At 35.7% G+C, this 72,089-nt stretch overlaps 1 protein-coding gene and 1 pseudogene across 2 annotated transcripts; one reads left to right on the forward strand and one right to left on the reverse strand.

Annotated features, from left to right (window-relative positions):
- Positions 1–4,987: 4,987 nt before the first annotated feature.
- Positions 4,988–59,871, reverse strand: LYPLAL1 (lysophospholipase like 1). 2 transcript variants are annotated; one of them, XM_027871880.1, is made up of 6 exons: positions 59,766–59,851; positions 49,440–49,539; positions 40,289–40,338; positions 25,007–25,176; positions 6,214–6,329; positions 4,988–5,344 (listed from the first exon to the last, which is right to left on the reverse strand). In XM_027871880.1, exons 2-6 carry the CDS (start codon positions 49,512–49,514, stop codon positions 5,108–5,110), a joined length of 648 nt encoding a protein of 215 aa, XP_027727681.1. In that variant the 5' UTR covers positions 49,515–49,539; positions 59,766–59,851; the 3' UTR covers positions 4,988–5,107. The 2 variants fall into 2 exon arrangements, with proteins under 2 accessions (XP_027727681.1, XP_027727680.1); XM_027871879.1 differs by lacking the exon at positions 40,289–40,338 and having other exon boundaries at positions 59,766–59,871.
- A 6,492-nt stretch (positions 59,872–66,363) lies between these two features.
- On the forward strand, positions 66,364–67,144 carry LOC114049401 (annotated as a pseudogene).
- The last annotated feature ends 4,945 nt before the right edge of the window (positions 67,145–72,089 follow it).

Below are 72,089 nucleotides of genomic sequence, written 5' to 3' on the forward strand. Positions count from 1 at the left end.
TACTCTTGTAAAAGGTGATGCCCTGGCTAGTGAAAATTAACCTTGATTGGTGGACATTTAATGAGGAGGTGAGCTTTTATTAAGTGTTTAGTAAATTGCTGTGAGTCTCCCATATTCACCTCAGAACAACCATAAAATAGCTCCCCAGAACAAATCTTGGAACAGCAGAGCCAGTGGAAAGATGGGGTGGAGCAGTCTTTTAGCCCAGAAAACTTGGAGGAGCAGCAAGAAAGGTTGGTCTCACTCAGGTAAAAGACGAGCATATTCCAGAACAGGAAGCATTCCAGCAAACTAAAAGCAAGCACCACCTCAGTAAACCACTGGGAGATCCTGAGCCCTAGGGAGGTGCCCTCCAGCAGCTGGAATTCCAGGTGATTGGGCACATTCCAGGGCAAACAGGCAACATCCAAGAGCCAGACCTCCATGTGCTTCAGTATAGCCCCGGGGAAACGCAGAAAAACCCCACCTGGACTCAGCACATGCCAGACACCACTACTAGGAACCCAGCTAAGCACCAGGTAAGCTGTCAGCACCCAGGGCCCCAGTGCACAAAGCCAGTTTCTAGGCCCCTAGAACCTGGCACAAGAAGTTAGGGACAGTGACCCTTGTGTTTCAGCAGGAGAGCTCAACTTTAAAAGCCAAGGAACAGGCAAAAAAGTTAAGCAAAAAGCAAAAAGGAACAATGACCATAGAGAGTAACTATGTTGACAGGGAAGATCAAAACACAAACTCAGAAGAGCACAATATTGTCAATATAACTACATCCAAAACCTCCAAGGGTAATATGAACATGTCTGAAGGTCAATTTGTTTTTCTAAAATGGGATTATTTAAGTATTTTATTTCCTCTTCCATTACCTGGGCAATTTATATTTTTTTGTAAATATTCATCCATTTCACTAAGATTGTCAAATTTATTGGCATACACTTGGGCAAAATTGCTCCTAATTATTGTTTTGATTTCCTCTTCATTGGTGGTGAATTCAACCTTTTCCTTTTTGATACTGGTAATTTGGTTTTTTCTTTTTTTTTATCAAATTACCCAAAGGTTTATCTATTTTACTGTTGTTTTTTTCCCCCATAAAACCAGGTCTTAGTTTTATTCATTAGTTCAATAGTTTCCTTAATTTCAGATTCATTAATCTCTCCTTTGGTTTTTCAGAATTTCTGATTTGGTATTTAATTAGGGATTTTTAATTTGTTCTTTTTCTAGCTTTTTTAGTTGCATGCCCAATTCATTGATCTCCTCTTTCTCTATTTTATTCATGTAAACATTTAGAGATATAAAACCTCCCCTAAGAATCACTTTCACTGCATCCCATAAGTTTTGGTATGTTGTCTCATTATTGCCATTCTCTTGGATGAATTTATTGATTGTTTCTGTGATTTGTTGTTTGACCCACTCATTCTTTAGGATTAGATAAGTTTCCAATTAATTTTTAGTCTATCTTTCCATGCCCTTTATTCCATGTCATTTTTATTGCATCATGATCTGAAAAGGATGTATGTAATCTTTCTGCATTGGATTGTGAGGTTTTTATGCTCTAATAAATGATCACTTTTTGTGTAGGAGCCATGTACTACTGAGAAAAGGTATATTCCTTTCTATCCCCATTTAGTTTTCTCCAGAAGTCAACCATATCTAACTTTTCTAAAATTCTTTTCACCTCCTTAACTTCTTTCTTATTTATTTTGTGGTTAGATTAATCTAGTTCTGAGAGGGGGAGATTGAGGTCCCACACTAGTATACTTTTGCTGTCTATTTCTTCTTGTAACTCTCTTAACTTCTTCTCTAAGAATCTGGATGCTATACCACTTATTGCATATATGTTTAATAATGATATTACTTCATTGTCTATGGTACTTTTTAGCAGGTTATAGTTTCCTTCCTTATCTCTTTTAATTAGATCTGTTTTTGCTTTTTCCTTGTCTGAGATCAGGATTGCTACCCCTGCTTTTTTTTTTTAATTTTCAGTTGAAGTATAATATACTCTTCTTCAGCCTTTCACCTTTACTCTGTGTGTATCACTCTGCTTCAGATGTATTTCTTGTAAACAACATATTGTAGGATTCTGGTTTTTAATCCACTCTGCTCTTCCCCTCCATTTTATGGTTGAGTTCATCCTATTCACATTCTGTTATGATTACTATCTGTGTTTTTCTCTCCACCCTATACCCCCGTCCCATTCATGCTTTTTTCTCTTTCTCCCTTTCCTTCCTCACTAGAGTTTTGCTTTCGATTACCACCTCCCTCAGCCTGCCCTCCCTTCTATTAGTCCTCATCCTTTTCTTCCCCTTTACCCTTACTACTTCTTCCCTACCTTCTATCTACCCCTCCTTTTCTTTCTCTTTTCCCTTCTTACTTCCTATAGGATGTTAGATTTCTATAACTGAGTATGTTATTGCCTTTTTGAGCCAAATCTGATGAGAGTAAGGCTTAAAGAATGTTCATCTTCCTTCTTTCTTTCCCTCTATTGTAATAGGTTTTTGTGCCTTTTGATGTGATGCAATTTGCCCGTCTGCCTCCTCCTTTCCTCTTCTCCCAGAACAATCCCTTTACACTACTCAGATTTTATCATTACATCAAAGTCAACTTACACTCACTCTCCCTATGTATAACCCTCTTAAATGTCATCATAACCATGGAGTTCTCAAGGATTACAAATGTCATCTTCCCTTGTAGGGATGAGTTTGCCCTTATTAATAACATTATTTTTTCTTTCTTGTTTACCTTTTTATACCTCTCTTGAATATTTGAATATCAAATTTTCTGTTGAGATCTGGTCTTTTCATCAGGAAGGTTTGGAAGTCCACTATTTCACTGAATATCCATCTCCTCCTCTGAAAGATTATGTGTTTTGCTGGCTAGTTGATCCTTGGTTGTAGTCCAAGCTCTTCTGCTTTATGGAATATTGTTATTCCATGCCCTCTGATCTTGTAATGTAGAAGGTGCAATGTCCTGCATAAACCTGACTGTGGTTCCATGATATTTAAATTGTGGCTGCTTACAGTATTTTCTCTTTGACCTGGTAATTTTGGAATTTGGTTACAATATTCCTTGGCGTTTTCAATTTGGGGTCTCTTTCAGGAGTGGATTCTTTTGATGGCTATTTTACCTTTTGGTTCTAGGACCTGAGAGCAGTTTTCCTTCATGATTTCCTGAAAAAGGTTGTCCAGGCTCTTTTTTCATCATGGTTTTCAGGTAGACCAATAATTTTTAAATTATCTCTCCTATATCTATTTTTCAGGTCAGTTGTTTTACCAATGAGGTATTTTACGTTTTCTTGTATTTTTTCATTCTTTTGTTTCTGTTTGACTGATTCTTGATGTCTCATACAGTCATTAACTTCCACTTGACCAATTCTAATTTTTAATAAATTTTTTTCTTCTATCAGATTTTGTACCTCCCTTTTCCATTTGGCCCATTTTAGTTTATAAGGAGCTCTTCTCTTCAGTGAGTTTTTGTGCCTCCTTTTCCTTTTGTCCAATTCTACTTTTTAAGTACTTTTTTTCTTCAGTGTACTTTTTTTCCCATTTGGCCTATTGTATTTTTAAAGGACTTGGTTTCTATAGTCAATTTTTGTCCTTCCTTTTCCAAGCTATTGACTTTCTCTTGTATACATCTCATTTCTTTTCCCAATTTTTGTTCTACCTCTCTTATATGACTTTTAAAATCCTTCTTGAGCTCTCCCAAGAAGGCTTTTTGGGTTGGAGACCAATTCATATTCCCTTTTGAGGTTTCAGATATGGGTATATTGACAATATTGTCCTCTTCTGAATTTGTGTGTTGATCTTCCCTGTCCCCATAATAAGAGTCTATGGTCATTGTCCATTTCTGCTTTTTTGCTCATGGTGTTTGTCTTTTCCTGGCTTTAAATTTGAGCTCTCTTGCTGGAGTGCAGAGGGCACTGACCCAAATTTCTTGTGCTGGGAGCCCAGTACCTGGTCACTGGCTTTGTGTGCTGGGGCCTACAGTGTAGGCAGCTGGAGGCTGTAACTTACCTGGTGCTGAGCTGGGGTCAGCAACACTGGGGTTATCATAGTGGTGGTGTGAAATCTGGCTCCTGAATGACTCTTGCTCACCCAGGCTTCTTTAAAGCATGTTGGCTGCTGAAGGATGTCTGCCAGCCTGGAGCTGTGCCTCCTGGAGTTGTGCTGAAGCACCAGGATATGAAGGGCACCTCCTCAGTTTCAAATTCATTGCTACCACAAAAAGAGCTGCTATAAATTTTATACAAATGGATACCTTTCTCTTTCTTTCATCTCTTTGTGATATAAAGTTAGAAGCTGCATTGCTGGGTCAAAGGTTATGCATAGTTTAATAAGGTTAGGTATAACTGATTACAAATTGTTTTCCAGAATGATTGAAGCAGTTTATAATTCCAATGATGCTTAGAGATATCTCTGAGATCATTCTCACAGCTTAAACATTGTCAACAATTATTTATGTCTGTTATTGATTTGATTATTAATAACATATTCAATAACTTTAAGATATGTTTAATTCTAAGAGATTAGGAGTTTTAATATATAGAGAACAACTACTCATAAGAAGGAAGATTTCTTTAGTTAATTAAGTAATATCTGATGGACTAGGGTGGGGCAATTGAGCTTAGTTGATTGAAAGACTTTAAAATTACATTAATTAATGAGGAAAAATTCCAATAAACCCCTTGACTGCCTTAAAATTTGGGATGATGAGATTAAATATTAGAATGAATCAAGTAAGGCTTGAGGGTTAACCTATAAATAGAAGTGATCAACCTCAGACTACACTGACCCTTCTAAGCTTGTTACATACAAATTGCACATAGGGATATTATAAAGATCATTTAATATAATTTTGTGAAATTGTCTAACTCTACAAACTACAGAGCTACTACTGTGAGGCATTAAATTACTATTGGTAATAGAGGGAAAAGTACAAAAAGTAAAAAAGCTAACATAAAGAATGATTAGATACAAGTTTTAGATTAGACACATGATACTAGTTTTAACAGTTTAATTGGAGTCATCACTGATTATACAATATTTGACAGCAAAGTCTACTTCTCATAATAAGGACATTACAAATACATACAATTTAAAAACATAAACACTTGATTTATTCATTTGGTTTTTTGTATTTTTTTTGGTAGCTTCTCAAGAACCCAAGACTTTAATTTCTCTAGCTCACTTCTGCTTAGCTCATGATAAAGATTTGGAATGCTATGAAATGTTGTGCTTACTCCCAATGATTTCAAAATTGAATTTGTCTCTTCACCCCATGAATGAAGAACTAACTCATCAGTAGTGCCATGACACTGAAATAATTCAGGAAGTGTACCTTCATTCTTCTGAAGAGCCTAGTGAGAAGGGGAAAAAAAAAGTTCTATATCAACAATTTAATTAACTATCACCTATGAACAGGACAAAGATGGCTTAGAAACTGAGGGGTTAGCATAAAATTCTGATCTTCTTAAAGCTACATCAGTAAGAAAATAGCTGAGGGGAAGAAGATACAGTGAAACTGTCTCAGATTCAAGTTTCTCACAAGAGGACCAGGATGAGGCCTTAGCTAAGGGGTTGGCAGAACTCCTAAGGTTCACATGGACTAATCACCTAGAGGCTGAAGAAGTGACTTGTGGGCTCTCTATTAATGGAATTGAAGAGACAGTATGGAGTACCTCCTTTAGTGGCTGAGAGGGGAGAACCACAATCTCTTTTCCTGAAGAGGAATAATGGATTGCCTGACCAAGGTATAGGATAGAGAAGAAGAAGATGGAAGGATAAGGGAATTTATATGCTTGAATGAACTGCTATGCCACCTATATAGTATCTACTCTTGATAAAGAAGCGTCTACTAATAAATTACTCCAACACTTCAGTAGAAAAAAAAAACTGCTGTAGAAAAATTTTATAAATGACTTGTCACAGTTTGTTCGTGATACACTGTACAAAATTTGACATAACTCTGTCACATACATATATGTAGCATATTCATATGCTTTGCCACAGAGAGTGTAATGGGATTCAAAAATCTTTTCCCTCAAATGTTTCACTGAATAATGTTTTTAGTATTTTCAATATCAATTGGCCACAACCAATTAACTTCACAATTATCATTAATTCCCAGAAAATGCTGTGTAGTTGTTATTATTGTTGTTAAATTATCTTTTTTATAGTAGCAACCTATATATGCTGTACAAAGTATTTTTTTAAGTTTGTAACTTACCTGATAAACAGCAGATGTTTTATTGAGAAAACCAGAAAGTACAAATACTCCAGCTAGATCACGATGCTTCCTAAATGCTAAATGTAGTGCCATGCATCCACCCATTGAAAATCCTCCTAGAGGCAACAAATTATATTAGTCTAAGCAGCAATTAAAACAAAAGTTCAAATCACTTACATAAAACATTAGAACATCACCTGTATCTTCACGTACAAGTGCTTAAAGACCTTTAAAGCAGCCTAGAGCTAAAAAGTATCTCAAAACTCAATACAGAGTTTTGTAAAATTTTATCAAATAGAAGTTAACCTGTTCCAGTGAACCTTTCACACTTTGTAAAATTATTTTTCTATAGTGACTTGTCTATTGTTTGTGTTCTTTGTACAAATAGAAAAAAAGTCATTAAGAAAAAGTCTATGCAGTTTTCTTTTTAGTGCTTCAAGCAGGGAAGATTTAGTAAAATAAATATGGAAAGAAAATATCATTAGGATAGTTGAGCAGCTTGAGACGCTTTCTGTGTTTTTTTTTTTTTTTAAGTCATAGCCAGGTGTTTATCTAACACTGCCAAACACTCTCTTCTCTAGAGAAAAAAATTAAGAAGAGAAGGGCTATTTATTTCAAAGCCCACTTAATTTTTGAACCTTTATTAAAACTTTCAACCAGTGTTCTAATAAGACATTCATTTGAGGGTCGAGTATATTTGGCTTATCATCCAAGTTAGAACTACTTATTCATTTAATTTTCAGCACTAAAATGAAGATGATGAGGTCATATATCACTGGTATTAAGATTATAATAAAAACTTCTGAGAGCCAAGATGGCAGAGTAAGCAGTAAGTCGCTATCACTCCCCCTTTATTAACCTCTAAAAACCCATAAAATACTGTCCTAGGAAAAATCCTGGAACACCATGGAGCCAGCAGAAAGAAGGGCACAGTACTCTTTCAGCCAGGGAGGCCTGGGGAATTAATTGGAAAGGTCCCTCTCACTCTGGTGGAAAAGGACCAGTATAGGACAGGAAGCCTCAAGGAAAGCCAGTGGCAAGCCACACCTCAGCAAACCAGCAGGAGATTCTGAGCCCTAGGGTGGTGGAGCAGGCAAGTGCCAACACCAGGACCTCTGTGTGCCTTGGCACAGCCAGGAGAACCATCAGACTCTACCTCACAGAACCATCATGTGTACTGACAAACATGACTCCTCTAGCAACTCAACCTCCCCATGCTTCAGTGCAGCTCTAGGCTGGCAGGCAACCTCCAGGGCCCAGATCCCATGCCCCTGAGAGCTTCAGTGTAGCACAGAGAACATGCAGAAAAAACCCACCTGGACTCAGCACATGACAAACACCACCACTAGCAGCTGCCAGACCCCTACAGCCTCCGGCTGCCAGCACCTTAGGTCCTAGTGCACAAATCCAGTGACCAGGTCCCCTGGCTCCCAGCACAAGAAGCATTGGTCAGTGCCCCCTGTGCTCCAGCAGGAGAGCTCAACTTTAAAAACCAGGAAATAGGCAAATATCGTGAACAAAAAGCAGAAACAGACAATGGTAACAGATTCTTACTATGGAGACAGGGAAGATTAAAAACTCAAATTCAGAAGAGGACAACATTGTCAAGATACTCACATCTGAAACCTCAAAGGGGAATATGAACATGTATCCAGACCAAAAAACCTTCTTGGAAGAGCTCAAGAAAAATTTTAAAAGTCAAATAAGAGAGGTAGAAGAAAAATTGGGAAAAGAAATGAGAGGTATGCAAGAGAGAGTCAACAGCTTGGAAAAGGAAGGACAAAAATTGACTATACAAAACAACTCCTTAAAAATTACAATTGACCAAGTGGAAAAGGAGGCACAAAAGCTAACTGAAGAAAATAGTTCATTAAAAATTTTAATTGGGCAAGTGGAAGCTAATGAGTTTAGGAATCATCAAGAATCAGTCAAACAAAATTGAAAGAATGAAAAAATATTAGAAAACATAAAATACCTCATTGGGAAAACAACTGACCTGGAAAACAGATCTAGGGGAGAAAATTTAAGAATTATTGGTCTATCTGAAAACCATGATTAAAAAAAAAAAAAGCCTGGACAGCACCTTTCAAGAAATCATTAAGCAAAACTGTCCTGAGGTCCTAGAACCAGAGGTAAAACAGTCACCAAAAGAATCCACCAATCACCTCCTGAAAGAGATCCCAGAAGGAAAATGCCAAGGAATATTGTAGCCGAATTCCAGAATTATCAGGTCAAGGAGAAAATACTTCAAGCAGCCAAAAAAAATCAATTTAAATATTGCGGAACCACAGTTAGGATTATACAGGACCGTGTAGCTTCTACAAGGGCTTGGAATATGATATTCCATAAAGCAGTGGTGCTTGGATTACAACCAAGGATCAACTAGCCAGTAAAATTGAGCATAATCTTTCGGGGGAGGAGATGGACATTCAATGAAATAGGGTACTTCCAAACCTTCCTGATGAAAAAACCTGAGCTCAACAGAAAATTTGATCTTCAAATACAAGACTCAAGAGAGGTATAAAAAGGTAATCAGCAAAGAAAAAAGAAAACATGTTATTCAATGAGGGCGAACTGTTTATAACCCAACATGGGAAGATGACATCTGTTAACTCTTGAGAACTGTATCTTTACTACGACACTTAGAAGGGGTATACATAGATAGAGAGCTTGAGTATTAGTTGACTTTGATGTGATGATAAAAAATCTAATTAAGAGGTGAAAAGGGATTGTACTGGGAAAAGAAGAAAGGAGGAGGCAGAAAAGGGTTACATTACATGGAGAGGAACAAAGATCTATTACAACAGAGGGAAAGAAGGAAGGGAGATGAGCATTGGTTGAACCTTACTTTCATCAGATTTGGCTCAAAGACAGAACAGCATAATCAATTACTTATAGAAACATATCTTATGGGAAGGAGGGGAAAGGGAAAGTTAAAGGGAGGAGGTAGACAGAAGGGAGGGCAGATCGAGGGAGGCGGTGGTCAGAAGCAAAACACTAGTGAGGAGTAAAAAAGGGAAAGGAGAAGGAAAAGCATAAACGGGGAGAAAATAGGATGTAGAGAAAGACACAGTAATCATAACTATGAATGTGAATTGGATGGACTCAACCATAATATGGAAGTGGAGAGCAGAGTGGATTAAAAACCAGAATCCTACAATATGTTGTTTACAAGAAATACATCTGAAGCAGAGTGATACACACAGAGTAAAGGTGAAAGGCTGAAGAAGAATATATTATACTTCAACTGAAAATTAAAAAAAAAAGCAGGGGTAGCAATCCTGATCTCAGACAAGGAAAAAGCAAAAACAGATCTAATTAAAAGAGATAAGGAAGGAAACTATAACCTGCTAAAAAGTACCACAGACAATGAAGTAATATCATTATTAAACATATATGCAATAAGTGGTATAGCATCCAGATTCTTAGAGAAGAAGTTAAGGGAGTTACAAGAAGAAATAGACAGCAAAAGTATACTAGTGTGGGACCTCAATCTCCCCCTCTCAGAACTAGATTAATCTAACCACAAAATAAATAAGAAAGAAGTTAAGGAGGTGAAAAGAATTTTAGAAAAGTTAGATATGGTTGACTTCTGGAGAAAACTAAATGGGGATAGAAAGGAATATACCTTTTCTCAGTAGTACATGGCTCCTACACAAAAAGTGATCATTTATTAGAGCATAAAAACCTCACAATCCAATGCAGAAAGATTACATACATCCTTTTCAGATCATGATGCAATAAAAATGACATGGAATAAAGGGCCATGGAAAGATAGACTAAAAATTAATTGGAAACTTATCTAATCCTAAAGAATGAGTGGGTCAAACAACAAATCACAGAAACAATCAATAAATTCATCCAAGAGAATGGCAATAATGAGACAACATACCAAAACTTATGGGATGCAGTGAAAGTGGTTCTTAGGGGAAGTTTTATATCTCTAAATGTTTACATGAATAAAATAGAGAAAGAGGAGATTAACGAATTGGGCATGCAACTAAAAAAGCTAGAAAAAGAACAAATTAAAAATCCCTAATTAAATACCAAATCAGAAATTCTGAAAACCAAAGGAGAGATTAATGAAACTGAAATTAAGGAAACTATCGAACTAATAAATAAATAAATACGACCTAATTTTATGAAAAAAAAATAGATAAGCCTTTGGGTAATTTGATTAAAAAAAAGAAAAAACCAAATTACCAGTATCAAAAATGAAAAAGATGAATTTACGATCAAGAGAAAATTAAAACAATAATTAGGAGTGATTTTGCCTAACTGTATGCCAATAAATTTGACAATCTTAGAGAAATGGATGAATATTTACAAAAATATAAATTGCCCAGATTAATGGAAGAGGAAATAAAATACTTAAATAATCCCATTTCAGAAAAAAGAAATTGAACAAGCCATCAGTGAAACTCCCTCAGAAAAAAATCTCCAGGGCCAGATAAACTTATAAGTGAATTCTATCAAATATTTAAAGAACAATTAATTCCAATACTATATAAACTATTTAGAAAAATAGGCAAAGAAGAAGTCCTACCAAATTCTTTTTATGATACAAATATGGTGCTAATACCTAAACCAGGAAGAGCCAAACAGAGAAAGAAAATTATAGAACAATTTCCCTAGTGAATATAGATGCAAAAATTAAAAAAAAATCAGTAAAGAGATTACAGAAATTTATCAGGACGATAATACATCATGACCAGGTAGGATTTATACCAGGAATGCAGTGCTGGTTCAACATCAGGAAAACTGTCAGTATAACTGACCATATCAACAACAAAACTTACAAATCATATGATTATCTCAATAAACGCAGAAAAAAGCTTCTGACAAAATACAACATCCATTCCTATTAAAAACATTGGAGAGAACAGGAATGAATGTGGAGTCTTCCTTAAAATGATAAGTAGCATCCAGTGAACACTATCAGCAAGCATTATATGTAATGGGGAAAAGCTTGAACACTTCCAGTAAAATCAAGGGTGAAAGAAAAAATAAAGTATAGGGCAGCTAGGTTGGGCAGTGGATGGAGTACCCGCCCTGGATTTAGGAGGACTCAGGTTCAAATCTCGGCCTCAGACACGTAACACTTACTAGCTGCGTGACCTTGGGCAAGTCACTTAACCCCACTGCCTAGCCAAAAAAAAAAAAAAAAAAAGGGGAAAAGGACTTACAAGTACAAAAATATTTATAGCAACTCTTTTTGTGGTGGTCAAGAATTGAAAATTGAGGGGATGCCCATCAACTGTGGAATGGCTGAACAAGCTGTGGTATATGAATATAATGGAATACTATTATTCCATAAGAAAGGATGAGCAGGAGGAATTCAGAAAAACCTGGAAAGACTTACATGAACTGATGCTAAGTGAAGTGAGCAGAACCAGAAGAACACTACACAGTAACAGCTACATTGTGTGATGACTAACTGTGATAAACTTAGCTCTTCTTAACAATGCAAGGATCTAAGACAACTCAAAAAAAAAAATTCATGATGAAAAATGCTATCCACAAGCTGAAAAAAAAACAAAACAAAACTATGGAGTCTGAATATAGACCAAAGCACAGTATTTGCTCTCTCTCTCTCTTTTTTTGTTTGTTTCTTCTTTCATGTGCTTCCTCCCATTCATTCTAATTCTTCTTTATAGCATGACTGAAGTAAAAATATGTTTAATATGAATGTATATAGAAAACCTGTATCAGATTGCACACCATCTTGGAGATGGGTGAGGGGAGGGAAGAGAAGAAAATTTAGAATTCAAAATCTTATGGAAGAGAATGTTGAAAACCAAAAGTAAATAAATAAATATTTTTAAAAGGCTATAATAAATAGAATCAGAATTTAGAATGGAATACAATATAATGATAAATGCTATCAATCAAAAGAAAGAAAAGGAAAGGTGCCCCAAATTGAAAATGTTACCCTTATGAACTAAAATTAGGCCAAGATCCAAATGCAATTTTTCAATGCTTCATATCTATCTTATATAGCTAATCTGAGGAGCCAAAAGCTCGATCAACAAGCACTTATTAAGCACCTGCTATGTGCCAGGAATTTCTAGATTGCTATGAATTCATTTGTAATTCTTCTTTGCCCAGTAGGGGATATCACATAATAATAACATAACCTTTGTTAGACAATTGTGATTAAGTGAAATTAACCATATGGAGGAAAATAACACTGATCTAAAAGCAGCTAAGTCAAGGAAAAAAGAAATCCTACTGATGTCAAAACAAAAATTCCAAATAAGACTTGAGTATTAGTGCTAAATTTCTTCAAGATTTTAATGTTCACTTACACAACAGGACTCATCTTTTCTCCTAAAATCACCCCTCCTCTTAACTTACCTGTCTCTAGCCAGGCTACCATCATCTTTCCATTCATTCAGCTTCACAAATAAAGACTCAATCTCAGATATTTCTTCTTTTTCCTTGACTTCCATATCTCTTGAACCTATTCTTTTCTCTCCATTCAATGGCCACTACCCTAGATCAAGACTTCAGCACCTCTATCACTGATTATTTTAATAGCCTACTGATTCTTCCTGCCCTTTGTCTCCCACCCCCCTACCTATGCGTCCTTTACAAAGTGACCAAGTTGATATTTCTAAAGCTCAAATCTGACTATGACACTCCACTGCTTAGGAAGAATGAGTGTCCCATCATATCTCTGGGACAAAATAGGAATTGTTCTGTTTTGTTATAGAAATGCTTGTTTTATTTTTTAAGTTCAGAATAAAAAAACATTAAATCCTTCATAAGCTAGATCCAACCAACTCTTCCCAATTGTTTCCATATTACTTTGTCACGATTTATGTTCTAACCAAACTGGCCTATCTGTCCTGGAGATTTCTATTCTATTTCCAGCCCCCATGCCTTAGCATAGATTGCCATGCATGGAATGGTTTTTCTCCTTACTTCCACCTCTTGGAACCCTACCTGTGTTCAAAGCACAACTCAACCCCTATTAAGCTTTTCCTAATTCTCCCAAATGTTAGTCCCTTTCTCCAGTTACTCTTTATTTCAAATTTTCTTATCTGTATACCTCCTGAATCTCAATGTAAGCACCCTGAGGACTTTTTTTTTCCTCTTTATCTCCAGATAAAGAGATGTAGCACAGTGTCTAACAGTAAGTAGGTAAGTGCTTAATGAATGCTTGTTCAATCAATGGATAAGCTGTATTTTTTATATGAAACCAGCACCTATTTCTTCCTGTAACTCCCTTCACTTCTCCTCTTAAGAATCTAGATGCTATACCACTTGCTGCGTATATGTTTAATAATGATATTACTTCATTGTCTATGGTACATTTTTAGCAAGATGTAGTTTTGGGGCAGCTAGGTGGCGCAGTGGATAGAGCACTGGCCCTGAAGTCAGGAGGACCTGAGTTCAAATCTGGCCTCAGACCAAACACTTGATACTTACTAGCTGTGTGACCCTGGGCAAGTCACTTAACCCCAGTTGCCCAAAAAACAAAAAAACCAAAACAAACAAACAAAAAAAGATATAGTTTCCTCCTTATCTCTTTTAATTAAATCTATTTTTGCTTTTACTTTGTCTGAGATCAGGATTGCTACAACTGCTTTTTCTATTTCAGCTGAAGCATAATATATTCTACTCTAGCCTTTTACCTTTACTCTGCATGTATCTCTCTGCTTCAAATATGTTTCTTGTAAACAATATATTGCAGGATTCTGATTTTTAATCCACTCTGCTCTCCACTTCCATTTTATGGTTGAATTTCTCCCATTCACAGTTATGATTACTATCTGTGTCTTTCTCTCCACCCTATTTCTCCCTGTTTATGCTTTTCTCTCCTTTCTGTCTTTCCCTCCTCACTAGAGTTTTGCTTTTGACCACCACCTCCCTCAATCTGCCCTGCCTTCTATCAGACTCTTCCCCTTTCTTCCCCCTTTACCTTACTACTTCTTTCCTCCCTTCTATCCACCCCCTCCTTTTAATTTCCCTTTCCCTCTCCTACTTCCTATAAGGTAAGTTAGGTTTCTATAACTAACTGATTATGCTATTCCATCTTTGAGCCAAATCTGATGCAAGTAAGGTTCAACCAACGCTCATCTCCCTCCCTTTGTTCCCTCTATTGAATGTCTTTGTGCCTCTTTATGTGATGTAATTTTCCCTTTTCTGCCTCCTCCTTTCCTCTTTTCCCAATACAATCCCTTTCCACCACTTAATTAGAATTTCTATCATCACATCAAAGTGAACTTATACCCAAGCTCTCTGTTTATGTATACCCCTTCTAAGTGTCATAATAAAGATATAGTTCTCAAGATTTACAAGTTACAAGTGTTATCTTCCCATGTTGGATTGTAAACAGTTTACTCTCACTGAATAACATGTTTTCTTTTTTCTTCTTTCCTGATTACCTTTTTATGCCTCTCTTGAGTCTTGTATTTGAAGATCAAATTTTCTGTTGAGCTCAGGTCTTTTCATCAGGAAGGTTGAGAAGTCCTCTACTTCATTGAATGTCCATCTCCTCCCTGGAAAGAGTATGCTCAGTTTTCACTGAGTACTTGATCCTTAGTTGTAATCCAAGTTGTTTTGCCTTATGGAATATCATATTCCAAGCCCTCCAATTTTTTAATGTAGAAGCTGCAAGGTCCTGCATAATCCTGATGGTTGTTCCATGATGTTTAAATTGTTTCCTTCTGGCTTCTTGCAGTATTTTCTCTTTGACCTGATACTTTTGGAATTTGGCTACAATATTTCTTAGTATTTTCAATTTGGGATCTCTTTCAGGAGGTGATTGGTGGATTCTTTTGATGACTATTTTACCCTCTAGTTTAGGAACTCAGGACAGTTTTCCTTGTGATTTCTTGAAAGATGCTGTCTAGGCTCTTTTTTATCATGGCTTTCAGGTAGACCAATAATTTTAAAATTCTCTCTCTTGGATCTATTTTCTAGGTTGGTTATTTTTGATATTTCATGTTTTCTTCTATTTTTTCACTGTTTTGACTCTGACCGATTCTTGATGTCCTATAGAGTCATTAGCTTCCACTTATCCAATTCTAATTTTTAATGATTTGTTTTCTTCAATCAGATTTTGTACCTCCTTTTCCATTTGGCCCATTTTACTTTTTTTGGGGGGGGGAGGTAGTTGTAACTTGTCTAAGGTCACACAGCTAGTAACTGTCAAGCATCTGAGGTTGGATTTGAATTCAGGTCCTTCTGACTCCAGGGCTGATACTCTATCCACCGTGTCACCTAGTTGCCCCAGGCCCATTTTACTTTATAAGGAGTTCTCTTCAGTGAGTTTTCATACCTCCTTTTCCATTTGGCCAATTCTATTTTTTAAGGAGTTGTTTTCCACAGTCAATTTTTGCCATTCCCTTTCCAAGTTATTGACTATCTCTTGCATTGCTCTCATTTCTTGTCCCAATTTTTCTTCTACCTCTTTTATTTGACTTTTAAAATCCTTCATGAGCTCTTCCAAGAAGGCTTTTGGGGCCTGAGACATATTCATACTCCCCTTTGAGGTTTCAGATGTGGGTATCTTGACAATGTTGTCCTCTTCTGAATTTGTGTTTTGATCTTCCCTGGTCCCATAGTAAGAATTCATGGTCACTGTCTATTTCTGCTTTTTGCTCATGGTGTTTGCTTATTTCCTCGCTTTTAAAATTGAGCTCTCACTCTGGAGCACAGGGGGCACTGACCTAAGCCTCTTGTGCTAGGAGCAAGGACCTGGTCACTGACTTTGTGTGCTGGGGCCTATGGTGCTGGCAGCTGGAGGCTGTAGGGGTCTGGCAGCTTACCTGGTGCTAAGCTGGGCTCAGCAACACTGAATCTCTTGGGTTGGCCCCTACAGGAAGCCTGCTCTACCAGGCTGCTTTGAAGTACTGGAAGGTTTGGCCGCTGAAGGATGCCTACCCACCTCGAGTCATGCCTCCTAGAGTTGTGATGAAGTACCAAGAGGTTTGGATGTTGGCAGAGACCTACCTGCCTGACTGGAGCTGTGCCTCCTGGAGTTTGTTCTTATTCCGCCTTCTTGTCTCCTAGAAATCTGTATCCCTAGCCTATTTCTTGACTTTTAACCTTATTTTAAAGTTGAGCTATGCTCCTGAGATAGAGGGAGTACTGAACCAAGCTTCAGGTTTTTTTTTTTTTTTTTTGCTGCTGTTTTCAAGCTAGCTCCAGGCATTCTGTAATTTTTCAGTGTTTCCAAGGTGGTATGATCTAAGCGTGGTCACTGTTTTCCTGGTCTGTACTCCAGTTTTTACTGGAGACCTTGTTCCCCTGTAGCTGCTAACATGTTCTTCTTGACCATGGAACTTTGACCACGTCCTTTGCTATCCTGGAGCTGCAAGAACTAGTGCTTCTTTCTGCCTTAGAACTATGATCAAGCACTCACTCCCTCACGAGTGGCCACAAACAAGGAAACTGCAATATGCTGAAAGGAACCAAAAGCAACAAACCAATATCAATATTAAGCTTACATATTCTAAATTTCTTAGCATACAAATTCATAAAAGAAACATTAATTGAGTGACAAAGTATCATTGAGAGTAATAATAGTAACAAGAGATTTCAATGTCCACTTTGGTATCAGGAAAAAAGCTCTGAATAATTATAAAAGAAAAATAATGAAAAGGAAAAACATGGACTGAACAAATTTCTGGAGAAACCAGAGCTAAAAGACTTATGGTGCCTTCAAATGGGACTGCAAAAGAATATACATATTTCTCAAGATAACACAGAAGTTTAAAAAAAATGATCATGTAACTAAGGCACAGAGATACTGCAAATAATTTATGTAAAAAGGCAGAAAATATAAAATATATCCTTTACAGAACATAATGAAAGAAAAACAGTAACTGGTTTAGGGACCACAAACAAAAGACACAGATTCAAATGAAGACTCAAAAAGGAAATCCAAAATAATAAGTGCACCAAGCCCAAATCACAGAAACAATAATTATGCAAAACAAAATAATAATGCTGAAACAACATCAAAATTTCTGGAATGCAGCTAAAATAGTCCTCAGGGGAAAAAATCCTATTCCTAAAAACATACGGTAACAAAACTGAAGGAGAGATGATTAATGAACTGATATATGTGTGTGTGTGTGTGTGTGTATTTAAAATAAGCCAACAAATAAAATTATAATAAGCAAAAAGATTTTTAAAAAGGGAAGAGAAATACATAAACTGGAAACAAAAAACATAGAAACAATAAATAAAGCTAAAAGCTGATTCTCTGAAAAGATTAATAAAATTGATAAACCTTAACAAATATGATTCAAAAGAAGAGGGCAGAAAATAAAAATCAACAAAATAGGAATAAGTAAGGTGAAATGACAACAAACCAGAAGAAAAAGAATAACCAGAGTCAATTATTATGTGTAGTTATATACAAACAAAACTAAGAAAACAAAAGAAATAAAGAAATACCTTCAACAAAAAAAAAAATACACAAACTAACAGTAGAACAAGAGAGCTTAAATAACTCAATCTCAGAAAAGGAAATAGAATGAGCTGTAAAGAACTACCAAAGGAGGGGGGAAATTCCTGGTACTTACTGACATCTGCAGGAGAATTCTATCAAACTTTTTTTACAGATAATTAGCATTGACACTACACAAATTATTTTCCAAAATTGAGAAAGTACTCAAACAGAATCCTTCTATGAAATGAATATAAAATTAATACCTAAACTGGTGAAAGATAAAACATAGAAGAACTATAGACCAATATCATTAATGAACATTAATTTAAAAAGTTTAAATACAATCTTGTCAAACAGATTACAGTGACTTATCTAAGAAATCATTCATTATTAAGTTGGAATTATAATAGGGAAGCAAGTATGGTTCAATATTAGAAAAATATCAAAATAATCATATTAAAAACAAAAACATCCAAAACGACATTATTGTCTTAATAGATATGGAAAAAAGTATGAAAAACTGTAACACTCACATATGTTAAAAACCTGATAAAGTATAGGCACAGAGGGAAGTTATTTTTAAATCATGAAAAAGTATCCATCCAAAACCAAAAGTAAACATGGTGAATGGGGATATACTAGAACATAATCCCATAAATAGAGTAGAATAAAGCAAAGATGCCTATTCTCCCCACTATATCTGATATAGTTCTGGAAATACTAGCAATAAAATAAAGATATAAAAAGAGGAGATAAAACTACCTCTATTTGCTGATACTTGGAAAATGCTAGGGAATCAGCAAAGATACTAATTGAGAGACAATTATTAGCTTCAACAAAGTTCCAGGCTACAAAATAAATCCTCAAAAATCAACTACAGTTCTATATAATAAAATTCTACATAATAATAACACAGTCTGAGAGGCAGCAACAGTATTCGGAATAACATATCCTAAAAAACTACAAATTATTGATAACTAATTATTCCAAATAAATACAATTATTAATTGAATCAATTACAAAGTGGTCCTTAAAGTAATGGACAAATTAAACAGCTACAGGAATATTTAGTGCCCTTAGCTGGGCCATGTCAACATGATAAAAATGACAATATTACTGAAGTTAATTTATACTTTTAATGCTATACATATATCAATGCTATACAAATTATCAAAGTGATACTTTATAGAAATTGACAACAAAATTCATTTGGAAAAACTAAAGATCTAGAATATCAAGGGAAATAAAATAGAGGTAGAGACAAAAAGCCAACATGACTTACTCAAGAACAGATCATTGCCAGACTATCTTCATTTCCTTTTTTTGGCAGAATAACTTACATACAATTTATATAAATTTTAGCAAAGCTTATCAGTGTCTTATTTTTGTGAAGAAGATGGACAGACGTGGATTAAGTGATATACAATTAGATGAATTAGACCTCAATGGATAGTCAAATTCAACAAATAGTTAATAAATGGTATACCAATGAGAAGGGTCTTCAGTGGAGTTTCTTAGGGATCTGTGCTTAGGTCTGTGCTGTTTAACATTTTAATAATGACTTGAAAAAAAGCATGGATGGCATGCTTATCAAATTTGTAAATCATGCAAAGGGAGGGATAGCTAACACATTAGATAACAGGATCCAAAAACATCCTGAATTCAGCACTGGGCTGAATGTAGAAGGATGACATTCAAAACGGATAAATGGGAAGTCTCATTCTTAAGTACAAAAAAATCAAATTCACAAATACAAAATAGGTCAGTGGTTTGTTTGAAAAAATTCTTGGGACTTAATGAAATACAAGCATATCCAAAATCAGCAATGTGATATAGTAGCCAAACAGCTAATGTAATCCTGTCATATGAGGATCAAATGAAGGAATTAGGGATGTTTAGCCTGAAGAGAAAACTCAGGGGAACTATTTAATAGTTACCTTCAGTTTGAAGGGCTCTCAATGTGAGAGAGGTCCTTTCCAACTCAAATTCTGGAATTTAGTGGTGCAAAGGACCTTAGAGACCAATAATTTCTAAGCTACTCCTTTTCACAGATAAAAAAACTAAAGTACAGAGAAGTTAAATGACTTTTTCAAGGTTGCACAGCTAGTTGGTTTCAGATATGGTATTTGAAGCCAGAGCTTCCTGATTCTAAAGCTGACATTTTATATATTATTTCCAAACAGGGGAATATGAACCCTTATGGAGTACAAGATGCTAGTCAAGGTGGTATTATGGGGATTTGATAAATAATTATTGAAATATTCCACAAACAGTAATGTTCATAAAAAAATTGTGGATTAGAGAGAGAATGGTGAGAAGGCACAGGAAAGATCAGATAGGGAGGGAGTTGTTATAATGAATCTGAAAAGTTTAAGTAATAGTTATTACTTATCAAAATCAAATGAATGAGGTTGGAAATTTTCAATATTTTCATACAGTGATCTAGTACAAGATAAGCTATGGATCTCTTCAATAACCAGACACTCTGAACTGGTTTCAAATCAATGAAATGACAGTATTTGGGGAATACACTTAGAGAAGCACATTCCATTTTTACTAAATGTGCCCATAGACTTTACTTTCATTTATAACAACTTATCTCTAAGAATTAGGATTTTTAGTCCTTAAATTCAAAGCAAAAAGTAAATCTAGAATAAAACTATTGGTTGACAAGAAACAGAATCAAAAATCTCAGTAATTTATTTGACTTTGTTTTCATAAATGTTTAACAATTTTTTGATAACCTGAAAAACTATTTTGTATATGGACATTTCATTTGCTGAGAGACAAAAAAATTCCCCTACCTGACAGGGTGAGGATAAGCTGAACATGAAAGAATCATACTAGAAAGAAAGAAAGGGGGTGCAGTTGCCCATATTAAATGATACAAATGTGGTTAAGACTGTCAGCATAAGACACTTTTACTATTACAGCTTGTCACATACAGGCTATAATAGTCTTTTTTTTTTTAAAGCAATGCATAAAAAATTAATCTATTTTAAATCTTAAGTATATATGTATGACAAACTCTAGAATGTTATTTTCTTTCTAATTTCATACTGAATAGAGGGTACAAGAAGGTTAAGAACCTCTGAACTATATAATACTGCCCCATCCAATGCCCCACATACACCAAAATACCTAGAGCACAATTTTGTTTTAAGCAACAAAGAATGAGAAACAAAATAGATGCCCACTGATTGGAGAATGGCTAAGCAAGGCATGGTAGATGAATGCAATGCAATGCTACTGCACCATAATAAATGCTATCCAAAAAAATTGCAAAGGCTTATATGGATGGATACAAAGTAAAGCAAGCAGAATTGGGAAAACAATAGGAAAGAAGCAGCAAGGCACCCTTAGAGAGAGGAGGAAGCATGTGGCAAGCAAGTCAAACCACCACCAGGACTACTATCTCCCCTAAAACTCCCATGGAGACAGTCACGGACCCTGAATCTAAGAGCCTTGGGAACAGCAGTGTCACCTAAAGTACCAGACCTGCTTCCAACATGGACCCTGTAGCCACCACTGAAAAGAGAAGTCCCTGTGGAGAAGGGCCCCTCCTTCCTCATCATCTGAGACAACCGCTGATTAAGTGCCACCAAAAGGTAGATAGGCACAAGAGCCCTGGAGTTGCAACATAACACAGACCACTAGTACTGCTTCTAGCCTAGCACTAATAGCCATCATCAGGGTAAGCAACTCCTGTGAAGAGGGGGTGAACCATCTTCACCAACTTCCACTCACAGGACAGGCAAGCCAGACTAGGTAAAGCAGCAAGACACCCCGAGGGAGAGACAGGAGGTAACAGGGAGAGACAGGAGTTAACACATGTCATGCAAGTCACAACACTACAACCATTACTCTGACCACACTACTCCCACAAACCCTGATGGAGAGCCTAGAACCCTGTACCCAAGAGCCTTGGGAATAGCAATGCTTCCAGTCCAGTGCCCTCAGCCATCATTCTGGGAAGAAAATCCTACAGAGATATAACCTACCAACTATTCCTACAGGTGCTATAGTTAGTTCTTACCACCAAAGTCCCTGAGACCATCAAATAGTTCAACATCAGAAACTGATAGGATTTTATCAGTGGAAATGACATTAACAAAGAGACATTCAGTTTGCTTTGCTGCTACATCCTAAGGACCATGGGACCTTTCTGACATACAGTTGATTTTTTTCCCCATTACTGAGTGTAAATTCCATGACAGGAAGGATTGTTTTACTTTCCTATTTGTATCCTCAGTGCTTAATGAATGCTTCATTAATTCATCATTTATTCATTATTCACAATAATTATGGAAATGTAAAGAACAACAACAAAATAACTGAAACCGAACACTGAAATTATGATGAACAAGCTTAAATCCAAAGAAGATTTGTGAGAATGTACCTCTATCCCTTCTTTGCAAAAATGTAGTACTATGGGTGTGGAACATTATATATAATGTTGGACTTGGCTGATGTCAGTTACCTTTGCTAAACTTTTTTTCTTAGATAAGGGATGGTAGGGGTGAGAGGAGAAATGTAATTTACAATCTGATACAAAAACGAGATATACTTTACAATCAGATATAAAAAACACACTATAGCAATACTTATAAAAATCAATAGAGAAAAAAGGAAATCACAAAATAACACTTTACCATTTAGCTCTGCCTTTTGAAGTCACATTGTTTTTGCATACTGCGTTTTCTATTCTCTGAATAGTGATTTTGGCCTCAATAAAATATCTTAAGTTTTTACTAGATCTTAAGAGCTGTTCAATTCTTACTACCAGGGAAGAGACTTTATTAAAAATGAAGTTAAAGCAAAAAAAAAAAAAAAAAAGCTTCTAGGGTGGCCTGTACATGTGCTTGAGTGGTTTCTTCTATGTAATTATCCAGTGCCAGGACTATGGTCCTATTGGAAGATGTTAAAGTGAACTTAGAATCCATCCATAGTTTGAAGAGTATGTTCTTGGTGGAGATACAAACTTATCTTGGTAGAACTCTACCAGTGTAAAACATCGTAGTTCAACTGCCCCGGTATCACGTGGTATGGTATCAGAGAGAATGCTCTAGGAGTATTATTAATATAATTCATCTGCATATTATATTGGTAATGGCACAAAGGGGACAACTGAATTTTGACCCCAAGTGAAGTGAATAGGGTGGTCAAGAAATCTGATATGAACTGAAGCCCTTTGAGATTGAATGGGAGGAAAATCTGTGAAACCAAAAGATCCACTGTTTGAATAATTCAAATTATTTTTGCAGCAGTGGGGCTATAGGGCACAGTGAAGAAAATGAGCCATTTTATCAAGTAACTCACTGTCATCCTGGTCTTGCAATGATAGCCCACTACATTGAAGACTAGGGTTACTATGAGTCTAGGTGGAACTGAGGTATTTAAAAAATGTTTGTTGAAGTAAAGTGTGATCAGGATGTAGATTCTCAAAGCCTGGTATTCTTCCAGTTTGGCTGGTGTCCTTTCTTAAATACTTTATCAAGGCATAGAGGTGATCTTGGATGCTCAGAGAATAAACCAGGAGAATAAAACCTCTGGCAGGTCCAGTTGAGCTGGAAAGGCTTTAAGTGTAAAACTGGTAAGAAATTGTGTGCTTGTTTTATGAAGAGTATGTCTAAGAGGTTCTATAGAGTATGTCTAATATGTTGACATATTAGGATGTTGAATTTTTATTTATTTATTTTTAACTACAGCAACTGTATCTGTATAAAGAGAGGGGCTAACACAAACCAATGAACTCTAAAGGTTCTTGAAATATTCTCTAAGTCAACCAGGATTTAACTTCTCCCTCTACATTTCCCCACATCCTAAGAGTCATTAATTTCTATCAATGCAGTCTCCACACTGGTTCCTATTATCTATAGAAAAATATTTAACTTCTTAAGCCCAGCAATCAATACCATCCAATCTGTTTCCAACTAACCTTTCTAATCTAATATTCTCCCTAATGTCCTACATAGTCCTAGAGTACTCATTGTCTCCTGATGAGGACTATCTCAATGTTTTGTTCTTGCTGTTCTCTGAATAAAATTCCTTCTTTTGCGCTCAGATCTGACAGTCACAATACTCATTCTTCATGATCCAACTCAAATACTACCTCTGGGATGGCTTTCCTTGAGGCCCTTGGTTGGGATCTATCACTCTATGTTCTGAATACCCCCCCATACCTCTCCTAAGTGCATTATTAATCTGCCTGAATTACAGTTATCTATGATGATATATCCTGTTCTAGGTAACTGAATGGATGGCACATAGTAAAAGTTTAATAAAAATGTGTTAAATTTAATTGCATTTGATGGGGAAAGGCACATTATTGATATTTATTCTGCCCTCACAGAATAAAACACAGTTATTTCCTGCACATGGTATAAGCTAAAAAATGCACCTCAACTAAATTACTATCTATACTGAACACTATTACCACTAAGTTAATAACTTGGAGAAATTTTCAAGAAATGTACAACAGAAAATTGAATACAATTTTGTGCATAATTCTAATTACTCTGACTCCCCTACTTGTCAATGACTTAAATGCTACTCTAATTCAAGAAAACCTCTAATTTCCTCAAGCAGCTTAGCAAGTACTGTGATCTCTTCCTAGCTCAATGAACACAATTTGTTTAAATTCCCTAAAACCTTGTCTCAAACATGTTCTGTTTTTAAAATCTTACTTGAAATAGGAGGGCATTCCTTTTCCTTGTGATTAGCTTCTATTGCAAATTTCTTTAGAATCAAGCTTACCTTTTACCAAGAATATTTCTTTCTCTGTCAGTTTTAATTTGAAAAGGGGGAAACATAATAAATCAGGGTTTTGATAGCTATAGATAAAGAAGTAAGATCTAATATCAAATTATTTCAAAACCAATTTAAGAACGAAAAATTTTAGTCATGTTTAACATGAAAGTGCCCAAATTCTATATCTATAGGCCACTGGTTTTGAAGAGCCTTGAGTTTTAACAAATTTCACGTGTGTTCTTTTAAATCCTTTTAAAGACTGCAACTTGCACTTGCTTAAATAATTACTCAGAGAAATTATATGAATTTCTCCCAGAAGTTTTGAAATGTATAATGTACTAGCTAAAGATGATTTGTTGAGAAAAAAATTTGTTGGTATTCTTAAAATATACATTATTACCTCAAAGTATATCTTCTAATACCATGTAAAAGTAAAATTCAATTGTCATGCTAAAATATTTATAAAATTAAACTGAAAACAAATATGTATAGTTTAGCATAATTTATACATTATTTTTATTGATAAAAAGGCATAAATTGCTTAAATATAATACTGCAAATATAGTTTAATGTATATTTTTGATATATGTGAATATATCTTTTATATATATTACTGACACTAGAATGTCTTACCAACTAGTATCCTACTCTTCTTTATGCCATTTTTTACTTCTTCATCAATCAAACTTGTAAGAACTTGGCACATTGAGTCAATAGATTCAAGGTGTTCTGGGCAATCATTTGATATTTTATATCTGTCAAACCACACATTGGAGAGTCCTCCATTCATCGGTGTATATGGCCTACAAAAGAAATGTAAAGAGATATTTAATTAATTCTACCAAAGATAAGTTTTAAATGAATTTTAAGAAAATGAAAATAATCTCAAATTCCTTGAGTTTCTGAAATGGGGAGCAAATTTTCCAGTTTCCAGAAATCCAACAGGCCCACAAAATTTCCACCTACATGTGCATGAATCCCATTTTCATTATCTCATCCCCTATGCTCTCTACTTCTTTATAATCAAAAGATCAGATAATCCCACAGTTGAAATGGAAAACAGTGGCCATTTAGTTCTACCTATACCCCTCTGTAACATCCCTAACAGAGGACCATAGGATTTAGAGCTGGAAGGGATTTTTGAGTTTATCTAGTTCAATCTCCTCACTTGATAGTTGAGCCAGAGAGACTTCAGTTATTTGACAGAAAGGTACTACGTAGCAGAAACCTCTGATTCTATACCCAATGCTCTTTCTACTACATCAGAAGTTCTTTAATAATGGGGAACTAGCAACTTCCCAAGGTAAATCTAAGCTTTTTGACAGCTCTAGTGGCCAAGAATTTTTTTCCTATATGAAGCCTAAATTTGCCTTTATGCAACTTACACCAACTTCCCCTAGTTCCGTCCTTGGAGAAGAACTTTAATTAAGCCCTCCTTCCATATAATAACATTTCAAATTCTTAATGAAAACTCAAGTACTTTCCCTCCAAACACAAACTCCCTTAAAAAAAACACACACACACAAAAATAAAAAACAAGACAACAAAATAAGTTGGTTATAGTTTATTTTTCTTAAATTCACTTAATGAACATTGATAAAAAGAGAAGACACATCAATAAAGCATATTTTAAAAATAAAAAAAATAATCAGCAAATGATTTTAACTGGGCTAGCTTCTTGTTAAGCCCTGGACATAAGTTAGTATTTATATCACTGGCTTAAGTAATCATATCTGGTTAGACAAAGTCTGCTCAAACGATGAGGATTATAGAAAAAAAGAACTGTAATCACTTCCAAACAAAACTAAATTTTGAATCTGTATGGATCCTATACACAGGCAGAGGACAAATGGACATGCTGGACAACCACCTGCTGGGATAGTAAAGACGGGATGTTGGTTCTAGGGAACCTCTGAAATCTCTTTTAAATCAGATTCTGTGATTCTTGAAATCCACAGATCTTTTTCAGATGAAAAAATATCAAGCCACTTCTTCAATGTCTTGACTAGGGAGGCTGATTAATCTCTATTAAACCTCACCTTACAGAATTCACTCCAATGTTTTGCCCTTTCAAGATATTTCTTAATTCTCTCATACATATTAGCTATCTTCCTAACTTTTGCCATATGAATATTTGATAAATATAGTATCTATACCTTTATCTAAGTCACTGATAACAGCACTGATAACGGCAGAGTCAAACACAGCTCCCTTGGGGGCACTCTGCTGACAATTTCCAAGCTGAGAATGAATACTTCATAATTACTGTTTGAGTCTAAACAATTATGATATATTTAACTGTATTGTCATCTAACCCAGTGGTGTCAAACTCAATAGAAACAAGGATCACTAACCTATAGGTGAATACTGACTTAGAAAATCACATATTAACATTATCTAATTTCCATTGTATTTTTAAATTTTATTTTGTTAAATATTTCTCAATTACATTTTAATCGGGTTTGGTGGCACAAGGGAATGTTGCAAGTGGGACTGCTTGTCTGACACCTCTGATCTAATCCACACTTTTCTTTTCTTTTTTTTTTTCACAAGAGTAACATGAAAGCCTTTACCAAATGCTTTGTTAAAACAGAGGTATAATATTCAATATTAGATACCCAAGGTGATTATTTAGACTGAAGCACTAGGAAAAAAAAAAAACAAAAAAACCTTGTTCTAAGCATAGACTCTAATATCACAGCAGAACACTCATATGAGGCAGCCAAAAATAATGCATAATGAATGAATGTTAGGCTGACATATTAGATATAAAATATCCCAGTTTTAGGTTGATTTAGATAGATCCCATAGCTCAAGACTAAATCTGCCTCTCAATACCAAAGGCTGTATTAAAAGACCTATAAGCACATTGGTGCGGTTACAGAACTGAGAAGAGCACACTATGAACCAGATGAACAAGAAAAATGAATCTTTGAGGTCATTCATAAGGCTCACGATCCAAATTTTCCCATGGCAAAATTATTTGGTAGAAAGATTGATAGTACTAGAACAAGTAGGAAGAAAGTTAGAGAAGGTCCTGATTATCACTTACGCTCTCTTTTCTGTAAGAGTACAGTTCATTTATAGTGTGTGACTGACACCAATAAGATTGCTACCACGTTCCTCCCCACCCATCTTTATTTTTCTAGTATCCTGCTTTTGGTTCAGGATAGAGTTCAGAGAAGTATGACATGGTCTAAATTTGAATTTCAGAAAAAGTTAATTTTTGCTTCAGCACCTCCAATTTCTGAAATAGAGCTTAAAAAAAATATGACAATCTACTTAAAGTGACAAAAAAATGAAAACAGGTGCATTCTAAATAGAATTAGCATTATTAACAAAAACAAGACAAAAATTTTCTTAAGCTGTCACTTTAATGACAGCATACTCTGAATCACATAGAATTCATGATAATCTTAAAATAAAATATTATTTTTCTATCTTCCCCCATTTCATTTCCCATTTTATTTTGCTACTTCTCCAAGTGTTTATTTCTCTGTCAAAGCACTTAAATTTAAGGATGATATCATAGCCTAAAATGTGAATCATGCTTGGAACTGAGCCACACACACACACACACACACACACACACACACACCCCTCTGACTTTTTTTTTTACAATGCTTCAGTGTTATGAATTAATTGCTCTTAAAGAACAGAAAAAAGGTCTACGCTAATGTAATACTAAAATAGTAGCTTTCTTTCAAATATTAGAAAGAATTAAGGTTTTGAAAAGATATTTGGAATAAGGACAATGGAAGTGTGCCATTTTAAGAAAAATAGCTATTTTTATTTAATCCAAATCACTGTAATTATGACAAAAATACTCAAGGCTAAAATCCCTTTATTAGCTGGCACAATAAAACTCAGACATTATCATGGTAAACAAATGTCTGGCAAGGAACCATACGTATATCTCCAATAAAAAAGAATAAAAAATTTAAATACAATTAAGTGATGGTGTGTTAGAATGACACTTACAAAGCAAGGAAATAAAGAGTTGGTACATGCAGTTTCATATTGTATATTTATTGCTCCTTAGAAATCACAGAATCTAATGGTCATTCTATGGCAGTTATACTTATGACAACAACCACTTATGTCAGTAAAGGATACATCGAACTTAATTACTTTTCTTTGAAGCAAAAAACCTTAAAATTATCTCCAAATGAACTAAAGATCAAATTTATTCTAATTATTTTGAGATGCTATGGGGTAAACAATTTTTGAAATAACAAAAATGGGGGGGAGGAACGAGGGAAAAAGAACAAAGTAAAAAGGGCACAGTAGAAACGAAGCAAAAAAAAAATGGGAAGCTCTGAACACAACGTGTAGTATTTATCATATAAGCTTTCTTGAAATGGAAATTTATTGCTGTGTATTTTGAATCTTCTCTTACATTCTGCTGTTGCACACGGCAATGCTTTTTTTCTGTTTTCTTATTTTGTATTTAAGTTTATAATTTTTCTTTTTCTTTTCTTATTGGGCATTTAAGTTTTAGTATTTACGTTTAAAATAAATTAATAAATAATAAGTAATTAATTTGCATATTCCCATTTTACTATGGGTTTAAAACAACAAAAATAATACTTACACACACAAACACACACACACACAAACTTTCATTGTCAACTTTTATTTTCTACTACCACAACACCCCTTCTCTCCTTGTTAATGCTGAACTTCTTAAAAGAATGGTCTAGACTAGAGGCGTTACCCTCAAATAGGAACATGGGCCGATTTATCATCCTGTGAGAGGCTTTTTTTTTAAAGTTGTTTTTTGGAGCACTGCAACAGTTGGTTGCAAAAACCTCTTGTCTATACTATCTTCGCTTCCTTCCTTCCTTACTCTTGAATTCCTTAAAATTTAGCTTTTGATCCCCATGATTTCACTGAAATTATTCCCTCAAAGGCTTCCAATGATTTACAGGTTAAACTCAATAGCATTTTCTCAATTTTTTTCCGCCTTGATCTTTCAGCAGAATCCCATAGTATGGACCACTGCTTTCTTATTGAAGCACTTCTACTGGTTTCCATGACATTAAAGTTTCCGGTTTTCCTGCTTCTCTTACTGTTCTTGCCTTGGTGCCTCTTCATTTAGCCATCTTAATAAGGGCATCCCCTAAATCTCTTTCTTCACTTTCCTTTCCTTCCATAGTTTCTTCCTAAGCAATCTCATCCATTGACATAAAACAGATATCTTCCAAAACTCTAGCCATAACATGACTATTTCTGCTGAGTTCCAGACTAACAATTTCCAAATTTTCACCTGGATGTCTATCTAGCACCCACGTTCAATATTTCTAAAACAAAACATAATTTTAATCCAAAAATCTGCTTTCCCCCCTAATTTGTTTCAGTACCACCATTCTCTGAATCACCTGTGCACAAAGTTTTGAAGTAATCTTTTGAATCTTAATTCCTTCCCTTATTCCCACTGCCCAATCAGTGGGCAAATTCATATGTGTATGTCTGACTCAACTAATACAGAAAGTCTTTAATAAGGCCTTCTTGCTTTTAGCCTTTTTCTTCTTCAGTAGAGCTACTCCATATATGCCTGATAAGTTTTCCCTGATCACATTACTCCTTAAAAACTTTCAATGGGTCTCTATTGTCCAGTAAACAATAGGGAATAAATTATTCTAGAACTCAAAAACCTTCTAAAATTTGGTTCCAAACCATCTTTCCAGTTTTATTTCAAATTACTGTTGTTTATATAATTCTAGACAAATGACATTACTTTTTATGTCCTATTCATTTTGGGATCCCTTCCATTTCCGTGCCTTTACTTACACCATCCCATTACAACTGGAAAAGACCTCTTTACCTTTCCATCCCCCTCTTCTGCCTAATAAAATCCTTTCTAATCTGTAAAGTCCAATTTAGGTATTACCTCCACCATTAAGTCCTTCCTGATCCTCCCAGTTTAAAAATTATGGTTCCCTCCTCAAATTTCTCATAGCACTTTGTCTGGACCTCTCTTTGAACTTATCACATTCTCGCTCATACTACTGTTATTTATGACAAATCTTCCATTAATAGAGTGGGTGTTTTTGATCTAGGGTAGAAATGACAAAGACAGGGGAAGAGACTGGTCCAATCATAGGGGGTAGGATATCTAAAGGCACAAATAAACAAGATGTCTTGATGAAATATGGGAATATTTATCAGTCTTGTTTTGCTTAAGTATAAAGTATATTAAAGAAAGTACTAAGAAATAAGACTGGAAACGTAATTTGGAAGAAATATTAGGCAAAAGAGTTTGATAATGAGAAGCCAGAAGGGTTTTGTATAGAGAAATGAATTGCTTAGAGCTACACACTCAGTTCAATTCAATAAACATTTATTAAGTACCTACAACATAAAAGTCATTATTTCATAAACTGGGGATATAAAGATGAAATAAGTCACAGATACTTCTTTTTAGGAACGTATAATCTAACAAGAAGGACAAAATATATACACAAAATACACTAAAGAATCTAATCTATATCCTTGTAGGTATGGTCAAAATAATTTAGATCGATTCAATAAGTTGATTAAATGAACCTAAGTAGTGGTGATTAAAGGTTCAATGTCAACCTTGAAGGAGTTTACTCATGGAGTGCAATCAGTCTCTGTTCTTGGCTTTATTCCAATCAATGTCAACATGGTGGCTTTAAAGACATGATCATCAATCTGTGGATGACAGAAATCTATCATTGCAAATAAAATCTATTACGAAGTGAGAATCCAAAAAGGTCTCAAAAGGATATCTGTTGGCTGAATTTAATAAAACTGAATTTAAGATAGATAAATAAATGTCAAGTCCTACACTTGGGTTAAAAAAAATTAACTGTACACAAATACAAGATAAAGAGAGAATTTGGGTGACTGAAAGATCAATAAATGAAGAATATGTATGATATAACAGACAAAAATACCAGAGATCTTAGAATGCATTAGGAAAAGTATAGTGAATGAAGGATGTTATAGTTTTGCTATATTCTACACTGGTCAGACTACATATCAAATATTATTTTTTGTTCTGGGTGTCACATTTTAGGGAACATAATGATAAACTTTAGCACATCCAGCAAAGGGCTAGTATGTTGGTCAAAGAACTAAAAATGTTTAGCCTGGTAAAGATAAAAATGAAGTGAAACATAAGTAGCTACTTTAAGCATTTGAAGGGTTGTCTTGGGGAAGGACTAGACTTGTTTTGGTCTCAGAAGGTAGAACTAGGAGTACTTAGCTAAAGCTGCAAAGAGACAACTTTCAGAATCAATATAAGGAAAACTTCCTAGCAATCAGAACTGTCCAAAAGGAAATGGGTTGCCTTTGAAGGTAGTAATAATTAATTCAAAAAGATGTTATATGATAACTCGCAATAATGTTGGACAGTGGATTCTTATTCAATTATAGGTTGGAAAAAATTATCTCAGAGGTCCCTTCTAGGTCTGAGATTCTAGGAATCTAAGATACATAGGAGGTATCAGATGCAATAGATTGAAGAAGTCAAATCTACTTGATTTGTTAACTGATCAGATATAAATAAAGCAAAATATTCAAAATTAAGACCAATTTTTTTGAATTTGTGAAACTGGATGGATCTGGTGTCACAAATGAAAAAAACAACAACTGAGATTTGAGGGAAAGTGATTAAGTTCAGTTTTGGCAAGATGAAGGTGTAGGAGGACATCCAATTCAGACAGAGATGTAGTACAGAACTGGAAAGCAGGTTAAGGCTTGAGATACAAAGTTGGGAATAACCTGCACAGAAGTAAAAGAGCCATAACTAGTATGGGTAAACAAGGACTCTGTCCCAGGCTGCTGACAAGGAAGGTGTTTTTCTTCCCCAAGATGCTTTCTTCCAAGAAGGGGCATGCTTCCTCAGGCCTTAACTTACAGTCTTCTGCTATCCCATCACTACCTGGATCTATCCCAGAGTATCCATCACTATGGCTAGTTCTCCACACCACACTCCCTTCCCAACACCTGCTGAGTCATAGGTGGAGTCTTTGTGGATTGGAACATTTCCTGTCCTGCTGTAAACAGCTTGTTAGATAGTGCTCTGTGTAAATATTATCTCCATCTAAATTTGTCCCAGATTATGTGCATATACTGATAGTATTAACATCACTTTTATTACTGACAGCAACCTATACTGTTGCTGCAGCACTATTATATTTTGATGACTGGGGTTTCTGTTTGAGGTTTCACTTGGTCAAAAAAATTGATTCTGTTCATCAAGATTTTAAAAACTATAATCTTTCACTGTATATTACTAAATGAAAAAATATCATTTCTTTACTTCTATAAAATGGTTAAGAAAAAGTTTAAAAGTGTTTAACTTTCTCTTGATTTATATAATTTCACAATTGCAATGGTTCATTAGTATAAAAGTAAATAAAACTGACTTAAAACTTGTTTGAACAGAGAATAGCAACTCCTTTCGCTCCATCCCACCACCTCCCTACCCGAGAATGACATTTATAACCAAATAATAAACTTTTCAAGATGAGACTTATTCTGGAAACACTGATCATAGTACACTGGTAAAATAATTAACACTCTAGCTCAATGGTTCAGGTCAACAGCAATAGTTAGTTCATTAGATAAGTATGTGTCAAGAGAAACTCACAGAAATATGAACTGAAAATATGCTCAGAGAATCTGAAAACAATTTGTTTATGCCCCAGCATTTTAAAATTAATTTGCAATGTGAAATACCACAAGTGACAAAGAAAATTGTTCAGAGGAAGACATTATCCAAAGTTCAAAGAAGGTAATTCTGGCTCTCAATTAGTATTTTCCACATGTGTGATTTCTATTCAAGGTAAGTGAAAACAAAACATATCTTGAAATCTGAGCATTATGTTGTATCACACACCAATACAATATCAACAAAATAAATTTCACCACCTAAAAGTGTGAAAAACAATACTTAAAAGTTTATGCATATTTCATAGTTTAGTCAAAAAACATTTTCCTCATCAAAAAAATTTTCCTTATCAAAAGTTATTAAATATTCTCCATATATGTTGTTATTTTCACATCACATAGTACTTAGTTGTTATCAAACCAAAGAAAATCAGCAAGGGGCATGCTTAAGATATGAAGAAGAGGGAAACAAGTTTAGTTTCAGAGCTATATGCACGTCAAATATGTCCACAAGAGGAACAAGATGTGATCAACCTGTGGGTGGATGGCTGCATGATAACACAAATACTGAAAGAACTTTTTTATTAGAAGTTCTCATTAAGATCAAAGGCTTTATGAAAATTGTGATGTAGAGACTGTTCCGTTGATATATCCTGCCTATTAAAGGGTGCTTTCCCCCCACTCTATCTACAAGTCTAGAACATATTGAGTCATTGTCCTAAGAAAAATGGCTACAGAGGGATGAAGGCAAAGACAGGTGGCCAATGTCTACTGGCCCAACAACAGGGGTTCTTAACCTGGAGTCAGTAGATAGATTTGAGGGGATCTGTGAACTTTGACAGCCCCAGTTATCCCATCATAGTTACAGACTGATAACTCACATTTACAAAGCACTTTTATCAAAACAACTCTTTAAGATAAATGTAGAGGACAGCATTTGAGTTAAGTTTTTAATTGGTTCAAAATCCTCATCTTACTCAACTCACTGTCTTTTTTTGTTTGTGAGCTCCTTGAGAGCAGAGATTATCTTTTGCCTTACTTTGTATCTGCAGTGCTTAGTACAATGTTTGGCACATCATAGGCACTTTGTAAATGTTTACTGATTTTATATTACCTATAATGAACTCATTTTGCCTTTCTTTTTAGGTTTATGTTTCCTGGAGTTATTTGTCTTGAGTTCACCTCCCCACTTAATTATATACCATACACAAAGCCATCCGAGAGAATCTACAATCATTCAAATATGTAAGAGTTCCCATAAGAGTCACAGGTCAACTATACTTCTCTACCCTATGTGAAGGGGCCTCAGTAAAAATATATAGTTGTGTCCAAACTTGTCTACCTAGCTCTTGAGGGCTATGTCCCAGAGTGGATTCACTGAGAAATAATGTGGTGTCAGAAATACTGCCTTGCATTCTCAGATTCTAATTTTCATTTTAGATACTAAGGAAGAAGAAAATTATCAGCAATGACCAGTGAATCAAGGGTACAAAGAGTAAAGCACTTTACAAGGCCTAAATAAAAGGCCTATAACTAACATTTTATTTTAGATATAATACTTAACATATATACTGTGGATAATAAAATACTAAGCATAGGCTTTTTGGGCTTTGTAAAGCACTTTGTACCCTGCATACTGCTGTATGTGTGTGTGTGTATGTATATATATGTACATATACGTGTACATGTATATGAATATGTATATCCACATGAAAGTTTTCAGAGTCTTATGTTCATTAAAATAACAAAGACCTCAATCAACAAGCATTTTTTAAGTGCCTACTATGTGTTAGGCCCTGTACTACGCTGATAGCTGATATTACTTGAAATACAGCAGGTTGGGCTACATGATACTACATTTTTGCATGTCTGACAAGTTGAAAGGAAGTGGTAACTGCCCTTCTGGGCATGGGTATTATCATGTCATTCCACCAATATCAAGACTAATGATGACTGAAAAGTCACCTACTTGGGAAGAGTGAATTTTTCTGAAACACCAAACTAAGGATCTGAGTGTAACACAGTATTGCCACTGAGAATATTTCTCTACAATATTTTTCTAACAAATACTACTAGTCTTTTAAATACTAGCAAACAAAGCTGAGAATTTTAAATTGCTTAAGCATGCTCTTGGTCAAGGCCTTTGCACTTAGGCAAGGTATTAATAACTTACCTAGCCTTACCAATAAATGTATCTCAATAATAGCACTGATATATCCCTGCAACTAAGGAAATCTTGAACTAAGATACACCTGCTTTATTTGGCATCAAAGCAAAGTCCTGGGTTTAGGATTTTCCAGGAAATTGGTACTCAAAAAGCTGACACAAGTGAGAGCTTTGTTATTACGTGGCACAGCAAGCAGGGAAACAAAAGTGCACAGGAGTGTGTGTGCACACACACACACACAATGGCAATATAAACAGACAGAGCTTGTCCCCAAAGATACAAGAAAAATCACCTAGTGTGAGGGGGGAGGGAAACATATCAGAGAGGAAACATGCCCATAGTTGGAGTTCAGGTGGCAAAATTATATACCTTAAGAATGGGCTTGGTTGAGAACATGTAATTGGTGCCAGATGTGGGAGGGGGCATTCCTAATCAGACCCAGATGTGGTAGAAAAATTTTGGGGTCACTTATTGATACCAGGCTTGAGTGAGGCTTGGGTAGGAGAAGTTTCGTTATCAGGACCCCAAACTGAGGAGAGGATCTAATGTTAACTATCTAAGGCAACTGAAGAGAGGACTAGCTGCAGAGTTTCATCCAATCAAAAACTGTGAGACTTATATGCTTGTCAGAGAGTTAACAGAGGAAAAGTACAAATGGTTTGTCTTTTCCTACGTACTTTTATGGACATTAGGACCACTGAGCCTAGTTTATTCTGGAGTCCTATCACTATAACCATGTCATCAAACAATAAAAAGTATACAATTATCACAATGCCCTAAACTCTTGATGTCAAAGGCAGTAAGTTACTACAATAAGTTGTACAAAAATTCCACTATGATTTAAAGCATTACATGGCTAAGAACAATACATAAATGCCCACTAATTATGTAGTCTTGCTTGTATTACTATAAACTATGTATACTATAGCTGAGCTCTTCAAACAATATACCAAAAAGATAACACCTCGTATGATAAGTTAACCAAGAAGTTAAGTTCTACTTCCACAGTGCTACCAAAAATGAAGACCACAATAAGGAAGTCAGAGATAATACCAAAAATCTGATTCAAATTCGAAAGTATTGGAAAATGGGAAGGTAAGTATAAACACAAATGACTGTTATATTAAATACAATTTGCATCACAATTACTTCAATACTTTGGTATATTGCAGCATGGAAGTAATTAAAATGGAAATTTATTTAAAGCTATTGCTATGCTAACCTAAAAGGATTTTTTTTTCTTTGCAGTGTAGATGTGGATTGAAGAGTTACATCAGCTCTTACAGATCTAACTTCAACTTCTGATTTTTAATGAAAATGTAAAAATCAGAATAGGAGGAATTCAATTTAACAAAGTCATGCTTTAGTAATTTAATGAAAGAAGTTAGCTAAAACATGTCAAGAGTGGAAACTTTAAAAATGGCATATGCTACACACACATACAATTTTTAAAAAGTAAACTGGCATGATTGGTATCTAGTAAGAAGAAAGGCGGGGGTCAGCTAGGTGGTGCAGTGGATAGAGCACCGGCCCTGGAGTCAGGAGGACCTGAGTTCAAATCTGGTCTCAGATACTTGACACTTACTAGCTGTGTGACCCTGGGCAAGTCACTTAACCCCAATTACCTACCTAAAAAAGAAGAAAGTGAAGTTAATCCAGGTCCCCTGTAGTATGGAACTTTGATCATCTGGTCAATACACTTAGTTCTGTCATCCCAAACAGAGGGATTCAAATAATTTACAGTTATACATACAAGAAAGTTATACATACATTTACAGCACAATTAATATTATTCTTATACTTGATACTGAGACTAGATTTGGGTAGTTCATTAATTTTTTTTTAATGACACAATAATGGGTTCCCAAGATTTTTACTTGCAACTTTAAATTAAACTACAGGCTCTAGAAATCTTTAAAAGGATCTCTCAGATAAGCTTCCCTAATGTCAGATTTCTTCTTCCTGTTGTACTCTATATCCTCTCCTCCTAGACTTACATTTTTTTAAAAGTTTTGCAAAACAGTATCTCCCATGCCCTAAATTTCAAAAAAGACAAAATTTCACATTTTTCTCAAAAAGATGAAAATCTTTCAACAAGTTTACAAAAGTTAGCACGTGTACGTTTGAAGATTGCTTAGTATAACATAGTAAATATAGTCAGGTAGACAGTAGTAACTTACCTTTTTGGCACAACACATAGAATGTTCAGAGCTGAATGAGGCGTCTTTGTTTATCTAGTCCAAATCCCATCACACAAAATTGAGATCCACAAAGAATTTAACTTACCTAAATTCATGAAGTTAGTTACTAGTAAATATGTGAATACAACTGAAGTCTATAGACTGAATCCAATTTTCTTCCAACCATGGCAGGTTGTTTGTCAAATACTTATTACTAGTTTCTCAAATGACACAAACGATCAAAGTACTTGACTCAAAGACAGAACGAACGAAGGAAGGCGTTTATTTTGTTTCTTGCAAGAAGCTGATATGCTGCTCCCAAAGAACACACACAGAAGTAGAGCAAGCTCTTATACCTTAAGGTGTGTCAGATAAGCTAATTAAGTATGTGCCAATGCAAGAACAGCTGTTAGTTATCTGTCAATACTTGTAGTTAAAGAGTATCTGCTAATCAGGATATACTAATTCATAGGCATCCTGTTTTCACATAAACTTCTGTGGAAACAGAAAATTTCACAAACATCATTTTTCACATCAAATATTTTGGCATTTCAAAAAACAAAACTGAGTTACTAACTTTACATGTAAAATTTTAAGAAAAAAATATTTGATCTTGGATAAAAAACATGAAAAATTAACATTGTTTCTTCTGCCCACTTAAAAAAGGTATACCAATATTTTATATGTACTTCATAGAATTTCAGAGTTGGGGGACCAGCCCAACCTATACCTAAAAGGAATCCACCATACATGAAAAGGCTCTATATATCCGTGTATGTATAGCTATTCATATATACACACAGATACATAGACACACACACACACACACAAACACATACGTATCCAGCCTCTTCTAACTGTTAGATTTTCCTCATATCAAGTATAAATTTATCTCTGAACTTTTTACCTACTGCTCTTGATTATAGCCTTTGGAGTAAAATGGTAAGTCCAACTTCTTCAAATACTTGAAGAGAGCGAACCATCATTTCTCTCTGGAAACTCCCCTTCTCCAGGCTAAATATACTCACTTACTTCAATCGATCCTCACATGACACAACTTACAGCAACATAACTTTATGATACTAGCTGTCCTCCTTTAGACACCGTCTTATCAATATCCTACATAAACTATATTGTCCAGAACTGAACACAATACTTTAAACATCGTCTGACTAGGACACAGTACTCTACCATCTCCTAATATCTAAAAACGATGTTTCTCTTAATGCAACCTTTATTCACAGTAGCTTTTTTAGCTATGACATCATACAAGTGACTCACAATGTTTACAGTGCTCTAAAACCTCTTCATCTTTTTCAGACAATGATGCCTTCCCCTATCCTGCACTTGTTAGATTTATACTGAACCCAGGTATAAGACTTTACATTTACTTTTACTAAACTTCATCCTATTAGATCTAGAGTAATGTTCTCTTAGTCAAAATCTCCTCCAGCAGGTTAGCTAACCTAAGGTTGTATCAACTGCAAATCTGATGCATACATTATCAAATTCCTTGTTTTAAGTCACTTATAAAAATGTTAAGGAGCACAAGGCCCAAAAGGAGATCTCTGAGGCACTCTACTGGAGGGAGACCCCTGGACAAAATGATACCAAACCCTTCACAACAACTCTTCACAACCCTTCTCTGAGCCTACTCATGCAGTCAGTTCTGATTCTATCTAACTATATTATCTAGCCCAAATCTCTCTAGCTTTTCCAAATGAAGCAGAGCTAATCTGACAATTTACCAAAGGGCACTTCTTAAAAAATTGGATATAATATATATTTTGGTTATGGCCTACATTATGAAACTGGAAGCAAAACATCTGCCTAACCACTTACAAACATTAAAAGCCATTTAAGACCATCTGAAAAGTCAAACGCTCTGAAAGTAATTTGCTAGAAAAATAAATGTGAAATTACACAGACTTGTGACAGAATTTCCAATAGTTAATGGTAGAATTAGGAAGGATCTCAGGGATCATCTAATTCAATTCCTTTATTTCATAGGTGAGGAAGCTGAGGAGGATCAGAGAGGCTAAGTGATTTGCCAAAGGTCAAGTAATTACTAAAAAGTAGAGTCAAGGGGTATAAGTAAAGCATTCTATTTTCTAGTCCTGTGGTCTTTTGACTGTTACTCGTTTTACTGACTTAGAAGTAAAAAAAAAAAAGTGACAGAAAAACTAGTTACCTCCTAGAAAATAAACTATTTAATCTGATAATCTGCAGTCACCCCTAATAATCCTAATAGTACTGAATAGCCCTAAATATTTCTCTGAATTTAGTCAGGAACAATTGATTTATCTCCAGATAATCACATACTATAAATGGGCCATTTTCTGAATATGGCCCATAACACATATACATAAACTGGAAGAAAAACACAAGTAGGTAATTAACATTTTGTGGAGCAAAATGTTAAAATCTAGACAAAAATTAAAATTAACTCATATATATATATATATATATATAACATATTATATTCACTAAACCTGGTAGCATAAGACTAAGAGGTTATGTATGACCTGTCTAATATGGGAATTTGTTTTGCTTGACTATATATATTTGTAATAAGTTTTGTTTTTCTTGCTTTCTCAATGGAAGAGGAAGGGAGAGGACAAAAGAACAGAATTAGGAACTGAAAATAATATAAGACTGAATTAAAAAAGTATTATGAGCAACATCCACCAATATCACTATGACTAGTTTAATTGAAAAAGCAGAAGCTATAGGAATACCAATACTAAAACTCGTGTCAATAATCTCTCTAATTTATATAGATACTAAGGTTTGCAAAGCAGTTTGTATACATTATCTCATTTGATTATCTTTTCAGTTTATAACACTATTGGGCAGTTTCTAAGAAGTAAAAACAACACTTAACATCATTATAATTTGATAGGGAAAAATAATAATTTGACCTACCTTAATCCATGAAGAAATTGCAAACAGATAACATTGCTGCGATGAACTTTCTGTTTAATTTTAAATCGTTAAAAGAAATGTGAGAGAGGAGGTTAAGATGCAATGGCCAAGTTAGTCTTAGAAACCCTTAACCTACAATATCTTATTTCTTAATTAACACAAAGTTGATTTATATTTGAAAAGTTAAATATTCTTAGACTTGTTATTTTAGATTTTATAAAAAGCTGACATTGCCAATTGCTTTAAAAAAGTTCTATAAGAGGTATCTGGAAACAAAACTTTGTAACTCCTGTTATACATAAAAAAAAAAAAGAAAAATTATATGACTGCTTGGGATAGAAGAGTAATTTTGAAATACATTTTCAAACTTGATTAAAATACTGAAATGAGCATTATTCTCTATATTTTTTGTTTAGAAGACCCCTTAGGAAGTTTGGGAACCCCCCAAAAATCAAGCTTTTAAACTCATGATGCTTTAATTTTTAATAATTAGTTTCATAACCTACTGTTATATTTTCATCAATACACCTGATTACTGTTATGGAAAAAGATCAATGAAACATAACAGACCTTTAAAAATATCTAACTTGCTGTATTTTTAATCATTCAAATATTTTGACTTAGGTCAGTACAGGTTTCTGGTATTTAGGTTTCAACCAATAAGCATAACTTTACAAACTTACTTTATTTGTATATTGGTACCAAACTGTGGCAGGCATTACAGTACTTAAATGCATCTGTTTTATTTCACTATTTCATTTAATGGTTCTTATCAGGCACAGGGGCCTGAAACATAATATTCCATAATGTAGTTCACTTCTTATAGTAAAAAAACAAACGAAGTTCAGGTATTTTTCTTTTGATACACCCTTTCATAAAGAGTATACAGTAATATTATGAAAAGCTATAGTGTTGAGGGATATATGACTACAAATTGCTATATTTTTTATTTAAAGGAAAAGTTCCACATTTTCATTTTTTATAGATGCTTCAAGGAGAGGCATTAACAATACAGAAAAAGAAATGAAACAGTTTTCTTTAAATGCCCTAGTTAATTCCACCTATTCTGTTCTTTGACTATGCTATGTGTTTTTGACTTTCTAAATGAAAATACTCTCATTTTCCTAAAAAACTTCTTCAGTACAAGAAACCAGTTTTACCTAAAATATTTTAAAATGAAACAAAGTTTGTCTTCACAATTAAGTTTGGCTCAAAAAATGTTAGTAAAAACTTCTTAGAAATCAAAAGTTAATTCAACCAAACATTTAATAAATTTAACATTTGTGAGTGCTAAATCCCAGAACTAACTTTAGCCATTCCCTAAGGAAAGGAAGCAAAAAAAATTTAAAACTCAAAAGAGTAAGGAAAGGCAGGTAGTAGAAACTCCTTTCTGGGGAAATGGAAAAATGTTTAATGCTTCTGGTTGAAAGTAATTAGGTCTTAAAATAAGAGTAGCCGAGTGCTTAAAAAACTCTTTTAGGGCTAATCTTTATTTCCATGTGAATTTGTAATTTTGTATTGATTGATTAAGCTTGTATAAGATTCAAAGATTTTACTGTGCATGGCTTCATCTGCTCATTTGGTTGGTAAGAATCAACTAAATGCAAAGAACTATACCCCAAAGAGAAGATCATGGGATCATACACTGATTTAGAGCTAGAAGACACCTTCAGGGCCATCCAACTCCCTCATTTTACAGATGAGGAAACTGAGGCCCAGCAAGCACATGTGAATTGCCCCAGGCCACACAGTTAGTGAGTATCTAAGTCAGGATTCAAAACTCAAGTCTACCTAACTCGAAGTCTAGTATTCTATCCACTAGACTACCAGTCAACCTAATGGTACAGTGCAAAAGGTGCCAGGGTTGGGAGTTAGGAAATCTGGGTTAAAATCCCTGGCATTAAACAGTCATGTGTTCAAAGGCAACTCATTTACCTTCTCTCAGTTCTAGCTTTCTTATCCATAAAATAGGAATAAGAATACTCATCATATCTACCTTAAGGTATTTATAAGTTATTATTGCGTTATGAAAAAAGTTGATTTGTTGCTACTTGAATCTTCAACCTATTCCAAAAAAGGAAGGCTGCAAAGCTAAAAACTGAGGGTAAAAACTGGTCTATGATAAAGGTTATAAGATTAAAAGGCATCTCAGAGGTCATTTAATCCAACCAAATGTTTTATAAAGGATGAAAAAGAGAATTAAAAGTGATTTTTCCCAGTTTTCCTAACCTGGAAATCAGGAGCATGGCATAACAGAGAGTGCTAAGACTTGGGGTTGCAAAGACCTGGGACTGAATGCTCCCTCTGACACTTACTGGCTGTATGACCTAGCACAAGACTGAAGAAGTTTTAGAAGAAGTAGGACTCAAGGAAAAAGAAGTTGATATGATTAAGGAAAGTCATGTAAGAGTCTTCCAAAGGAGATGGCCACAAAAGGTATTATCAAGAACAATAAAAGATTGAAGATTTTGCTTCTAGAAAGTATGAAAAGGATGTCAAATTTTACAGACACCTAAATAGAGTATAATGAAAAAAGTATGTGGTGATATTTGCCTTTCTGTCACAGATAAATAATTATTTATGTTCAAAATGCAGGCTGGTCTCCCTACTAGAAAAGAAGATAAAAGGGACAAAAGAATGCTTCTCCACTCTTCTGGTTATCTGACAGAAAAAAAATTATTTAATGACATTTCTTAAATGAAAGAACGGTTTTGATGTGAAATTTTTTTAAAGGATATGAAGAGACAAAGGAGACCCCTGAATTCTGTCAGGAGACTGGATGACAAAAAAATATGGCACAGAGGAGAAAGAGAAGGACCACTGGACACATGAAGTTAAGTAACAAATATACCATACTTCCCAAAGAATAAGAAGTTAGATGGGCTCTCTGAGGAGGAAGCAGTTGTTTTTCAAGGAATGATGATGAGAGCCCATAGCTGCTCTTATTTAGGAGGTGATCTGGTAAAAAAGGTTAGAGGATGAAAAGAGCAATAGCTCATTTGAAGATGCCATGCTGAGGGGTAATGACACATTTATCTGTCCACAGTATAAATGCAGTAGGAGGACTTCTGTCCTGAAGCATATGTCAAGGACCTGATAGGAAAATTCCCAATAAACTAGATGGATGATTTTAAGTCATCACTGCTTTTAGTAATTTACTAGGGCCCAAGAAAGAACTCTAGAGGATATTGCTAAAGATTATGAAGACTTGGGAGGAAAAAAGGAAGAAAACTGAAGCAAAGGTGGTAATTTCATCACTGTTGATGATCAAGCAATTATTAGCTTTTCATTTCCCAGATCTGCCTCAAACAGAGAGGCAGATCTGGGAAGTGAGCAGCTGATAATAAATTTGATGTCTTAGAATGAGATAATGATTTCTGGACCATGTTTTTAAATAATGGAATGAAAGACTCCTGGTCAAGGATGAATTTCACTTAGAATATACTTGCTTAGAGTCTAGCAAATCTAATAAAAAAGGGCTTTAATTTAGAGGATGAGGAAGGGAAGAAATGGACTCAATTGTCAATATACAAGTGCAAAAAATATGAGAAATATGCAGAATAAAATAAAGATCTTTCCCTAATTTAAGGAGGCAAATTTGGCCTGATAGATTGCAATGAATCTTGGATGATGAGACTTTCTGAACATAAAGAATATATTCATGTCAGAAAATCTAGGAACGAAGGATAGGGAAAGCCTAGTGGACATTTTTGAGGTAAAGATAAATAGAAGTAGAAACATAAAAGATATTGTTAAGGGTGTATCAAACTACAAAAATAACAAAGAGATGGGTTCAGGGAAGCAGATCATGAGCCTGGTGTGGAGACAATAATGAAGAACTTCAATGATTTAAAACCTCTGTTGAAGTTCACACTCTGCAAAAGCTGGGCAAAAAATAACTTTTTTTGCTTACCTTAATGACAATTTCATTTTTCAGAGGGTGGAGGAACCAAGGAGATTTTCTACTTTTATTTTAATTTTCACCCATAAAGAAGTGATTGCTGATATGGAAGTGATGGGAACCACAGAGAAAAATAATTACTGAAGAATGGTGTAGTAGAAAGAGAACTGGATTTGGAGTCAGGGGACTAGGGTTTGAAACTGCCTCTGCTGGGTACTGCTGTACCTGTGACTGTGGGGCAGTCGTGTAATCTCCCTGGGCCTTAGCGTCCTCACTTTTAACCTACATGGATCTGATGAGATGATTTCAAGGTTCCTTGCAGTCCTAAATTTATATTATGATCTCAGAATCTGTGATAGATGTGAGGAAATTGAGACATCATCTCAAATTCACTCTAGATTTTGCGAGAGCAGATTTCAAAGTTTAGAGAAACAAAAGGAAACATCTCATGGACTAATTCTGAAAGAGAACTCAGTCAAGGAGCCCTGGGAAGCTCTCAAGAATAAAATTCTGAAGATGTACGTACAAAAAAAAATTCTGATGAGAAGAATATAGGGAAGATGTGGCTACCTGGTACTATAACTCCTTTCAGATTCTTGCAGTATTTTTTTTCTTTGACATGGAAGCTCTGATTTTGGCTATGATGTAACAGAGAATTTTCCTTTGGAGATTTCTTTCCACAGGTGAATGATGGAGTCTTTCCAACTTCATTCTGCCCTATAATTCTCATAGTTCTGAGTCATCATTTATGATTTCTTGAAATATAAGTATCTAGGCCTTTTTTTTAATCATAGCTTTCAGGGAGTCCACTGATTCTTATATTATCTCCCCTTGACCTGTTTTCCAAGTCAGTTGCTTTTATTATCAGACAGTTTGAATTTTCATCTATTTTTTTTCTTTCAATCTTTTGATTTTGTTCTAATACTTCGTGTTGTTTCATGGAGTCACTGAATTCATTTTAGTCTACTCTAGCTGGCAGACAGTACATTATATGGGTAAAGTTTACCATTTTCTCTTCTGAGATCAAAAAATAATATTTATAAAAATGCTTAGTATAATATCTGGCACATAAATTTCCTTCCCTCTTCCCCTCCTTAATCAATTTATTCTCCTTTTGACCCTTTGTTCAAGAACATTTTGTTTTTTTATAATTCCTTGCTTCATTTAAGTATTCACACAGACCTTGCAAAAATCTACTGATCTTTCCCTTGAGTCTCCACTTGCAGTTGTTAAGGGAGTTACTTTCTCTTTTTAGGCTGGATTTTTAGGCATCTCTGGATCTACAATTATTCTTTACTGAAGTTGGAGTCTTCTTCGTTTTACTCATCTACCAAGTCTTAGTTCCTAAACTGGAACTTGGCACTAGGGCCAGACTCTACCTTCTCCTGTGATTTTGAGTGGGGTGTTCAACCCTGCTTTCTGAGACCAGCACAGAAAGCTAAGGAATATCACCTGGTAACCCAGGGTCCAGTGCTGACATCCTCCTCCTGGGGTTGAGCTCTTTCTAGGTCTTTGATGTTCAGAGTAATGGATCTTTAAGACCCTCTGTGACGTTTCAAGGCAGAGAGCCGGGGACCCCAAAAACCTGGGTTGTTCCTGTCTAAGAAAAGCCACACCTTCACTGGTCACTGCTGCTCTCAGTGACTTCCAAGTACCTCACTGTTGATTTCTCACTCTTCCTGGGGTTTCTCATGGGAGTCCTATGCTTTTCACTCTTTCCAGGCTATTGTCCTTGGTCTTGTTGAGAGGCTGAGCTTGTTTGCATGTGCTGACAGTCTATTCTCCTATTTCGCATGAGCTTCTGGCTAACTTTTTGTGTTTGGTGATGAAACAAATCACTTATTTTAGTTACTCATTGGATTTATTGATCATTATTAAATCTGGTGTGATTTTCAGGGTTTTACTTGAGTAGCTATTCAGGAGCTGAGCTAGGTGGCCTTGTTCGATTAGGTACCTTGGCCAGAAGTCTATACTCTTTGTCCTATCACCTATTCTGCCCCTTTGATCATTACTTCACTTTTATATGATATTTCTTATTCAATGGCTTCCTCCCTCAATACCTGCAAACACGCCCATGTTTCCTCTGTGCTTAAAAGTTTTCATTTGACTACCCCATCTCCTCAACTTACCAATAAAGAATCCAAGAATTTAACCTACAGTCTGTAAACAGGTTTCAGTGAGTCCACGAACATAGATGGAAAAAAACAAAACAAAACACATCTTTATCTTTATTAACTTTTTGTTTCCTTTGTAATCCTCTGTGGCTTTTTTTGTACATTTAACAATTTTATACTGAGGTTTTCACCAAACTACCAAAAGGGTTCAACACACACACACACACACACACACACACACACACACACACAAAGAACAAACTATGATCTAGTCCAATCAATAGCAGAAAAAAGAATCTTGTCTAGAGAAACAGTATGACAAACAGGAGTTCATCCAGCCTTCACTCGAAGACCTGCAATGAGTAAGAATCCTTTACCACACAAGGCAACCCATCCTACTAACTATCAGCAAGTTTTTACTTACATCAAGTTTAAATTCCCTTCCTTAAAACTTTCATCCATTACATTGTTCTGCCCTCTGGGACCAAAAAGAACAAGTCTATTCCCTGTGCATTTGACTGCATTTCAAATACTTGATGAAGGTTATCATGTTCCCACTTACCCTTCTACACTCTAGGCTATTAACCTCAGTCCCTTCAATCAATCTTTAGATGACATTAAATGAAATTATACACACACACACACACACACACATATATATGTGTATATATATATGTATGTGTGTGTATATATATATATATATATACACACACATACATAAATTGTTTTGCAAACCTTGAATCATTATAGAAACGTGAACTATTGGTATGATAGTAATTGCATCAAGCCATTTGCCATCCTCTGGACACTCTCTACCTTATCAGTGTCATCCTTCATAAAAAGTGGCAGGCAGATCTGAACATAATACTACATATATGGTCTAACCAGGGCAGAGTACAGAAGGACTATCACCTTCTTTTTTTCTGGAAGTTGTTCTTCTTTTAATGAAGTCCAAGGTCCTGTTAATCTTTTCTGGCTGCCCTCTCTCAAATTGCCCAGATTTTCAGACAAACTGTTGACTAACCATTAATGATCCATCTTATATTTATGAAATTGAATTTTTAGATGTAAGTAAGGTTTTTATCTTTATCTCTATTAAGTTTCATTTTATTAGATTCATCTTAATGTTCTATCTAACCCAGGAGAGGGGAACCTGTGGCCTTGAGGCCACATGTGGCCTTTTAGGTTCTTGAGTGCAGCCTTTTGACTGAGTCCAAGTTTTACAGAACAAATCCTTTTACTAAGGGGATCTGTTCTGTGAAGTTTGGATTTGGTCAAAGGGTCACACTTGAAGACCTAGAGGGCCACATGTGGCCTTGAGGCCACAAGTTCCTCAACCATGATAACCTATCAAGATTTTTTTGGATCCTGACTCTATCATTAAGAGTGTTAGCCATTTCTTCCAGTTTTGTGTCATTTGCAAATCTGATAAGCATGTCATCTATGTCTTTACTGAATTCATCAGCAAAAAGATTAATAGCACATGGGCAAGTACAAATCCTTCAGTCACTTACTATTTTTTGAGTCTGGCCAATCAACCATCTCCGCATCTACTTAATTATACTATCATTTAGCCCATATCAACTTTTCTGCAAGAAAAACATGGTACTATCTTTAGATATTCTCCAGCTACCAGTATAATAATCCCATCAAAAAAGTAAGTAAGTTTAGACTGTCATAACCTGTTCTTAATAGAGCCATGTTGACTATTAGTCATTGATGCTTTTCTAGGTTTTCACTAATCATCTCTTTAAGAATATGTTCTAGAATGGTGGTGTCCAATTCAAAAAGAAACAGGGGCCTCTAAACCATATATAATAGGGATCCCTGTAGGGTGCATATTGACTTAGAAAACCACATATTAATATTATCTAGCTTCTATTTTTTTATTTATTTTGTTAAAAATTTGTTAATTACATTTTAATCTCGTTCTGACCCAAGTCAGAGTGTTGTGGCCTGCACTATGGTCTGTGGGTCACATATCTGACACCTCTTTTCTACAGCTTTCTAAGGAACTGAAGTCAAGGTTACTGGCCCATAGTTGACAAATTCTACTCTTCCCTTTTGGAAAACTGGGACTTTGCCCTTTTCCAGAATTTTTCAAATATTGCTGATGGTAGCTCAGTAATTACATTTTTTAGTTGGTCTATTCTAGGTGACAAGTACTCATCAAGGGGTACTTAGGTTTTCTCTAACACTTTGTTGGTAAGTTCTCTGTGAAAACACATTAGTTTCTTCAGAATATTGTCCATTTTCTTCCTTCTTGGAATTTGTTTTGGTATCTTCAGGATGTCATTCTGAAAGATGGCTTTTAATATGCCCCTTGAAATATAGTCTCCAACCCCACTACTCAACCAAAACAGCGTCCTCCCAGTTTACCAATGTCTTCAACTGCTAAATATGTTTTTTCTCAGTTCTTATGCTATTGACTGCTCTGTGCCTTGTGATATGACTGACCACTTAACTGATCTTTTCGAGATCTTTTCCTATGTGTCTGACTGTTCCTTCTCAGTGTATATTCCCCCTCACTGGAAGTCTTCAAGCAAAAATTGAATGAACTTATCCAGGATGTTGTAGAGAGGATTCTTGTTCAGTCAGGGATTTAAGAAGATGGACTCTTCCAACTCTGGGATTGCATGAAAGGACTCTTTAAATATAATTTTTAAAAAAAAATTACTCTGATATCTTAGCCCGTACTTGAAAAACCTCTTAAAGCTTGTCCACTCCTACCCACTGGGTATTACTTATGAATGAAAAGAAAAGCCTACTACTTTCTTACCTGTGATTGACTTACATTAGGATTTTGCTTCTGTTTCTCCTTGATACAGAAGCTCTAATTTATTCACATGGTAAAAAATGGTATAGAAGTGGTATTTCAAGTAAAAATTTCTTTAGAGGAGAAAATTACTAACCTTAAATGATTTAACATAATGTTACAAGTTTAAAGAATTTTAGATGTCCTCCCTAACTTTGGGGTCAAATTTAAGCAACGAAAATTTAATTTAAAATAATGGTGCATTTATCACAAAGTTAAAGCACAAGGAATTAACTTTAACATATTTCCAACACCATTACTATTTGCATTTTATGTTAAAAAAAAAAGTTATATTGGTCAATAAGTCCAGTCACTACATACCTCGAAGGAGCAGTTGGATAAATAATTTTTATGTGCTGAAAAACTAAGTCGTGATTTAAAACTTGGTTGATCCATTCTCTGAATCTTTGGCCAGAATCACCTGAGAATACATGAAAGCAAAGATTTTAATTATACGAGCTAGAAACCAAAATTATTCCACTGAAATTGGTAATATTTGTTAGAATAAATTTAACTACTAATTTGTGACATACTTTGTAAAATCAATTATTATCAGAGTAATTCTTACAAGATGATATTCACATTATGATACATAACATACATTTTTCAATAAGAAAATATATGAAAATAAAGTAGATTTATATCACTCAAACATTTTCAAGATTTTCATGCTTATAATCCTGGAAGCTAAATAATAAAAAGAAACAAAACTGCTAGTCTTATGACTAGAAAATATTATGACTTTTATTCATGGTTTCACCACTACTTTCTGGGGGAGTGGATTGATTATGAAATTTTGCATTTTCTCACTTGTTAAATTTATCTTAGCAAATACATTAAAAGGAAATTTCTCCAAAAATACAAACTAAAAAAAATTCTATTTCCCATTTGCTTAATGTAACTTTTTTTAAAAAAATTCATTCCTCAGGCCCGCAAATAAATTCCTAAGAGTAACTAAAGTTTGTGAAAACCTGTCATTGCTAGGTTTCATTATCTTACCACTTGTTCAAAATGATTCTATGGTATATTTTGATTTATTCACTTACAGAAACTTAAGTTTTGTTTTAATAAATTTTTATATACTATAAAACAATTAGTATATACCCTGGTGTATAAAAAACAATCAGAGTTAAGAATTAATCCTTCTGAGAGTCAATAGATATTTGCAATCAGGGTCTGAATCTAGACCTTAATTTCCTGTTGGTACAATTCAGGAAGGAGGATTGGAAGTAGGTGAGGAAGAACTGAACTAGGTCACCTCTAAGGTCCCTTCCAGCTTTATGTCTATTATTCTTACCTAAAGACAGGATTTTAAGTGTATTAAATTTAATTGATAAATCATCCTCTATGCATATGCCCATTTAAAATAAATGCCAGATTACCAATTTTCATCTGTATTATTGGAATAATACTAACACCAACTCAACAATTTAAGGACTAGGGGTGTTTTTATTAAATCAAAGACGTAAAACTGAAGTTTTAGCATCTATGATTCACAACAATGTCATACCATATTAGTATTACATAGGCAGCTAAAAACTAGCATCCCCTCAAATGAAGTTCAAAGACAACTACTGAAATTTCTTTATAAACACAGATGTCTACCAAAGTTCAAATATACCTCATAGTAAACTTCCCAAACCAGTAAGTTAAACAGTTCTTTACAAATATTTCAAATGAAATAAAAAATAAAGGATCATTTTTTCAATACTGCACAATATTTGGGTAGTAGCTTTGTAGAAGTCAGTGAGAATTAAAAAAAAAACTCCTCAATAGTTGGCATAGTGATATATATGAACCATAACCCAATGAAGACAAAATAGCATTACAATTAAGTCCATGAATCATACATGATCACTATTACTTCATTAAGTTCATGTCCAACTATTTCTTTAAAAGTCAAATTATATTTTGCAGAAGGTTATTCACTTATACTGTATACTTCAGTTAAATTCTCATTTTAATTAGTCATGTTTCCTATACTACAAAAGTTAAGGAACACAAGTATAATAATTCAGTGCAACACAAAAACATTAGCTGTACTAGAATATCCAATTATAGCCATGATTAAAAGTTCTATTTTCAGGGGCAGTGAGGTGGCGCAATGGACAGAGCGCCGGCCCTGGGGTCAGAAGGACCTGAGTTCAAATCCGGCCTCAGACACATAACACTTACTAGCTGTGTGACCGTGGGCAAGTCACTTAACCCCATTGCCTAGTCAAAAAAAAAAAGTTCTATTTTCAAAAAACACTACTATCATCATCATCTCAAAAAATTCTCCATGGGCAGCTGAACTTAACCATGAACTCAACCAACAATACACAAATAAAGAGTTATCAAGCAAATGGCTAATTTATGCAAATTTCACAGAATGAAAGAATGTGGGAGTTAGAAATACAGTACAAGGCACGTAGTAGCTGCTTGATAAATGCTTATTGACTGACTGACCTCAAAAGCAATCTATTCCAATCCATGTATGAAAGGAATACTCACTACAACATATGTGACAAATGATCATTTTAACTCTGCTTGAAGACCTCCTCTAAGGCAGGGCCTATTTCACTTCTAGATAGCTCTGTGAGAAAGTTTGTGGTTTTTGAATCTATTTCTCCTGGTTCTTTCCTTTGGGATTAAATAGAACAAATTCAATCCCTTTTCCGCCTGACAGACCTCCAAATACTTGAAGACAGTTATAATAAAATCACCATCACAGATTTAGAGCCAGAAGGGATGTTAGATCATTTAGTATAACCTATCATTTTATAGATAAGGAAAATGAAGCCCAGAGCCACAGTGAAAATGATTTGCCCAAGGTCACACAGGTAGAAAGCGGAAGAACCGGGTAGGGGGGAGGGGAAATGTGGCCCCATCTCCATAATATCTGGCTCCAGATGACCTGTGCTCTCATTTCCTAAATCTTCTAACTCCAGCTTCCCTGCTCCGGAGCTCTGTCCACTACAACATGCTGACTCAGCACAGCCCTTTAGATCTTCTCTTCTCTAGGTTAAACATGCTCAGTTTCTTCAACCAATCTTTATATGACATGGACTCAAGGCCTTTCACCATCCTGGATTTCTTCCTGTGGACGCTCTCCCATTTATCAATGTTTTTAAACTACGGAACCCAGAACTGAACCTAATACTCCAGAAGAGATCTTATAAGAGAATACTACAGTAAGCTTATTTCATCCTTATCTCTGGAAGCTATGACTCTCTTAATGCAGCCCAAGACTACATTAACATTTTTCAGTTAACTCATCACGTTGTTGACTCAGGTACTTACAGTCCACTAAACCCCTAAGGTCTATTTCAGAACTGCTATATAGCCATGCTTCCTCCATCCTGTATTTGTGAAGTTGTTTGAATCTCCTATCAAGGTCTTTATATTTATGCCCACTGAATTTTAAATTATTGGATTCATCCTAATGCTCTAGTCTGTTAAGACATTTTTGAATTCCAATTCTGTCATACAATGTGCTAACAATGCCTCTTAACTTAATGTCATATCAAAATTTAATGAGCATCTATGCCTTTATCCAATTACTGATAAAGTGTTGAACAGTAACGGATCAAGCACAGATTTTTTTGGGGGGACAGGGCACTCCACTAAAGACATCCTCCCATGGTGCCAATAAAATGCTAATTACTAATCACGCAGTCTAGCCACACAACTACTGTGAATCCATCTAATTGTATTATAATTTAATCCACATATCTCCATCTTCTTCCCAAGAATAGTAGGAGATATGTATCAGAAACTTTGGCAAAATCTAGGAAGGGAGAAGGGAAGGGTATAAGCTTTTATTAAGCAAATATTATGTGCTGGGCACTGTACTAAGCACTTTACAAATATTACACCATCTGATCCTCACAACAACCCTGTAAGATAGGGGCTATCATTACTCTTATTTTTGAGTTGAGGAAACTGAGGTAGACAGAGATTATGTGACTTGGCCAGAATCACACAGCTACTAGGTGTCTATGGCCAGATTTAAATTCAGGTTTTCCTTAATCTAAGCCCAGTACTCTATCTATTGTGTCATCTAGCTGCCAAATACGTAAACTATACCCACAGCATTCCCTTTATCAGGAAGGAAGGAAGAAAGGAAGGAAGGAAGGAAGGAAGGAAGGAAGGAAGGAAGGAAGGAAGAAGGCATGACCTAATCTGGATAGAACCACTAGTTCTTTGTAATCACTGCATTGGTTTCTAGATATTTACTAACCATCTTTTTAATTATCTACTCACAAATTTCCCCAAGAATAGAAGTCAAATTCCAAAACTCTAGGAGACAACGATTACTCTCTCCCACCCCCCCATCTCACCCCAAGAATCTCATCATTTCTATTCCACCAACTAGTTCCTCACAATTAATGAAAATAAAGGTCCAAAACATAATTTCCCTTTGTTGAATCTTCCACTACTTGAAAGATGAAATTATAATTAAAGCATGTCAATAACTTATTAGCTGCCTTGCTATTGGCAAAAAGAGGACTTGATCAGATGCCTGAATAATTGAAATCTCCCATTACTACTTTATCATGCCTCTGTAGCAGGCCTGTGGTTTGTTTCCTAAACTCCTCATCTAGTTTCTCTTTCTATCCTGATGTTCTTTTGTATACTACAATGACAAAAACTATTGTCTCTCCTATCACTGACCTTCACCTAAATATTCTCTGTCATGATTACCATCTCTGGTTCCTGGATTTTCTCATGAGCATATCTTCTTAAGTACAATCCTGCCCCATACCTGCCTCTTTTACCTATCTTGTTTTCTTTTGAATGAAAAATATTTATCCAGAGCCATGATTCAATCACAGGTTTCATCCTACCAACTTTCAGTGATACCAAAGAGGATAAATTTGTCTCCTTGCATTCACCTCTTTGGTTCCTCATTTGTTGCTGCCACTTCAGGCATTTGTGTATTGATAATTGAGGTCATGATTTTTACTAGTCTTCTTGCATTTTTCCAAGATAAGGACCTGTGAGTTTTTTAGCTGCTAATTCGTATTTCTTCTTCATAGCTACTCTCAATGGCACATAATTTGGAGGTTATCCATAGATAGTCTTCCTCCTCCTTTGTGATAATATTTGCAATGTATCCTAACTAAATTCAGTAAGTGTAATCCCTCTCTCGCTAGTAAGCTATCATCTCTATATTTTAAGCATTGCTCTAGAAATCTAAATCTTATTTTTAAAAAGCATTTTTAGCCAGCTGCTGTTCACTCCTTTGTTTTTGTTTGTTTGGTTTTTTTTTTTGCATCTGTTGTATTCAAAAGGCAATTAAGAGGAAAATACAACTTGTCAACTTTTGCTACTTTGGTTTTCAGTTTATTCTCTAAAACTTGCTTTTCAATACTTTTAAAATTATTTATGGCAATGTCATTTGTGTCCATGTGAAGCACCAGAAATGTGTGGTCATCCAGTCTGATAAATCTTGAGAGGTTCCTTGTTATATCTTACGCCCTTGGAAGACAACAGGGCTTAATTAAATTAGACTGTATCTGTAAAGTGTCTAGCACAGTGCCAAGAACATATACAAATGCTCATTCCTTTTCCTAGACTGGCTATTGCTGTTATAGGATCAACAAATAGCTGCCTCAGAACCCCTGAACAGAGAATCACCAAATCCTAATTCTCTTCTTCTGTCCTTCTGTTTGTTTGTTTGTTTTTATTTACTTATTTTTGGCCAGGCAACTTGTTAAGTGACTTGCCCAGGGTCACACAGCTGGTGAGTATCATGAGTCTGAGGCCCGATTTGAACTTAGGTCCTCCTGACTCCAGGGCTGGTGCTCTATCCACTACACCATCTAGCTGCCCCTCTTCTTCTGTCCTTTACTGAATTAATTCTAATGAATTCTGTGGCTCTACTACATCATTCTATATAAGATTTGTTTATAGAAATAGAGTGGTTTATGACTGTAATTAAGGATCAGCTCACCAGATATTAAAGAAGGACTATCCTTAAGGAGTCTGTACCTATTGATTAATATGAACTGTACAAGGAAACAGAAACTGTGTAAAGCATCACTATAGGCTATAAAAATTTAGCACCTACTGAATACCTAGCAAGGCACTACTTACTTGGTGGTTAGAATCATACATCAGAAACTCAGTGTCTTTTATAAATTAACTGATGACAGACCTCCAAAATAAAAATCTCAAAATATTCTTGAGAATTCAACAAATAACCTGTACTAGAATCGGATCATTATCAGAGACAGAATTATTGCCAATAATCACTCACACACAGCAATGATCTATAAAAATTTAAGAACATCTTTAATAGATGCCATTATGCCAAACACTCAATCTCCAAGTTCTGTGGAATACAAGCTTTCAAAGTATAGAGATCAAGCAGAAAAAATAATGGTCATGTGGAAAGAGGGTGAGGTATATATCTTTCTTCTCACCCTGTCTGCTTCTAGAGTTGTCATAAAGTTATATTTACATGACAACTCTTATTTTATATAACCCACCTGTCCCAGTCTGAAGAGAGTAGATTAGTGACTTGTCCCAGGGCTATTTCTATCTAAACTCCATGGAAAAGGTACAAATGATAATGATAATAATTACTTTACATCTAGCTTTAAAAACAGAGAATATGGGTTTAAGTCCTCACTCTATCACCTACTCCTGTGACCAAGAGCAAGTCACTTAATCTCTCAGTTTCCCTGTCTTTAATATGGAGTTGAACTACAGAGACTCTAAGATCTCTCCCGGCTCTTACTGTTGATATATTGGATTCATACTGGGAAGTCCTGGGAAGAAGAGACATCAATTATTAAATAAAATGACTACCTAACTGGTAAAGAACACTAGTAAGAAAAAATAAAATAGCAGCAACAATATCAGTTAAAACAATCTGCTTTTTCATGAGTTGTTCTTTTAGCTGAACTCCAAATATAATGAACAAAAATAATAAACTGTACAATTCTAAACTATTTGTGGAGTGTCTCTCCAGCTACAATTTTTTCTTTCTATTCAAAATTATTTCCTTAAAAAAAGTTAATACTTTAAAAGATACAAAAGATAGCATGCCTCATTAATTTCCCTAGGTTCATATGCTCCAAGATCCTGCTAGGACAAAAATCAGTAAAAGAACAAACCAAAATCAGCTGATTGAATTAGAAAAATTCTCAGTGAAAATGTATTATGTTTTCCATTTAAGAAAAGTTAAATATATGTTACTTTAACTGTTACTTTAAAGAAATAATACTGTTTATTTAACAGTTTAATTTAACAGTTTAAACAGTTTAATACTGTTACTTTAAAGAAAGTTCTAATTCTGTTTTCAATGCATACCTCAGTGGTAGGAAAGGCTCAAATTAAAGTGGGCCAAACCTTACTTTCCACCTGTTTTCCTACAAATGGCAAGTGAGGCCCAGTATCTGGTTCCTTTCAAGTTAACTAGCAAAAACTTGTCTATGAAAATGTCTTTTCCATTTGGGAAAGAAAAACAAAATTCTACAAAGAAGAGATGCTAATACATTCACTAAGTCCACCTGGGAAGAATTATTCTCCATCACAGAACAGTAAAATAGAACCCCGTTATAATGGCTCATTTTTATACAAATTCAGATACACTATGAGTCAAACATTTGCTCTTCAAACCTATCTATAGACAATAAAATACTAATATAATATGGCTAGTCTCCAAAACGGATGTCAGGCTTGTCCCCCCCCCCCCCCCCCCCCGCAACAGCAGCATTATTCAATTCAACAAGTATTTATTGAGAACTTAATATAAAAGGTTTCCACTACTTGCATTTCAAAAGAAATCTTTGGAAAATTTCCTTCATCAGTTAGAAAAAATATAATAAACCAAGAATATGTTACAAGTTGTAAAAAAATGTCAGTAATTCTTTTCAAATTAAACATGAGGAAAGGCATTTGAAAAAAGAAGCAAAGGGAATAAGAAAATAAGACTTGGAGTACACTTAAAAGATTTTTTTAATCAAACATGATCATTTTAGGTTTTCTAGGCACTTAGGGTATGAAATTTTTACCATCACTTTTACAAGCTTAAAACTGTGGAGCCATCTTTGGCTCCACCCTCTTCTTTTGTTCCCTCATCCAGTCACAAAATCCTATGAATTCTTTCTTCCTAAAATGGTTTATCTTATCCATTCCTATTTCTCTGACACCACATAGTTTAGGCTCATATAATCTCAAGACCTTCAATAGCCTACCTGCAATTTCCTTTTTTAATCTTTCCCTATTACCTTTTCCAAAGCCCTAATTCATCCCACATGTGACATAAAAACTAATCTTCCTATATCCCTAATAACTCCTCCACTGAAAATTTTTCAAAGGATACCTATTGCCTATAGGATAATGTCCAAAACCCCCTAAACCACAGTTCAAGACACAATATGATCTCTTCTACAGGAAGCAGTGTGTAGTGGTATGAACAAATGAGACTGGATTTAGAATCACTTCAATTCCCTGGGCCTCCCCTTCCTGGTCTGCACAACAAAGAGAGTTAGACTAAATGATTAGTTAGACTAAATGATTGGGTTATACTCAATTTAGGGCTTATAAACTCTAAACTTATGATGCTTTAATGCTTATCTAAGATTCAGAGTAAATCCCAGTTTCTTTGTAAAGGATTCCCTATTTCAGCTTAAGTCATTTCTTTAGTCTCTTAACTATGGCAATTATTATCCATCCATTTGATAATCATGTACATGTACCAGAAGGACCTGATATTTATTTCAGGGGAAATTTTTCCATCAACTCCTCTAGCATTCTTGGTAACAGTTCCAGTAAGGGTCGAAGCAGGAATTGAATCTATGTCTTCCAACTCTAAATCCAGTACTCAACCCATTGTCTTTCTGTATCTGATGATTATGTATTAAAAATAATTTACAGGGCAGCTAGGTGGTACAGTGGATAGAGCACCTGCCCTAGATTCAGGAGGACCTGAGTTTAAATCTGGCCTCAGACACATAGCACTTACTAGCTGTGTGACCCTGGGCAAGTCACTTAACCCCACTGCCTAATCAAAAAAAAAAAAAAAAAAAGCAAAAAACCCCACAAAAACCAATTTACTGTCATCTGCAACTGTAATAACTTTTCACATGTTGACTTTTTCCCCATCCAGATTATAACTGTTTTGAAATTCAGTCTGAATTTGGGGAATCTTTAAGACCTGGGTTCCAGAAATGGGGTGGATTAATTAATTTCTCTGGGCCTCAGTTTTTTCATCTGTAAAATGAGAGACAAGATAATTTTAACAGTCCTTTCCAAATGTTACTGTCTCTTTATTTTGTGTAAACCTCCAAAACACATAATAGCTCATGTTTACATACTGCTTCATGATTTACAAAGCACTCTGCTTACAATAAAATCATGGGTTCACGTATTTAGAGCTTAAAGATACAGTCATCTAGTTCAACCTTTCATTTTATATAAGAGGAAAATGAAGCATAGAGCAAGAGATATGGCCCCAGACCACACACAAATTACAAGTAAGGTTTGAGACTTTTAAAAATTCTCTTCACTCCCAATTCGCCATCCTTTCCACTGTACAGCGCTGCTTTTCCAAGACAGTGGAAAATTCAAATATCCCTTATATTAAACTTTCAAAGACAAATGAAAATGTTTTAAAGGCAACAGTGCCATCAGTTTAGATCTAAGGTCTAAAGTAGTAAGTGAAAGCTGTTGATGGAAGATAGTATTAATCAATAATCAACAAACATTTATTAAGCTCCTATTACGCCGCCAGGCACTGTGATAAGCACTGGGGATACAAAAATACAAAAAAAGAGGCAAAAGACTGCGCCTGATCTCAAAGAAAGCAGTGACTGGGCTTTGAAGTCGAAGAAAACAAGGTGAGGAAACTTTCTACTAATGCCCAATGGGAAATCCTCTACAACTTAAATCTTCAAAAAAATTGCCGATCTGTCACAACAGATGGAGCGCTGAGGCTGTAGTCCGGAAGATGTGAGTTCGAATTCAGCCTCAGACATTTACCAGCTTGAAAACCTTAGCTAGGTAAAATCATTTAACCTCAAATCCCTCAACTGTAAAACGGAGCTACTAAGATCTACCTCCCAGGGGTTGATGCGAGATATGCAAAGCAGTATATAAATATATATTATTATCCTACTAAGTGGACTTGCACGGGTCGTGGTCACACAGCTGATGGAGGTCATAGGCAGCACGTGAACCTTGCTCTCCTTGAACTTCAGTGCCAGGGCTCTATGGACTATGTCAAACTGCCTCCCAGGAGAATCAAGTGACGCGACGGAGAAACATTTACTACCTGTGCAACCTCAGGCAAGTTAGTTGTGCCTCAGTTTCCTGATCTGTGAAATGAAGTAAGGGGGTTGGCCTAGTCTCTTTCATTTCTAGATCTACGACCCAAAGATCCTAAATCTTGTGGGATTGCAAAGGGTGATGACTCCAAGGCCGGGTGCTGGGCAGGCGGTGGAGGACTGATGAGATGGGGGGCAGGGTGGGGGCGGGGAGGGGCATGGGAGTTCTGGGCCTGCGCAGCGGAGCCCAGGCCGAGAGCGGCACGCGGCTCTCCAGTCAGAAGCCCGCCCGGCAGGCCCCGACGGGAAGGGGATCATGAGAAGGAGGAGGGGGAGGCATTCCCTGAACCCACGCCACAGAAAATCGACGCATAAATCCGAAAGCCACCTGAACCGTGCAGCATGATCAGAGAGGCGCTATGTTGCCCCGCCGGGGCCACCACGTATCGCCGCAGCCGCGCGGAGGCTCCCGCTACCGCCGCCATAATGGTCCAACTTCCTCTCCCAGCCCTCTCCACCTCGCGTCTGCCAACGGGCTCGTGCACGCTCGGGGATTGGGCCGCGTTCCCGATATCGGGAGCGCGCGCGAGGAGGCTGGGGCACGCGCCCGCTGTTCTGAGCGAGCCTAGGGATTTAGTACTCGAAGTCTTCAAGTCTAACCTCCTTGTGTAGATGAGGAAAGGGAAGCCCAGAGAGGTCACACCAGTGGGAAACAGCAATGCCTATGTTTGAAATCAAACGTTCCAACTCAATATTAAGGGGGGCAGGGGGGAAATGGGGCAGGGATCCCAGGGGCAATTCCCTTAAACTCTCTCAGACATCATTTCCTTATCTGTAAAATGAAGGATTGAACTTGACAGTCTGAGGTTCTGTCAGGACCTAAATCTATAAACCCATAAACTCTAGACTTGGAACATAATAGATACTCATGGGACCAAGAAGTATTTCTTAAGCTCCTGTGCTTAATAAATTCTGTGCTAAGCCCTGGAGTACAAAGAAAGGCGCAAACTGTCCCTGCCCTCAAAGAGTTCACCATCTAATGGGGGTAGGGGTAGGGAACCTGAAGACAAGATGCAAGCAACTATGTTCAAGCAAGTTGTAAATTAATAATTTAATGATTGTAATTGTAATACATTAATACAATTAATAATATAATAAATTAACAAATTAATAAATTAAAGGTAATCTCAGAGGGAAGACACTAACTATTAATCAGACTAGGAAAGGCTTTTTTTTCAGAAGATGTTATTTTCATAATTCAAAAGGACTTATAATGAAAAATGCTATCCTCCTCCAGAGAGAACTGATAAACCCTGAGTGCAGATTGAAGCATATTTTTTCCACTTTCGTTATTTTTCTTGCTCTTTTTTTTTTTTTTTGCAACGTGGCTAATATGTAAATATGTTTTGTGTGACTTCACATGTATAAGGGGTATATATTGCTTGCCTTCTCAATGGATGGGGGAGGGGCTGGAGGGAATAAGAATTTGGAACTCAAAATTTTACAATGAATGTTTAAAAGAAATTTTTAATTTAAATTAAAAGAAAAACCAGAAAGATTTTACCTGAGTCTCAAAGGAAACCAGTAAAACCAGGAGACAAAGAAAAAGATAATTCTAGCCATGAGGAACAGCTGGTGAAAATGCACAGTCCAGAAGCAGCTAGGTGGCACAGTGGGGATAGAGCTCTGGCCTTGGAGTCAGGAGGACCCAAGGTCAAATCCAGTCTTAGACACATGACACTTACTAGCTGTGTGACCCTGGGCAGGTCACTTAACCCTGATTGCCTCATCAGAAAGAAAAAAAAAAGAAAATGAACAGTCCCAAGATAGTGCCTTGTGCAAGGAACAAGGAGGCCAGTATCACTGGATCAGAGTATGTAAAGAAGAGTAAGGTGTAAGAATACTGGAAAGAAGAAAGGGCTTTGAATGCTAAACAAAGGATTTTATATTTGATCCAGGAGGTAATAGAGAGCCCCTGGAATGATTGAATAAGAGAATGATATGAGTGATTGACCTCTGGCAAATCTGGCATTTTTGCTCAGTTTCTTCATCTGTAAAAGGAAGGGCCTAAAACTAGATAATGTTTAAGGCCCTTTCCATCTATAAACCAATGATGTTTCAACTTTAAAGACATATGACCCCAAATACACCGCTTTTTCCACTATACCAGCCTGTCTCTACCTGCGTCTGTAGGAAGTTGTTAGTGTTCTCACTTCTCTATAGTGAAGCATTTGCTTTCTTTTCTGTGGGACAGTAGTTCTGCTATCAATCTATCAAGAATTATCTAAGTCCTGGACTTCCAGGGGTAGATTCAAGATGGTAGAGAAAGCATGAGCTCTCCCCACATTCCCTTCCAAACAACTTTAAAATAACACCTCAAATTGAATTCTGGAGTGGCAGAACCAACAAAAAGTCAGATGAGACATTCTTCTAGTCCACGATAACATTGGAGGTTGGAAAGACAGATTTGTGACATGGGAGGAGGCTGGCCCAAGTGGATGCAACACCCACGGTGAGACGAGGTAGGGGTGACAGAAGTAGCAGCAGCTTTGGAATCTCTCAAGCCAGAGACAGAAAAGGATCAGGACTGATGCTTATCGTTTGAGCTTTTATTATAGTTTTCCATTCAAATGACTGACATTTAAAACAATTCTCCTCTCTTTAAATGGGGTATATAATATTTTGTTTGAATATTTTATACTTTGCTGAATGTGTATGAAGATGTTTTATCTTCTGAAATTTTCTTTGGGGAATGATATATTACAGATTTGGACAAAATAGGTAATTACAGCCCACAAGATATTATAATGTACCATTTCCACAGACCAAATCCTCTATTCCATTCAATTTATTGAGTGTCAACACAATACGTTTATTGATAAATATTAACTGTTGACTAGGCACCACGATGCCTGGCACTGGGATCAGTCCTGGAGATACAAGACAAACAAACAAAGAAAAAACACTTTCTGTCCTTAAAGATTATGGGGGAAGGAGGAGGTTTGGGAATAGAGGATAACATGGAAGATTCAACATGCATATGGTGAAATAAATATATGTCAGGGGAGTAATGGAGAGCCTTAAGAAACAAAGTTGTTATTAAGTTTTTTTTTAGTCTGGACCCCATTAGGGATTTATGGGGAGAGGTAATGGAATAGTTTGCCATTTCCTTCTCCAGATTATTTTACAGATGAGGAACTGAGGTAAACATGGTTAAGTGATTTCCCCAGAGCCACACAGCTGGTAAGTGTCTGACACCAGATTTGAACTCAGGAAGATCAGTCTTCCTGACTTCAGGCCTGAAGTTCTATGCACTATGGTACCACTTAGCAGTCCAGTCCTATTAATAAGCTTCTCTAATGTAGTAAGGTCGGTCCTTGGATAAGAGCTAATTTCCATTATGGGTAGGTCCTACCTTTGAGAAAGGCTACAAGCCAAGACTAAAGTAGAGGGAGAGCTGGTATGTGACTTTCTATTTGCAGATGATTGTGCACTTAATGAAGCCTCTGAGGCTGAGATGCTGCTTATGCTAATTTTGGCTTAGCAATTAACACCAACAAAACAGGTTTTCCACCAGCCAGCACCACACCATCCATATGTGGAACCATAGGTTACAGCAAATGGAGAAGTTTTGAATACTATGGATAAATTCACTAACCTTGGCATTATACTTTCCAGAGATATACACAGTGATAATGAGATTGGCACAGGAAACTGAATCACTCCCATTTGAATTGTCTTAGGAAGTTTCTACAGGTCACCTGGCAAGATAAGTACCAGACACCAAGGTCCTTTCTTGAGCTGAACTGCCAAGCATTCACACTACTGCAGAGAGCACAATTATGATGGGCTGGCGATGTTCAAATGCCAAATGTATGTTTGCCTACAAGACTATTTTACAGAGAACTCACACAAGACAAGCACTCAATGGAGGTCAGAAGAAGCATTTCAGGAATACTCTCAAGGTTTCTCTGAAGAACTTTGAAATGGTTTTTGAGACATGGGAGACACTAGCACAAGACTGTCCAGCCTGGTATGCCCCACACTGAAGAAGGTGCTATGCTCTACGAGCAAAAAAGAACTTTGGTAGCTCAAAAGAAACATGAGATATGCAAATTTAGAGACATCTCCACTCCAAATGTTCACATGGACTATTTGTGCCTTGTCTGTGGTATAGCCTTCCAAGCTTGTATTGATCTGATCAGCCATAGTCCATAGTGACCGCAACATAGTGATGTCATTTTGGTTTTCTTTGAGCACAAAGGACAACAACCGAACAACCAACCAACTGCCTCAAACTTCTTGATCAACTAAAATCCTTGACTAGAGAATTTCTTTTAGAAAGAATAGGAACCTTTATCTGGTTTTGTGTTTCAATTAGGAAATTGTCCAAAAACTTTGTGGACTAACTTCCTCCTTTTCCAAGGAGCAGGACATATCAGAAAATCTTCTCTTTATAGAGTACCCAGTGCATAGAATTCTTTAACTCAAGAAATTATCAATGAGTTAACTCTTTAAAATTGATATCTATATTGACATATTCAATTATATTAATAATTGCACTACCTGCTTCACAGGTCTGTTGTGAGTTTGTACATTTTAAATCAATAAATTATCACTAATTGATTAGTTATGGACCACTTGTACATAATACCACCATTATGTTTCAAGTACAGAAAGCTAAAAATCACACATAAGTGTCACTGAGGGTAAACATAAACACTTTACATACCAAAGCTAAGATTGGAAAATACCTCTAAAAATTTTATTAAAAAATCACAAGAAACATTATAGGCTTTGTTTGAGCTCAGTGGCTCTTGATATAGTTCCCTTTCTTCCTCTACTACCTTTCCCAAGGCTCACAACTTCCAATTCTTGAAGTTTTGCCCAGAACTTTCTGTGTTCCTCACTTCCAAATTGCCAGCTGACAACTCCATCTTCAACACTTCCTCGATTTGCTATCGTAACCAAATGAGCACCTGTCCAAGCAAACTAAGAAGTAGGAGGACCTGTGTCAAAAGCTCCCTGGATTGTGGTAAATTCTCAGTTTCAGTTGGAACTTGAGCTTTTCCAGATTTAGGAGCATTTATAGAATGGAGTGTTCAAAATTGAACTGGGTTCTCCCAATCCTGCTTTTATTCATCATGGAAGTGGTCTTTCCAAGGGGAATCTGCTGCAAATGACTTGAATATTTGATTCTTTGTTGCCTGTCTTCTCCTTTTCTTACTCTATTCATAGAATAAAGTGAAGGTTTTGCAATTATTATACTGTATTTAGAAATGCCATCTGGGAAGTGAGCAATTGACCAAAAAAAAAAAGTTATTTCTCTCACTCAGTGAGCTGAATAGCTTTCAGATTTAATTGTCTCGCCATGGCTGTTTGGGGGTTTTTTAGCCTTGACCTGTTGATCTTGTGGAAAATCTTCTTGGCAAGGTTTTATTTAAACATTCTGATGCGTCTCTTAACTTCTTTGTTACTGTTATGTGCTTGCTTTCACCAGGACCATGTGAAAGTTTTAATTCTCTGCCTCCTCTTGTGTTTATTTGGTGTTGTCTATGTACAAGTCAAGAAAAGCAAGCAAAACCAGAAACCTACCATTTTATTTCCAAGCTATGATGGGATCTAGAGAACGAAGGGCATGTTTAGGTTTTGTAGTGCCATAAAGTGCTTGGCAGTGCTTCAGGGCACACCTGGTAGGCTTTACAAAAAAAAAATCTCATGAAATCTTAGCCCCTTAAAGTAGTATGTTAGTACTTTGAAAATGATTTTTTATTAAATGAATGAAACAACATTGGAAGTGTGGGCAATATGATTCTCATATGTGTGCATTTATTTCCTAAGTGTGGCTTCTCTTATTCTTAAATATCCTGACCTGTTCCTAGGAAAGTTAAATGTAGAATTTCCAGTTTTCCATTGGATAAGTAGGGAAACAGTGTGTATATTTGGTGATTAAAAATTTATCCTTGATTTTATAAGCATATCCACTAAATTGCTAAATATTTGCCCTACTTACTCTGTTAAGTTCCTTTAGTAGCTTGACCACTTATGAAAATATCAATAACTACTGAATCATCTGCCTCTTTTCCCATATCTTTTTAATCATCCACATTTTGAGAGTTGAAAGGGACCACAGAAGCCATCTAGTTCAATCCATAAGTCAAAGGAATCCCCACTATAATGTACCTATCAAATTACTGTCCAGTCTTTGCTTGATGGTTACAAAATGGGAGAACCTACCACTTCTCTAGGCAGCCCTCCCCTTTTGAACAGCTCTAAATGTTAGGAATTTTTTTCCCCTGACACTGGCCTGTTTGTGATTTCCATTCATTACTCCTAATTTTTCCATCTGGGGCCCAACAGAACAAGTGTAATCACTCCTTCACATGACATCCCTTCAAATACTTGAACACAACCATGATGATGTCCCACCAACTTGTCTTTTCTCTAGGCTAAATATGCCCATTTCCTTCACCCAATCCTTACATGTCTTGGATCTAAGGCCTTTCGCTATGCTGATTGCACTTCTCTCTACCTTATCAGTGTCCTTCTTGAACTGTGATGCCTAAAACAGATCATAATGCTCAAGATAAAGTCCAGTGAGTGTACAGTACAGTGGAACTATCACCTCTCTATTAATGAAAAATATTATCTTCTCCAATAGACTGCCCCCTCCATCATCCCCAACCCCTCACTTATCTTCAAACTCTCCTAGTCTGTTGCCTACAAACATGCCCATATTTCTTCTATCCTCAAAAAAATTTCACTTGATATGTCCACACCACTAGCTATTGTCCATACTTCATCTACTCTTTGTGACTAAGCTTTCTGGGAAGCCCACATTTAATTGATGCCTCCCCTTCCTTTCCTCTCATTCTTTTTAACAATTTACAGTCTGGCTTCCCACTTCATCATTCAGCTGAAACTGCTCACTTCAAAGTTACTAGAGATCTCTAAATTGCTTTTGGCTTTCAAAGTGGGATCTTGTGATGCACAAGACTGAGCAAAGTGCAGGAAAAAAAGGAGCCAAGAAGAAAGTGGTTGATCTGTTTTTGGACAAAGATTGGTACAATGTCAAAGCACCAGTTGTGTTCAACATACTCAACATTGGCAAGACATTGGTTACAAAGACTCAAGGAATGAAAATTGCCTTTGATGGTCACAAATATCATGTTTTTGAAGTGAGCCTTGCTAATCTGCAGAATAGTGAGGTTACTTTTCATAAGTTCAAGTTGATTACTAATGATGTTCAAGGTAAATGTTGTTTGACTAATTTCCATGGAATGCATCTTGCCCAGCACAAAATGTATTCCATGGTCAAAAAGTGGCAGACCATGATTGAAGCCCATGTTGATATCAAAACTACTGATGGCCATTTGCTCTGCTTTTATGGTAATTTTACCAAAAAGTGCAACAAGCAGATCTATGAGAGCTCTTATTATGCCCAGGACCAACAAATCCATCAAATATGTAAGAAAATGAAAGAAATCATGACCTGGGAGGTGTAAAGAAATGACTTGGAAGAAGTTGTTAGTGAACTGATTCCAGACGACATCAAAAAAGACATAGGAAAAGCTTGCCAGTTCATTTAACTTCTCCATGATGTATTTGTTTTGAAAAGTCAAGATTTTCAAGAAGCCCAAATTTGAATAGGGAAAGCTAATGAAGCTGCATGGTGAAGGTGGTGACTCTGAAAAACCTTCAGGAGATGAAATAGGCACAAAAGTTAAAAGGGCTGATGGATATGAACCAGTTCAAGAATCTGTCTGAAATAAGAACTTTTAAAGATTGAAAATAAAAATTCATCATTGTGATGATTTGGGTTTTTTTTTTAATCCATAAATCAAAATGGCAGTAATATTTGATTTTTAGAAAATTTACTCATAAATGTGATAAATGGCTTGATCCTACCCAATGAAATTGTGTGATTGTTCTGTTAACCCAAAACTAAAAAAAAAAAAAAAAGATCTCAATTTCCAGATCTAATGACCTTTTCTTAACCCTCATCCTTGGAGTCACACATTTAGTAAGTGTCAAGTGTCTGAGGCTGGATTTGAACTCAGGTCCTCCTGACTACAGGGCCAATGCTCTATCTACCTAGCTACCCTAATCCTTGTCCTTCTTAACCTCTCTTCAGTCTTTGACACTGTTGATTAACCTCTTCTCTCTAGGTTTCTATGGCATTATTCTGTCCTGGTTCTCCCTCTAGCTGTCTGACCTCTCCTCAGTCTTTTTTGCTAGATCTTTATCCAAGACACGTCCATTAGAAATAGGTGCCCCACAATGATCTGTCCAGGCCCTCCTCCTTCTATACTATTTCTCTTGGTGAACCCATCAACTCCTATGGTTCAGTGAGGTGGCTCAATGGCTAAAGTGCCAGGCCTGGAATATGAGCTGAATAAGGAAATGGCAAACCACTCTAGTATCTTTGCCAAGAAAATCCTAAATGGGGTCAGGAAGAGTCAGAAACAACTGAAACAACTGAACAACAACAACAATTTGGTGATTCTTAGGTTAGACTTACTTTTTCCTAACCTCCAGACTCACATCTGCAGTTGTCTATTGGACATCTTTAACCAGACATTCCTGTAGTTATCATAAACTCAATATGCCCAATATTGAACTCATTATCTTTTCCTCCAATTTCTCCCATCTTCCGAACTACTCTATAATATCCAGGAGACCACCATCCTCCTAGTCAACCAGGCTTGCAACCTAGGTATCATCTTTGATTTCTCATTTTTTCACACTCCTCCATATCCAATCTGTTGCCACGTCCTGTCAATTTTATTTTTGTAACATCTCTTTTTCCCTAATCATCTTGGGGAGCAAACCTAGTAGTGGTATTGCTGGGTAAAGGACATAGGCAGCTTAATAACTCTTTGGGAATAATTCCATGTTGTTCTCCAAAATGGTTCGATTAGTTCACAGTTCCATCAACAGTGAATTAGTGTCTCAATTTTTCCACATCCTATCCAACATTTGTTGCCTTTCCCTTCAATAATTTTTGCCATTCTGATAAATGTTAAATGATATCTCAAGGATTTTTTAAATTTTCATTTCTCTAATCAATAATGATTTAGAGCATTTTTTCCTATGACTATAAATTGCTTTGATTTCCTCATCAGAAAACTGCCTTTTCATATCCTTTGACCATTTATCAATTGGGGAATGAATAGTGTTCTTATAGATTTGACAAAGTTCATTACATATTTGAGATATGAAGCTTTTATTTGAGAAATTATCTATAAAAAATTTGGTCTGCTTCCCAAGATGGTTAGGGAAAAAGGAAAAGAACCTATATGTTCTAAAATATTAATAGCAATTCTCTTTGCAAAGAACTGGAAATTGTAGTGGTGTTCAGTTATGTTTCACTCTCTGTGAGTTGATTTGAGTTTTCTTTGCAAAGATACTGGAGTGGTTTGCCATTTCTTTCTCCAGCTCATTTTACAAATGAGGAAACTGAGACAAACAGGATTAAGTGACTTCCCCAGGGTCACAAGCTTCTTGTTGGTGTCATTCATAGAGGACCAATGACATCAGGAGGGTGATATCTTGACTTGCAAGTGAATTAGATTTAAGTGAGGCAGGGCATCATGTAGCTATTAAGTGTCTGAGGTTAGATTTGAACTTGGGAAGATGATTCTTCCTGACTCCAAACTGCCTCTGTGCCATCTACTTTCCTGTTGTTTTTTTTTTTTTTCAAGTCAGAGATAAAAACCTATCTTCTGTAAGAAGCTTTTCCTGGTTCTCCTTAATGGTAGTGTCTTCTCTCTATTAATTCCAATTTATCTTGTATTTATCCTATACGGACATAGCTATTTTCATGTTATCTTCCCTATTAGACTTTACACTCCTTGAGAGCAGGGATTGTCTCTTGCCAATCTTTGTATTTCTAGAAGTTAGTAAAGTGACTATTGTGTTTTAGGCACTTAACAAATTTTTATTGACAGACTGATGGACTCTTAGTTCAGCTCTAGACTGCATTAAGCTTTTTTTGGCTGCCGTATCATAGTGCAGATACATATTGACCTTGTTGTTCCCTAAATACCCAATATTTTATTCAGAACAACTGAATCACCTTTCTTATACTTGAGTTAATAGTTCTACCCAAAGACTATACATTTATTCCTATTGAATTTCATCTTATTAGATTAAATCTAACTCTCTAGCCTGTTAAAATTTGTTTGGATTTTGATTCTGCCATCCAACGTTTTCGCTATCCTTCCCAGTTTTGTATCATCTGCAAATTTGATGAATATGCCATCTATATCTTTAATCAAGGCATTGATAAAACATATTAAACACTATAGATCCCTGGCTGACACAATCTCTAGGGTCTTTTGTCCTCATTTCACAAAGAATCCTGGCTTAGAACTGAAAGATTCCTTAGATATCATATAATCTAATCCTTTCATTCTATAGATAAGGGAATTGAGATCCAGAAAGATTAAATAATTTACTAAAGGTTATCTAGATTATAAAGCACAAAGCCAGGATTTGAAGCCAAGTCTCTTAAGTACACATCTGCTACATAATTTTTGGTTAAACTTCTTTAGGAAAGGAGCATAATTGAAATTAGTATCTATTGATTTATTCATTCTTTTTTTTTCTTCAATAGTGTATTTACATAGGTCACACTGAAGAAGTTATTTTAATTTCATGCCTTATCTTCTCTTTTTCACAAGAGTAATACAATATAACCTGGGTGGCTTGATCAATATGGACCCTCAATTTAGATAGTTTTGATTCAAAGAATGTTTTTTGAACTTGAATTGTAAACCTTAATTTTTCAACTTTGCTATATCTGTGGAGACATAAACTTCAAAAAAGTCAATCTCATCAGTGGAAGAGAGTTTTCTCTGATACAGAATTATGTTACAGGCTCATAAAAATCTCAGAGCTGGAAAATTCAGAGGCCATCCAGTTGAAACCATTCCTGAGCAAGAATCTCTCTGTACCATACCCAACAAGTGGTCATCCAGCTATTGCTTAGACTCAAGCATAAATTTTACTAATGTTCCATTTATAAAGATTAGAGATTTGAATTCTAATGAAAATATTTATGCATGGCTTGCTCCTGAGTGAGAAATGCCACCCATGAAGCTTGATGGTGTTTACTGTAGGCAATAATCTCATTTCAAGAAAGCCAAGAAAGCTATATCCACCTTTAAGTATGTGAGTTGTTTCTTTTCCATGTTCTGAAAAGAAAAGGTCTTTAACATTCAGCTTCAGATGAAAACAATATAACAGAGTGTTTTTATGCATGGTTTGTACAACATCTAAGGAACTTGCTATAATTGAGTATGGGATCTAAGGATTTCCCTTTCTTTGCATTTTAGAAATCTAATTTTAAATATAGAGGCCCCACTTACTGAAGGAAAAAAAAAACTAGTTAGTAGTCAGCTTGCATTGATTCAGCAGTTTTATTTTTTTAATGAAAGAATTGGGTCACAGATGCTACATAGTTTGTACTCTCCCTCCTGCCCCCCAAGAAGAGGCTTTTTATTTATGCAGGTTCATTCCATCATGCAGGTGGAGTTGATATAAGGAGTCATTTTTGCATGGTTATTAAAAACTTTGTGTATGCTGAGAATTCCTCTCCCTTAACTCCTTTTTTGTTAGTCAAAGGATGGTCAGTCATATGGTTAACATCTGGAATTCACTCAGGCCAGTTGGATAATATCTTCCACCAATTTGTTGCTTTATTCAGAGATAGACCAAAATGGAAAGCATAGAAGGGAAATACTGTGTCTCTTTTGACATACACAGACTCAAATCTCACCATGCCCTTTAAAACAGTCATTGAACCAGTTAGATTATTTAGTTATCAATGAACATTTTTGTTGTCTTAAAACAAACTCTCAGAAAACACAAAAAGATGTGCTCAGAATGAAGTGTTTCGATCATTTCAGTTCACATAGTACTCAGTTTTCATCTTAACCCATGCCCCTGGCCATCACACAAGACAGAAATTTACCTTATAATCCTTGCTTTGTACAAAATATCACTTTCCTCATTTAACTTTGCTAAGAGTACTAGTTTGCTTCTGAGATAGGAAGAAAGAAAGAGAGGGAGAAAAAAGAAATAAAGAAAGAGGGAGAAAGAAAAGAAGGAAGAAAGTAGGGAGGGAAGGAAAGAGAGAGGGAGGGAAGAAAGGAAGGTAGTGAGGAAGGAATGGAAAAACGAAGGGAGTAATAAAGGAAGGAGAAAGAGAGGGAGGGTAAATCTTAGTGTGATAGGAAAATAAAGGCAATGTTTTGTACTGGTTAGATAGCTTGCCTTAGAATTAGGAATTTGTAATTTCTTCCTTCATAATGTCTCTTATACATGTCTCCTCTCCACTCACTCATCCACAGCCCTATTTCCTCTCATCTCTACTACCGCAGCTAAGGTGACTTTTCTAATAGGTAGGTCTAAGGCCCTCCTCCTCTTTCTTGCCAATGAGCTCCAGTTGATCCCATTACTTCCAAGATAAAATATAAAGTCCTCAGTTTGTCATTTAACACTCCTCATGGCTCTTCCCTACCTCTCTAGCTATCTTACACCTTACTTCATCCCCACTTACTCCTGTTATACTAGCTTCCTTTTAGTTCCTCAAACAGGACCCTCCATCACTTGTGTCTGAACCTTTGCAGTGGCTTTCCTCCCTTGCCTAGAATGCTCTACTCAGTTATTTCTGTCTTCAAGACAACTCAAATCCCTCTTTGTTCAG

The sequence above is a fragment of the Vombatus ursinus genome, unplaced genomic scaffold (assembly GCF_900497805.2).
Source record: "Vombatus ursinus unplaced genomic scaffold, bare-nosed wombat genome assembly UNPS02014798.1, whole genome shotgun sequence".
NCBI lineage: Eukaryota > Metazoa > Chordata > Mammalia > Diprotodontia > Vombatidae > Vombatus > Vombatus ursinus.

Coding starts and splice junctions, on each gene's coding strand:
- LYPLAL1 (XM_027871879.1), bottom strand. CDS start 59,862: ATGGCGGCGGTAGCGGGAGCCTCCGCGCGGCTGCGGCGATACGTGGTG. Junction 25,177..49,439: donor TATCCAACTGCTCCTTCGAG/GTATGTAGTGAC, acceptor TTTCTTTTGTAG/GCCATATACACCGATGAATG. Junction 5,345..6,213: donor AAACATCTGCTGTTTATCAG/GTAAGTTACAAA, acceptor CCTTCTCACTAG/GCTCTTCAGAAGAATGAAGG.